Source organism: Parambassis ranga, chromosome 5, assembly GCF_900634625.1.
Source record: "Parambassis ranga chromosome 5, fParRan2.1, whole genome shotgun sequence".
Lineage (NCBI taxonomy): Eukaryota > Metazoa > Chordata > Actinopteri > Ambassidae > Parambassis > Parambassis ranga.
The window spans coordinates 29510874-29571821 of NC_041026.1; the positions used below are offsets into that span (position 1 = coordinate 29510874).

General features: G+C 41.1%; 4 protein-coding genes across 5 annotated transcripts; all 4 read right to left on the reverse strand.

Annotated features, from left to right (window-relative positions):
* Positions 1–985: 985 nt before the first annotated feature.
* On the reverse strand, positions 986–3367 carry LOC114436196 (P2Y purinoceptor 1-like). The gene has a single exon (XM_028406346.1). It carries the CDS (start codon positions 3087–3089, stop codon positions 2058–2060), a length of 1032 nt encoding a protein of 343 aa, XP_028262147.1. The 5' UTR covers positions 3090–3367; the 3' UTR covers positions 986–2057.
* A 1798-nt stretch (positions 3368–5165) lies between these two features.
* LOC114435944 (WNT1-inducible-signaling pathway protein 2-like) lies at positions 5166–14452 on the reverse strand. The gene is made up of 5 exons (XM_028405933.1): positions 14358–14452; positions 12136–12355; positions 7794–8045; positions 7245–7462; positions 5166–5453 (listed from the first exon to the last, which is right to left on the reverse strand). Exons 1-5 carry the CDS (start codon positions 14418–14420, stop codon positions 5166–5168), a joined length of 1041 nt encoding a protein of 346 aa, XP_028261734.1. The 5' UTR covers positions 14421–14452.
* Positions 14453–20350: 5898 nt separating this feature from the next.
* Positions 20351–33365, reverse strand: LOC114435975 (serine/threonine-protein kinase 35-like). The gene is made up of 3 exons (XM_028405978.1): positions 32744–33365; positions 31111–31846; positions 20351–22453 (listed from the first exon to the last, which is right to left on the reverse strand). Exons 1-2 carry the CDS (start codon positions 33294–33296, stop codon positions 31134–31136), a joined length of 1266 nt encoding a protein of 421 aa, XP_028261779.1. The 5' UTR covers positions 33297–33365; the 3' UTR covers positions 20351–22453; positions 31111–31133.
* A 2655-nt stretch (positions 33366–36020) lies between these two features.
* LOC114436791 (helicase with zinc finger domain 2-like) lies at positions 36021–58348 on the reverse strand. 2 transcript variants are annotated; one of them, XM_028407241.1, is made up of 20 exons: positions 58166–58348; positions 55014–56447; positions 52828–53011; positions 52600–52707; positions 51177–51688; positions 50457–51095; positions 48793–49588; positions 48603–48678; positions 44489–47900; positions 44327–44412; positions 44111–44236; positions 43877–44032; positions 43641–43785; positions 43434–43562; positions 42919–43111; positions 41056–41199; positions 40620–40829; positions 40359–40515; positions 39379–39546; positions 36021–37600 (listed from the first exon to the last, which is right to left on the reverse strand). In XM_028407241.1, the coding sequence occupies exons 2-20, from the start codon at positions 56360–56362 to the stop codon at positions 37473–37475; spliced, it is 8718 nt and encodes a 2905-aa protein (XP_028263042.1). In that variant the 5' UTR covers positions 56363–56447; positions 58166–58348; the 3' UTR covers positions 36021–37472. The 2 variants fall into 2 exon arrangements, with proteins under 2 accessions (XP_028263042.1, XP_028263043.1); XM_028407242.1 differs by lacking the exon at positions 55014–56447 and having other exon boundaries at positions 58166–58345.
* Positions 58349–60948: the final 2600 nt, after the last annotated feature.

Here is a 60948-nt window from a genome sequence, read left to right on the forward strand (position 1 = left end):
GGATGACTGAGAATCTTCATCAACATTATAAAGAAATCAGTATTTATACATTGTGAAGTTTTTTCAACAAGCTAATATATAATTACTGAAATTTGTACCCTTTTGCCCTTTTCGGCTGCCCTGAGCACAGAGCTGGACGGTAACTTGGATGTCAATATTTTTTATTGACAAATTGAGAAATGTGGACACTGTAAATTGCAGTGGCATAGGGCTGTGTAAATGCTTTCATTCAGGATGGGGTTATACTCGACTCAGTCACTGCTCTCTTCTAAAAAATAAACTTCAGATGTAAAATGACCACAAAAATGGTGCAATTGGCTGCAAACACAAACCTTCAAAAAAAGAGAGAAAACAAGACTGACAAATGATTACGTTCAAGCTATGCGATACAAATAACTAAACAAACAAAACTAGACACAACCAACAAAAGATTGAAAATGACATGATTACCACAAAGAGAAGAAAAGAGACACAAAATGACTAAAAAATATATAAAGTATAATGTATAGTTTGAAAATCTAAAAACACCAAAAATAAGCAACACTCAAACACCTACGTTTTTGAATGTGTCATGGCTTCAGTGTCAATGATCAGAAGAAGCCACACGGCATATTATCATGCAGAGACTGTGTTACTGTGTTTGCCCTGACAGATCTTATTACAGCCATTAGTGCAGCATGTTATGAGGCTGGCTTATGAGCTGATGTATCAGCCTGCACATCTGCAGGTCTGGTCTGGATGAACAATTTTCTCTGGAAATGTTGCTATGGGATGCCAAGTGGGACGTCAGCTTGTTCTTCAATGAGTCAACTTTCAGGAAAGGTTAGTGACATGGCCTGAGTGAAACATAATGTTCACTGATGATGATACTTTACAACCTCACAGATGTATACATACTATGTGTGTTTTTGACAAAATGATAAGAATCATTATAATGAAAAACGCTGGCACAGGGGTGCAAGGTTAAAGGCCACGGAAAAGACAATAAAATAAGATACAACTTTATTTTGCCAGAGGTTACAGGTTACACATTTAAATATAAGAGTATAAAGATAAAGATACATATAAAACAAAACGAACATAAAATGCCTTTAAAGAGACAAACAAATATGACTTCTCTCTCTCTCTCTCTGTCAGTTGTGGTCAGTTGTTTCTGAAGAATATCTCATCAGGAAGAAGAAACCACTATTAGGCTGAAACAATTACATCAAATCTACAAAAGAAGTCAATTTAGATTGAAATCAACATTTTGTTTAAGTGATTTTTGCTCCTGAACTTCGCTGCACAGTACACATATGCACATATGCAGGGCCGTGAGACTTTTCATGCATGTTAGGAATCTCTTCATTGTAGTTTAACAAACTAGGGGCCCCCATCTTGCACAGGGCCCCCACAAAACTAGAAACGGCCCTGTCCGGTGCTCTGACAAACCCAATCTTATGCTGTTAATCTTTGAAGCACTAGTATAATTAATTTAACAACATATCAGCTGTAGTATAAACACAACACTTAACTGCCATGTGCCTCCTAATGTATGTTTGCTGCATGTTTGTTCCTCTCTCTCTCTCTTTCATCCTCTCTGTCCTGTATACCTCTTCTCCTCCTTTAGATGGCCAGCTGTCAGCAAGAAGGTTCTCCTTATGAGCCGGGTCCTGCTCAAGTTTTTTGAAGCGAATGTAAAAAAAACACTATATAAATAAAACTGAATTGACACATTTTTGTATTTTTGCTCAGTAAAACTTTGAAGCACTTGTACATGTACTAAAAAAGCTTGACTAGTTCATATTAAGCTGTCAGTATACAAAGCTGTGGACCGGCCACTGTGACAGAAAGTACAAACAGTTGCTAAGTGTAGCAAATGCTTCACCTGTAACGGTGCAATATATTATATAGTGCAATATATCATGAATCATAAACAGGTCTGTTGCTCTGCAGGCAATAACGCACAATAAGTACAAAGCAGTACCCGTGGTACAATACTGATAAGCGCCAGAAGGTCCGGCTGTGCAGCCTGTTTAGTCCGTTTACTGCATGTAGTAGTGCATGATGGTGCGCCTTTATTCTCTCATCAGGTCGAAGCTGGTGCAGTTGTCTGCAGGGGAATCTCCCTCCTCCGGTTCCATCGGTTTGCGGTACATAACAGCGCCAGTGAGGATAGTAAAAGTCAGCCGGGTCCTCTTACTAAAGTGCTGAAGCTTTAAGAGGAAATCATCATTTCCAACAATATAAATCAGCGGGTTGATCGCGCTGTTCAGACAAGCCAGGCCCCTGCCCACCTGATGCGCAATGTATATGTCATTGAAGATGTGGTGACAGATGCCATCTCGTTTTAAAATCCGTGTCGCCAGGTTAAGGTTTCTGAACACGTGGTATGGGATGAAACAGATGGAGAAGAGAATCACCAAGATCACCACCAGCCTCAAACAGCGCTGCTTCAGAATGGGGTTGACGTTTGCTTTTCTGGCCAGAACCACCATGACGTGTCCGTAGCAGACCAAAATGATAACCAAAGGCAAAGCAAAGCCAGTGACGGCCCACCCGATGCTGTAAGGCAGGTAATCCGCTGTCAGATTACCTGAGGTGGTGTCAAAGCATGCGTTTCGTAACCTGTCATCATTCTTGTCAAAGAACATATCAGGTATGATCTGAATGATGACCAAAATCCACACCAGTGCGCTTATGGTCAGAGAGTGGCGGCTGGTGATTTTTCCCATCACTTTCATAGGATGCACGATACCCAGGTACCTGTAGATGCTGATGCAGGTGAGGAAGCCGATACTGCCGTACAGATTGAGGTTGAAGCAGAAGCGGGTTACCTTGCAGAAAGGCTGGCCGAACAGCCACTCGCTTTGGCGCGCGTAATAGTAGACGAGGAATGGCAGGGTAAATAGATAAAGGAGGTCAGCCACTCCTAAGTTGAACATAAAAATATTGATGTTTCCTATGTTATTCCAGCTGGTGTACACGCTCCGCAGCCCCCAGATGTTGGATATCGTCCCGACGACAAAGACGGTGACGAACACGGGTGGCAAAAACGCGTGCGTAAAGTTCAGGTCAATGTTCTCACAGGCGCTGCTGTTCTCAGGCATCTCTCTCCGTTTGGCTTCTCGCCGTCATTCAGAACAGAAAGTGTATAGCGACTGAAACAGTAGCCAGTGACGCACACCAAACCTATACTCACACTTAAGTGAGTATGGACGCATAAAAGTGCCCGCCCATTTCCCCAGCCGAGGTTGGTGTTACGTGGAGACGTGCGTGGAAAGAGAAAGCAAAAATACCTGAAAAGGACAGTTGTAAGGAGCAGACCAGAACACTAATTCCTGTAAAGTTACCTCATGACTGTAACTGAAAGCAGAGGATCAGCTGTAACACCTTGACCTCCTTGGTATTTGGCCACACACACACACACACACACACACACACACTCCCTTTGGATAAACACTGATTATGTAATAATGTTTTACAACCAGGCACACTATCACCCAGACACATAAAAACATGAAAGAGTGAAACAAAATGTCAGTGGTTGCAGGTTTTTATATGAAATACATAACTATTGTCTGAAAACGTAATTTTAAAATTCATTCAGTTCCATATTCAGTTTTTTAATATTAATTTTCATTCTTAATTCATTTCCTTAAATAATAAAACATGTTTGCTTTTGCCATAGACAATCATGTTGATTGTTGTCTTATAAAGCATTCTCACTGCTATATTAACTGTGATGGGAGTTAAAGAGGAAGTCAGGTATCAAGAGAGGCTTTTCATTTCCTTTTTCTAACCAACAGTGAGTGTCTTCAACCATAACTGATCTACCCTAACCACATCTTTATTACCATGACACCAAAGGCTTTCTTTCCCCCCAAAGCTCCTATTTAAACCTAAACTATCATCTTTTCCCCAGTTGTATCTAATGGTATTTAGTGATGATAGCTGGGTGGACCCTGCCTGGTGCCCACTGATAGCTGGGATAGGCTCCATCCACCCCTCAACCTCTACATAGGTTGAAGCAAAGTAGAAAATGGATGTTGAAGAAGCTGTTGTTTTGTTAGTACTTTGTGCCAACAGCTGTTTTTGTATGAGTAAAAGATAATCCAGACTGCTACTTGTTAGCTTTTAAAGATCCTCAGCAACATGCTCAGTGATTGGTTTGATTTAATAGAGGATGACTGACAGATTTGTCATCCAATCACATGCCCCATTTTATTCTTTAAAGTGCTGTTACTTAACAAACACTTTCTACATTGACCAGTCTGATGATTTTCGTTTTTTGGCACAAACCATTCACTTGAAGTAGTTAGGTGACCTGGTCTGGTATCCACCATCTTCTGTGAACCCTATTGTTCAAAAAATTACATGACTTTACATGACTGTAAAGCCTGATGTATATTTCTATGTCGAGCCGACCAAGGACCTCCCAAAAATTGTAACTATACGCACTGAGGCAACACAGGCCCGCAAACGCTGTCATTGCTGTAATTGGTAGGCTTGGTAGTGGTATCAATTTATTTGCACTATTTATTTATACCAAGCTTAAACCTCTGGGGCGGAGAAATGAAGCCAACATGGAAGTGTCAAAAACTGCAGTTCCTCATTTGTCCATTTAAAGCTGGCTCCAAAAATGAGTGAATCATGCCGAAGCCTCCCACATGGATTCAAAAACTTGGGTGACACAGACTGTCGATAGCTTAACATATACATATATAGGCAGAAAATATACAAGGTTAGGCTTAGAGAAGATTGAAGCAAGGCGTCTGGACGCCTTGCTTCAATCTTCTCTACGTATGATGACCTGGATGACTGAGAATCTTCATCAACAAGGTTAGGCTTAGGAAAACATCAAAGTTAGCTCTTATTTGCTGTTGCAGTATAACTTATTACCTTCTCTTACATGTGACACAGTCATTCCTGGAGGACATAAAAACAAACCTGTCTTTCTGGACCTGCAGAAGGCTTTGATATGATAAATCATCCAGTACTACTGTACATATTATAATTTTTGAAGTACAGAGTGGAAATCAGGTTTATTTGTTTCCAAATGTGATTATTTCATACCCTTCCATAATCACGTTAAATATTTCACCACAACATTATTACATATATGCACTTTCATGCTCACAGATGGGACCTGCCCATTTCTCCTGTAGCTGGATGCACAGGCACCTTCAGAGCCAGGGTAGGACGCTTCGAGCAGCTGTGCCAGGGGCCAGGTGGCAGATGGAGGCGCTGCAGGAGCAGGACTCAATTATCATTACCGCCTGCTTTGTAAGCCTGCCTTGGGGGCAGCGGAAAAGCATCCACTGCGTCCTGGTGTGGGAGGGGTTGCAGCAGTGTCCTTCCGGGCAGGTGAGAGGGCAGAACCTGGGTCGGAAGGCTCTGGTGCTCCAGCAGCCCTGGTGTTCAAGGTGAACGGGCAGAGGTTGCATGTAGCTGCTCTCACATGCAGCAAACCCCTGAAATACACAAAACGATATGCATGTTAAGTTCTCTTACTGCACATCTAGACCAGTTTAGCTCAGATTGGCCCTTTTCTTTGGTTAAAGAGCACGTTCTTGAGCACACTTGTATTTTATTGATAAGAGCATGATTCATAATGTCATGTGATGACTACCTTTTTTTTAAATCATTAAAGGTCTCACGTGCAATCAATTTGTAGTAAGAAAAAGACAAGGTGCACAACAAGGAATGAATGACAGACAGAGATGTAATTTAGAGTCAAAAATCAAGACTCAAGCAATTTTGAGGAAGACATATCCACTCAGGCACTTTGTAGAGGCCGTAATGACTTTTTGGCAGGTGGAAAACCACAAGCTTGAGGTTTATTGACCCTTTAAAGGGGTCTTCATGGGTGAAAAGGGGTTGGTTGAATTATAATCTGTAACATAACAGACAAAAATGTAATCATGCGCTTTGAGGCAGAAATAACCACTCAGGCACTTTGTAGAGGACTTGCTCAGGTTTTGGCAGGTGGAAAACAACAAGGTTGTGTATTGACCCTTTGAAGGTGTGTTAACAGGTACAAATGGGCTGGTTGGATGACAATATATTAAATATCACAGACATGAATGACTAAGTAATTCTGAGGCAGAAGCAGCCACTTCTAATCACTTTTTGGTAAGTTGAAAACTTTTAAAGGGGTCTTCATGGGTATAAAGGTTTTTATATATATGTGATAACCAAGAAAGAATTCAAGTGATTTGGAGACAGCGCTAACCTCAGGAGCACACTTTATGGGCAGTAATCTTTTTGACTGGATGCCAAATCAACACTTTACAGTGTACTGGAAATTAAAGCATGTATTTAAATTGAAGAAAGTAAGACCAACCACAATACATTTCCTCCCATTTACTCATAACCACATGAGCAACTCATATTTTTAACAACCTCTTTTGCTGCAAAATATAAACAGACACGGCAGCCTCAGAAATCCTACAAACAAAAGCCTACGAGCATGACAAAGCAACCTTTCCTGGACACATGACCATTTCGGTTTCACGAACTTTACTATTTCACAAATTAATTTGTCTGCTATAACCGTAGACATGAAGTTGGTGAAGTATGTATGCACTGCAACAGTATGAATGAGACAAAACAGCTGTAGCTCACGCTACATACACTCTTCGATGCAGCTTTAAGGCTCTGTGCCTGCTCCCGCAACAGAAATCTGTTTTTGGCACACGATCACTTATTGGCACAACACCTGTACACCGGCTTGTTAGCTTCACTTGAGTGAGTGAAGTAGTTAGGTATTAGCTGCTAATGAAATTCCATCTAATAATCAGGCAGATGAACATTAATTTAAAGTACGAACATTTTGCTTGCAGTCAGGTAGTTTTACAGTTAAATACATGGTTAAATAAGGAACCCTGTTTTACATACAACTAACAATATTATAGGTGCTTGATCCATACTGTGAACTAAAAGAGAGCATATTGCATTCTTCTCTCTAAAAGGAGCAGATGTCTTTCATTGTAGGACTATAAACTACTGCTTAAATTTGCTTTCCTCAGTCTTTTATAAGTTTACATTGTTCTGTTTTCTTACAGAATGCACAAAAGTAATTTTTTGATACTTATTTTCTTTTGTCATTAGGACTCAACTCAGGTGTCACATATCACCTCCTTTAGGTTATCCAGGGATGTGCAGCACTACCTGCCTAGAAAAACCTTTACAGTTTCTAGGAACTTTTACAAAAATGTGTTAGAGGGTAACTTGACAGCTGAGTATGCTGATGGAACACTGACCGGCTGCAGCCTTCGGCGCCCCGGCAACAGAGCCTGGCAGGGCCTGATCTGGCACAGCCTGGTCTCGGTCTTCAGGCGACAGGCCCAGTTCCTGTTTGTGGTGCGTGTGGAAACACCTGGGCCACAGCTGTGGGAACAGGGGCTCCAGTCTGAGGTCCACTCAATGCAGTTGGACGTGGAGCCAGACGTGGAGCCGTAGTCCTGGCGACCTGGCTCCGCTGGAAAATAAAAAAAAAAAGCAGAGAAGAGGAAAACATTTGCTGTGTGTGTGTCAGGCTGACAGCTGTTTGAAGTGGACGGCTTTGATGAGGGTCAGCAAATGTAGCACACATACAGTCTAAAATATTGTAAACTGATGCTCAATGTGAGCTAAGAATAGCACGCACAGATGTTTTCATGCAGATGTTTGATCTATTGTATTGAAACATGTTTATTTCATCATAGCAATGTGGTGCGTTCAAGTGTCTGAACTCCTGCTGTGACCTGAATTTAAGGGCAGCACAGGAAATAGCTGAAAGTCATCCAAAAGTCTTTGAGGCCTCTTGTTACCTGCTGATGGATTTGAAGGAATGGTGTTGTCCAGGCCGTCGCAGACCCACTCCTTGCAGCAACGCCCTGGTAGTCGCAACAATTGAGGGTTGGGGCACTGTTTGTCGGTGGGCTTCAGCAGGTCATTGCTACACAGGGGCACGCAGGTCAATCCTCCTCCCAGGCAGCGGCAGAGCTGGGTGCAGGACGGCTGGAACACCTGGCCCTCCTCCAGCCTCCTGCCATTCACCTCGCAGCCCAACTCGTTCTGACCTGAACAGCAAAGAGGGTGTTGATTTAAGAGACACATGTACAGACCTGATATGTTACTGTTAATCCTTTCAATAGTGAGCAGTGGGATGATTACAAATGTGTATATAACAGGATTCCACCAAACTTCATGTTAGGCCTCCCATGTAGCCTAAGTATACAGCTTAGAATCTTACTGTGGGATAAATATGTGACAATCACGGATGCAATGCAAATTTTGACTCATCTACCATTCTTTCTTATCCTGTATGGTTGCAAGCGGTTGGACCCTATCCTATCTGTCACTGGGCCAGAAGCAGAATACACACACACACACACATATATATATATATATATATATATATATATATATATATATATATATATATATATATATATATATATATTAAGCATATTGGACAATTATCTAGGAAGAAGACATGAACGCTCCAATTTACAAATAAAAAGATTGGTGTTTCCTGTTGCCACTAAGAGGTGCTATAACTTTAGCACAATATTGGTACACTGCCTAAAATAAATAAATAAATAAATAATTGGAACACTAAAATAACACCTCCTCCTCAATGAAAGTTCCTCAAGACAAGTTCAAATGAGGCTCAGTAGTGTGTGTGGCCTCCACATGCCTGTATGACCTCCCTACAACGTCTGGGCATGCTCCTGATGAGGCGGCGGATGTTGTCTTGAGGGATCTCCTCCCAGACCTGGATTAAAGCTTCAGTCGACTCCTGGACAGTCTGTGGTGCAACGTGGCCATGGTGGATGGAAGGAGACATGATGTCCCAGATGTGCTCAATTGGATTCAGGTCTGGGGAACAGGCAGGCCAGTCCATAGCATCAATGCCTTCATCATGCAGGAACTGCTGACACACTTCAGCCACATGAGGCCTAGCATTGTCATGCATCAGAAGGAACCCAGGGCCCACTGCACCAACTTATGGTCTCACAATGGGTCTGAGAATCTCATCCTGGTAACTAATGGCAGTCATGCGACCCTCCAAGGAAATGCCTCCCACACCATTACTGACCCACCGCCACACCAGTCATGCTGGAGGATGTTGCAGGCAGCAGAATGTTCTCCATGGCATCTCCAGACTGTCACGTCTGTCACATGTGCTCAGTGTGAACCTGCTCTCATCTGTGAAGAGCAAAGGGCGCCAATGGCGAATCAGCCAATCTTGGTGTTCTCTGACAAACGCCGATCGCCCTGCACAGTGTTGGGTTGTAAGCACAAGCCCCAATTTTGGACGACAGGCCCTCATACCACCCTCATGGAGTTTCTGATAGTTTGAGCAGAAACATGCATATTAGTTTCCTGCTGGAGGTCATTTTGCAGGGCTCTGGCAGTGCTCCTCCTGTTCCTCTGAGCAACTTGTGTGGGTTGTAGACCATGCTACCTCTAGGGGTGAGAGCTCTGACAAAATGCAAAAATAAACAAACATCAGGCAGAAAGGATGAGAACAGAGAAATGGTCTGTGGTCAGTACCTGCAGAACCTCTCCTTTATAGGGGTTGTCTGATAATTGCCTCTCATTTCCACCTGTTGTCTGTTCCATTTGCACAACAGCAGCTGAAACTGATTCACAATCAGTGTTGATCCTAACTGGACAGGCTGATTTCACAGAAGTGTGATTGACTTGGAGTTACATTGTGTTCTTTCAGTGTTCCCTTTAATTTTTTCGAGCAGTGTGTATCAAGCAGTCTGTATATAATCTCATCATTGATAAATTTGGTACAGATCGGACGAAATATGTGGTTTTTGCAGAGCATATAAAACCACATTCGTTAAAGAGATTTAATTAACATTTTTTTAAATCATTAATTTACTAATATAATGGCCAAACATATTAAACAACCACAAAATTGACACACCTTTACCCTCACCATTGTAATAACTTAAATATACAATAAATAAACAATAACAACAGTCCTAGTTTACAAAGACATATTTGGGAATGATCAGATGGACCTTGTTCTCCACCAGACTTTTTCTTGTGGTCCGTAATGTGTTTTTTTGTTTGTTTGTTTGTTTGGTTTTTTGCATCAACTTTTATTTTGAACCAGTTTTTTCACCTGGGCCACAGGGTGCTCCTCCGGGGATACTACGCTAACAGCCTCAATTGTTGCAGTCCATGCATCTTTTTTTCAAACGCTCATATGATTTAAAACGGCCCACGCTTGTCTCCATGTGGACGAGGCCTACTTCTCTCATCGCATAACATCTTCCTTTATTCATGAATCAACTCTAGGCAAGCGGCTTCCTTAAATGGAAAAATGGGGGTGAGGTTATATGCTAATTAAAGATTGCGAGTACGTTCCTGTCAGTGTAGAAAGATTCTGATTCACACACATATGCAAGGTAGTGAGAACAAAATTGGCAGGTGCGCAGGTTTCATGAATCTCATGGTGATTTTGCGTATGCACCTATTTTGTGCGCAAAGTAAGAACATTTCCACGCACATATTATTGAATGAGGCCCAATGGCTTAAACTGCAGGCTGCATTGTGCAGGGGTTAAAATACATGTCTGAAATGTCATTTTTGCTGTTTTCCTGGATACCTCTAAGAGACCTTTTTCCGTCAAGTCTCATTCTAGGTGCTGCTGAGGAATTTCTTTTTGCCCATTCATGAAAACACTGAAAATTTTGATAGAGGCTGAATTCTAAAGAAACATTGTTAAGTTCTTCAATATGGCCAGGCATTCAAATTATTATTTAAAAATAGCAGCAGTAGATAGTTGACAGCAAAACAATGGACTGAAATGGTGGATTATATTGTATTCTCCATAGAAGTGCCAGTCAATTTTCCTTTGTTTTGAACCTATGAATATTTGATCCACCTTTCAACAGGAAAAAACAAAGATGTGAAGACAAACTACAAGTTTTGGCCACTTGTGATCCATATACAGCACTTGCTGCTGTATTTCAGTCTGTAAAAGCAGCCAGGTCCCTATCAGTGCCTAACTTCGCTTTAACTGTAACATGTGATTGAATGGCTCCCACCGTTTCCCCTCACCAGAGAGAGGCATGATTAATGGCACAAATCCACTGTCTCCTCCTCTATGGATTTTCATTTTTCATTTTTAGTGGGATTCTGTTGAAACAGAGTCCAGACTTGTCTCATCATCATCATCAGCGCTTTGTGTATCCTATGGCGCAAGACCTATCTGGCATTTTTGCAAAGCTCAAGTAATCACTCACTTTGGTACTTCTAGTACTCCTGAAAGTCTTACCCACAGTGCTAAATTCCAAAGCTGCACTTCCAACAAACCTACCAATGTGTATATGCTCTGGACACTGTACTGACAGACACAGCAAACCTTCCTTTAGTGGTGAGAGCACTGACAAATTGCAAAAGTAAGCAAAACATCAGGCAGAAAGGATGACAGGAGAACAGAGAAATAGTTTGTGGTCAGCACCTGTAGAACCTCTCCTTTATAGAGGTGGTCTTGATAATTGCCTCTCATTTCCACCTGTTGTCTGTTCCAGTTGTGCTTAGAGGTTCTGAAGGTATTGTGTGAATACTGGCCCACTTTTCCACCAAGAATAATATTCACCAATTCATATTTATCCAATCATAGGCCAACACACTCAACCTCAGCCAAACACTAGGCTTTCTTCAGCCACCTCAGCTCCAGTCCAGCCCTCTGTCATAGTTTCCTCACAAAGATCCTCAATTCCACGCCACCACCAGCACATGCTGGTGTCAAGGTTTCAGAGGGGATTACTCATCATATCTAAACCTTATAATTATAGTTGCTGCTTCCTCTGATGATCTACTTCCTGCCAGGCTCCAAACACCAAACTTTCTTTAGGAAAAATCTCTTTGTTTCTTGTTGTAGTTGTGCTTCACACATTAGTAACATTTTTAAATGAGTGAGCATGGACAGAAGAGCATTCAAAAATTCTCTGAAATATTATTTTTGGTGGTTAAGTTTTATTTTGAAAATCCAGATGTGTCTACATCTGATGACTTCCAAAAGATCAGTTTTAAGATGTTTCAGAACCCTGTCACACAACAGTCAAAATTTACTGTAAATCATTAGCAGTTACATAATCAAAGTACAGGTGTTTGCTTGTGTGTGTGTTCTGCTCCCACCGACACACTGTCCGGGCCCTCCGGGGAAGCTGGCGCTGTAGTCACACTGCAGCCCCCGCTGGGTGTCACAGGGCAGCCGCTCGGTGCAGGCCTCTCCCTCCTGTCTGCTGCACACCTGGCAGCACCCACAGCTGTCCAACATCAGAGGGACGCCTGCGGGGCAGCGAAGCACGGTGGGCGGACACTGACACGGCCCAGTGCACATCAGCTGACACCAGACCTAAAGAGAGAGAGGAAGTGTTCATACTGTTGCTAACTCTCTTGAATGAACTGGATATCTAGTAAATGTTTGGGGCCACAGGCACTGAGGACCAACAAACTGCAATGACAGTAGGAGTCCTCCCTTAAGGGGACCCACCGCACTCTCTCCTACTGTTCCATTTGTCATGAATATTTAATGAAAATTATTTTCTAAAAAAAGCTGCAATTTTTCCTTATAAATAAAACAAGATATAATATTCAAGATATTAATAATTGACTTTCAAAACAGGATACATTTAATTTTAAAAAATCAGATATAATAGAGTCTACATCCACCTTAAAAAAAGGACAGAATACAGTTAATTTCAAAATAAGACATGCAATTACCTTTCAAATTAAGATATGACATACAGTCAACTTTTAAAATAGCATCTACAATATATACAGTATTTAGCTTTAAAAAGTTTGAAAACAAGACGTTTAAACATTAAGTTGTTATGTCTGTTGGACTCATTTTTGGAGCCAGCCCCTAGAGGGCGTAGAGGGAACTGTGGTTCACCTGAGCTATATTTCTTTATGTCTGAGCCCTTAGGGTTGCCACCTGATATCAAGTATCAGGCATCTTGTTATGTAAGATATAATGTATTTTTCCACTCAATCATATATTTATTCAAAAAAAATATAACATCTAGTTCATTCTCATACAAGTGACCAGCCCTGATAATGCCGAGCCTTATTTTAACACTTAAAAGAAGACCTTGTCAAAGGTCAGCCTGAGGCAGTAAGATGTTTTTGTTCCGCTACCTATACAGCATGCTCAACAGCATATTTCACTCAGGAAGAGGCCCCATTTGCACCATCAGGTAAAGCCGTAATGCAGTTACCATACACATCACACATTGCTATCACACCCACAAAGGGAGTATGAGGCATAGACACACCACCACATGTATCTTCTTAACTTAAGTTATTCATCATCCTTTGATCATTTTATTCCGCTAGTTTTTAAACATGTGTAAGAACCTGGTGACAAACAACTTTCAGATGAGAGCATCTGATCTGATATAATCACAATCTTTCAGTTTCTTTTCCATGCAGAGCACAAACCACATTGTGAAACAGTCACAAGCACTTTGAGCTTCTTTTAGTGGGTAGCACAGTAACGCCTTATAATGAGGGTACAATTCATATACTAATGTAGACGTAAGTGTGAAATGATCACATGCAACCATTTTGATTTCATTATTTGTTTGTAGTTATAAACAGGAATTTATGATATATCATTCATTAATTCACACATTGGTTTGGTACATTTGGTGAACATTTAGTTCTTTATTTAGTAACTGCAAATTGAACAAGCATTTTTGTAGGAGATAGGCGAAAAACAAATTCATTTACCAGTAATATATTTAAAGTTCCTCTTATGGGGATGAAAAAAATGTCTACAGTGGGTACAGAAAGTATTCAAACCTCCTTAAATGTATCACTCTTTGTTATATTATTGTATCCATGTGCTGGTATAGTAAAGCTATCAGAGCTTTAGACTTTGAATCTAGATCTAAACTAAATCCAGCAGCTGCCTTAAAAGCCTAAACGCTGAACAAAAATACATGTAAGGATTTAAACTTGCTCATGCACATGTTTTCAATTGTCTGTATCACAATAGTCATACCTGCTATCCCACGTTAGAAACAACCCTTTTGGAATTGCTTCAGCTTAAAAAGAAAAAAAAATTCTAAAAATTCTTACAAAAAATATTTAGATGTGCATCATCATATAGGCCTGGGAATTTACTAATGAATCAACAACGTTGAGAAAATCTGCTGTAGTTCCCCTGATGGTGCTGTGGTTAATAATAGTCCTTTGCCACCCCTTGCGGGCTTTCCAAAACCTCTGTCAGTACAAACAGCAGTCATTTACATACCGGGTACCACAGAAGATTCCTCATGTCAAAAGGGAAAAAATACCAGTGTTGTGGTTTCATTAGGGAGAGATCAGTCAAATGTTGGTCTTAGTCTTACCTGAGTGATGATACACAACAGCAACGTATAGACCAGCAGGGCATCTCTTCTGTCCATTTTCATCACCTCCTGCTGCAGTGCTTCTTCTTCTTCTCCTGCTGTGTAGAAGATGTATTTGTTAAAGCTGCCTGCATCTGTTCATTTATATAGTCGATGTTCTGATGTCACAGGCTGTGGAGTGCAGCGTAAATAGTTACAGGAGAAAACTCCCAGGATTCCACATTCCTGCACTGAGGCTTTTTTTCCACGGCCACCCTCTGTTCTAAATGGTCTTTATAGCATTTTCCTGTAGCCACTAGCTTGTAGCAATACCCTTTTTTCTATCACTTTTACTACTATAGCTATGTGCTAAATCATTCAGTAAATGCGATGTAAAGTCATAAAACAATTTTAAAACTATACTAGTCCACATTTGTGTAACACATCCACTGTTTAGGATCGCGTTTGTGTCCCATAGTGACCTAAGCCTATAGCAGCATAGCTATGATGAATTTTAAGGGTTAGTGATCCCTAGCTACGGTTGTAGCCATCTACAAAATGTCTATAGCTATGGCTATTGGCCCTATCACAATAAGGTTTTAAGTCTAACCTTGAGGTGGTGGCCTCCTGAACCCAAAGTGGAAGCTAGATCCACAGCATAGGTAGAACCTGCTTCCAACTAAAGGCTTATCCTCCCATTCTACTTTTATGAATTCTAGGTACTACAAGTAAACCTGCACCATTAAAATCTAACCTGGATCTATGTGTACTAAAAGCTGTGTTGGCTAACATGTTAACAGGCTAGCAGCATTATTGCATTTAGGTCAGCTCATCCAGGTTAATATTTCCAGGCCATTGAAAAAGTAATGTAGAAGTACTAACCTTGGGTCATACCTTTATAGTTCATGTCAGTGTGTTTATGGAACATTGTTGCAACAGTAGCTGAAACTTTTGCCTCATAAAATCTGTGTAATGTTATAAAATATCTGTTTTATGCCAATCCAAACAGCCTTTATTTTTATCTAAACAAACAGTTTTAATGTCTAAACCTGTCCGAGTACTTTTAATGTTTAAATCTAAACAAGTCTATAACCAAAACCAAACTTAAGCATCCATCCATCCCTCCACCTACCTCTGTGTACTTTTTGCAGCCTTTTACATCAGGCCGATCAAATTACATTGGTGAACATCAGGCAAATGTACGTGTGTGTGAGAGAGGATGTGTTGAATTAGGTGGCTATGTTTAGAATCACTTCCTATTTCCATGATAAAATACATTTTTTTACACCCATGATTAATACAACCCATCTCTGAGTGAAAATAACTGAGGCATGAACACCTCCCACCAGGTTTTGTTTAAGCAACACTAGGTAACATTTGGAGGAATTGCTCGCAGGGTCCTCCTACAGTCTGATAAATGTTATTGTCTGCTACAATGGTCATATTTTTTCTACTTGCACATTTGTTGACTAGCAGCCAAGCCCATCGGTAAACTCTTTCGAAGCTGGAGCTGTGTGCTAAACCATGTCATCAGAACTATCCTTAATGACCTAGCATGTTAGCTTCCAGCTAGCAATCAACTTTACGTACGGCGCCAGGTCACCATCAGTCAGGCATCCCTCCTTGTCTTTCAGCTCTGGCCGGGCCAACATTAATCCATGTTCGAGCTTTTTCTTTACCGCGCTCCCTTTTTCTTTTCTTCGTCTCCTCAGACATCACCTTTACTTTCTCAATTAAATAGATGTTTGTGTTTGCGCTCTGTGTGGACTCAACACCACACCTGTAGGATGTGCGCATGCTCAGTAGTCTGTCGTTGCGTTGTGTCTCCTGCGGTAACATGTTCCTTGCTTTGCTTTCTCTGACTGTGTTTCACTTTGGTTGCCACAAGTGCAAAAAAACATGACCGAGTGGAATTAAAATATGGACTCCTAACTCATGTCAACATTTTCTTCGGGTTATTCGCTGCCGCAGCAGCAATGACTTTGAACTTTGCTACCAACTCTGTTTGCAGATGTGACATATGCCATAAAGCAGGACATTTTTGTAGACTTTTTTAGGTACCCAAACCACAAAGTTTCCTAATGCCGGAGCAGGCGACACAGTACAAGCAAAGACAGAGTTGATGTAAGATGGGCATGATTTGGAATAGTTTATATTTTACCATGGCAAAGAGTTGTACAACCAGAACTACTAAATGTCAAATGTTCTGCTTGTAGCTTGTTTTTGATTGTTGCAATTATGATGCGCTTGCATAAAAGAAGCCAATGTGCAAATTTCTTTCTTAATATAGGCCTACATATTGTATATATATATATATATTATATATAAATATATAATAAATATTGATATAATGTGAAAATAGTAATAAATAGTAATAATAATGAACTGGATTCATTGTTTTATAGCATTATGCTAAACAAGAAATTATATTGTTTGTTGGTGTGTATGAGTCAACATAATGACACAATGGTAATTACTTGTCTCCCCCTAGTGGGTAAATGAAGATTACAGTTGTTTCCACAGATCCTACAGCATCATTTGTATTTTGGCAAAGCAAGAGCCCAAAAGAGGTATATCAGAGGTATATACTTCTCTCCAAGAGAGAAGTATATAACAAGCTCACTCTATAACATGAAAGTCACACATACGGATACCAAGTGAGCGGATGTTAGCTGCCAGAATAATTGAATTTGTGAAGGGACACAGTATATTCTCCTGCATTGTGATTTCTTTGCTCATACATTACTTATATGCTGAGCCTCCAAGTAATAAAACCAAATTAAAGCTGCAAGCAGCATTGCGGGCCCTCGCGCACCTTGCGATCCGCGGGGCTATCGTTGTCTTCTCTCCTATGCTCTCGTCTCCTATACTCTCCTGTCCTATGCTCTCCTCTCCTCTCATTTGCAGAGATGTACAACAAACACATGTTTACAACCAAACGTTCCTGCTACCAGTAGGTGGCGCTATGACCGTATCATCCTATTAGCATATATATCTGTTCAGACTCGGGTCCATAGCAGTACTGTAAGATTTTGTCCACATTGCATAAAGTATATGGGTAGTACTACATAAAATACACTGAGTGCCATTGTAATGGGAATGGTCAACTTTGAGGCCACTCCCCCGCCACACGGTAATGCTTTTAAAGGAGTTTTGGAATGTGTCTATTCCCTATGGTGTCCTGAGTGGACACAGTGAATTTCAGCTTGATTGGATGAAGTATGCAGGGCATGAAAAGTTTTGTAGCAGGGTCACAAATAGGCAAAAAATGGCCACAAAAGTCAAAATGGCGGACTTCCTGTTGGGTTTGGAGGGGGGGTCCAAGAGACTTTTTTGTGCATCTGGAGGTGATACACATGTGTGCTAATTTTCATGATCCTGTGTCAAACTGGCCAGCGGGGCTACGCCTTAGGGCAAAAAATACAGGGAGTTCCTTTCTAATGGCGAATGGTCAACTTTGAGGCCACGCCCCCACCACACCGTCACACTTTTGTAAGAGTTTTGGAATGCGTCCCTATGGTGTCCTGAGTGGACACAGTGAGTTTTAGCTCAATTGGATGAAGTATGCCAGGCGTGAAAAGTTTTGCAGCAGGGGGAGGAGGGGGTCCAAGAGACTTTTTTGTGCGTCTTGAGGTGATACATATGTGTGCCAATTTTCATAATACTGTGTCAAACCGACCAGAGGGGCTACACGTTGGGGGCGCTATAGAGCCATTTTTCTATGTGCGTTTCAAAACTCAGCAAATTTCAAAATTTTTTGGGCGAATGAATTTTTCTACCAAGTTTGGTGAGTTTTTGGGCATGTTAAGGCCTCCAAAAATGCGATCTCAGGGGGAAAAAAAAAATGAAAAAAAAAAAAATAATAATAATCCTAAGGGTTTCAATAGGGCTCTTGCACCATTCGGTGCTCGGGCCCTAAATATCTCATGGACGTGTTCGCAGTTTTATCTGCTTTCTTCTTTAGAATCTGAGTGACCTTGTGATGTAGAGAATTCACCACATGGTGGCAGTGTTGTGATGTTTTTAATATAGTTGACCTCAGTTACCCTCTGCACTGAAACATCCAGGAAGATCAAGGAACAAAGGGGACTAGCTGCTTTGCAGTTTCCTTCAAGGAAATAATTACAATTTTCTCAACTTTCTTCTTCCTGCATAACTGCATTTAGGTGTGTGTGTGTGTGTGTGCGCGTGTGTAAAAATAGTTTCATTTTGTCCTCCAGCAGCTGGTAGGTGAGCTGCAACACTTTCCTGTTACTATAAATACCAACTAGAAAGGAGGTCATTTGTGAAGGAATTGTGTAACACACACTTTCTTTGTGTGAAACCAGTCTGGCAAGTTTTAGTCAAAGCTGCACACATGCCATACCTACATGAACCTTTAAACATCATGTTAAAGAAATGTGTGTGCGTGTAAAAATAGTTTCATTTTGTCCTCCAGCAGCTGGTAGGTGAGCTGCAACACTTTCCTGTTACTATAAATACCAACTAGAGCAGAACATGTGTATTCATCTGCAGATAAAAATAGTCCACAACAAATACATTACTTGCTCAAGTTTGGATGACGCTTGATACAAAACCACACTGACTAGCTGTTTCAGGAAATCACTGAGAGCCACACACACACACATACACACACAAACACATTTATCTGGTGTTAGCATTTTCATTTGAATTATTGTAAAAATATTTCCTGCCTCATCCTGACAAGACAATATCAAAAATTCAATAGGTATTGAGGAATGTAGTCAATACTCAGTGCTCTTACACAACACTTTTTTATCATGAATGCATCATAGACAGAACAGAGTGCCTTTCATCAATGATGAATGAGTGATTGTTACAGGCGGATTTTGGCACTGGGATGAATGTAATCTCATTTTAGTCTGTTGAATACAGATAGGTCAATCAATGCAATCCATGCCTGCTGCTCAGTAACATGCAGATATGTTCAAATGTAAGTACCCCCTCACTTAATGATTAATTAACTTTCTCCTGGCCAACTTTTTCATTACCTTATAATGCATGTGTAACCTTTCAGTGTCAGTCTAACCCCTCTCACGATGGTCTAAACCAAGCTCACATTGTGATTCAGTGGCTACACACCTGATGCTTAGGTTGAGATGTTTACAGCTGTAACATACAGTGATGAATGGTGTGACCACTGGACTATGCACTCACAAACACAGAGATGCTGACGTGCATGACTGTGTGTTTGTGACCCGTCACATTCCAAATGTGCATCCTGTCAGCGCTGGAGAGCACTGATTGAGAATGAGTGCACTGTTGCTGCTGATTAATTATACAGATCGCAGTTGTCAAGTTCAGTTCAGGTCCAAAGCAGAACCTTGTCAGAGCTCAACATTACTATCATGTGCTTAATGTACAAGTGGGTGGACATATAGAATAACTAACTAAATATGTCAGTGACATGCCTTAGACTTAATACAAGTGCATGTTTTTACAGTGCGTGGTGACATAACATTCAGAGGTCATAGGTCATGTGATTTTTTTCACACACATTTCTTTAACATGATGTTTAAAGGTTCGTGTAGGTATGGTATGTGTGCAGCTTTGACTAAAACTTGCCAGACTGGTTTCACACACAGAAAGTGTGTGTGTTACACAATTCCTTCACAAATGACCTCCTTTCTATATTGCACATCATATTTGAGGTCTATCTCTGCTTCCCCTCACACAACAGATACTACTGTATTATACAAATGCAGAAAATAGTCCCCCCAACTGAGACTTTATGTAATTATCAGCAGTGATTTCAGAATAATGGTCCTTAGTGGGAAACCAGGGGATTCAGATGTAATGTCAGCCTCTGAACCCAACAGGAGGGGGCTGACCCACTTGCAATAACACAGTTGAATAAAATGTAGATTTAGACTTTACGTTTCAAAACATTTTCACTCTTATCTTCCAGTGAAAGAAAATATAGTAATTACTTGCTTAAGAATTAAAGACATCCACTCAAGTCCACAGTTGTGACAAGAACTCACACAGATTAGTAGCATTTGCAACTTTTATTGAAACAGAGCTCTAATGTACAAAGTCAGCAATAAAAAAAAACATTGTTTCTATTCAACCACGTGGCTCTAAAAACAATACTGCTGAAACAACGGGTCCACATGAACGTCCTGCACTGTTCCTGTGAGGATGAGAAGCTGAGGGCTGAAACAGAACCAGGCCCAGATTGTTCCATGGGTGTTCGGGGCAAGGTGTTGCATAGAGGAAGAGTGTAAAAACAAGTGTCAGTCCAATATGATAGTTCCTATTATCCCAAAAGCAATGGAAAACATCCACAGGAAGTAGCTTGAAAAGTGTTCCCCTTAAATTCCATGAGCTCACCTCCAGTTTAAGGTCATTGACAAAATATTCATACATTAGTGAAAGGAAGAGAACTGAGGTATGTTATTCAATGTACATCGAATAACTGTGTCGAGCTAAAGTTGTGTAAATGTCTGAATCAATGTAAACCCCCTTTCTTCTTTCCCCAGTACAGCAGGGACAACAAACAGACAAAACCGCAGTAGCTTATTCCAAACATAAACAAATAAACTAAAATTCAACAGGGTGGTTCTGTAGCTGAGGAATGTCTCTTGGGGAAAATGATAGGATGGCTCAGTAAAGAAAAGGTAAAAATGTGCAGAAACACGAGGTAGTACAATTACAAAGGAAACGTCCCTGTTCAGTATGACAAACATTCAGCTGTGGTTCGCTGTACAAATGTTCCACACGTATTTTTCACATTCCACTTTTCACAAGCACAATTTATAACTGTTTAGAAACCTCAATCAACCAGATTGTACCAGATGTGACCCATTTACAAGGCACCATGAATGAAAAATGTAATGCAGAAAATAAAGCTGCGGTGTTCTTGGAGTGGAATTTATTTCAAAGATAGTCCCAAGGCAAGAAGTGGGCTTAAATCATAATGTGCATATGTAAAGCCAAAACCTGATGGACTACCATCTGTCACTGGTGATTTGAAGCCAGTCTGTGCAGCAGCACCTTTAACTTCATAAAGCGCGGTCGCTTCTCATTTTCAAGTTAAAAACAGTAAGTAATTGTATTTGCAAAACATTCTTACACTCATCTCGGAAGCACGGTCGCTGTCACATATGCATCCGATATATGAAGGTCAACATGTAGTGCTTGTTCCTGCCTACGAAAGGCTCACTACAAAGTTGGGTTGGAGGACCAGGGGACCCAGGTTAAATTCCCATTGAGAGCTGTCCCGTTGTTTGACATCTCTTTCTTTCTCTCTTTAGTTTGCTCTTGGTAAAAACCTCATGGCTTGTTACCATGGTAACAACTCTCTTCTACAATATGATGTGCTGTGGAAGATAGCCTCTATTCCTGCCAGTATAGCACATCTATTCAAGCGTATAACACTACCTATCACATCAAAAAGTGAAGCTTAAGTGCAACCTTCTACTTTACGTATCTGACACAGCTGGATTGAGACCACCCTCCTTTCCTTTCCTGTGCCTTCAAGCTGACAGACCGAATGAAACAGGCTTACAACCCATTTGTAAAGACAGCTCTTACTGTGTCCCTTTTTAAAAAAAAATCTGTCATTTATTGTAATATGTAACAAACAGATTTCAAGTATTCAGTAATTGTTTTAGCCAAGAGTCAATTAACTTCCCAGAAAATGTACTACATATGATGATATCACAATATAACATTACACCCACCATGACAGAGTGTTTTATGCAGCCACTCCTATGTAGTGTACCTCACAGTAAACCAACACATCTGGAGAAACCCAACAAAAGTGATTGGTGACCCAACTGATGAATGACACAGATAACACACACTCGAGCATGTGTGCTGTCAAAGCTCTTTCATTAATTGCCATACATGGAGGTGAAGGCAGTGTCACCACCTCATGTCTGCAATGGGAGATCAGAGATCTCACCTCTCTAATGAAACCACGTCATAACATTTGGGGTGAGATAAGGATTCTCCATCAGAACTTGGCAGATGACCCTACCATCAACAGGCTCAAAAATCCCATTTCAGCATCCATATCGCAGCTTTATTTTCTTCAGATTTAACACAAGGAGACTTTCTGTGGTGCAGCAGTTCCAGGTATCAATACATGTCTGCAGAAAAACACAAGAAAAATCAAATTATATTACATATTTACATATAGAAAAAAAGAGTAGAAAAGTTGGGTAAGCATGTGACTGAAGTGCTGAAGGTTAAAGTCAACACAGTAAAATAAACTGCAGTGTTGAGAAGGGGATAATTGTGATATCAGATCTGGTTGCATCTATTAGCAGGTTACCACAGTGTCCCATTTTAATCGAGGAAGCAGTATGTGTTTCCAGATACATCTACCACCCACCAAAGATCCTCAGCAGCTTCTACAGCTGCGTCGTTCAGTCCATCCTGACCAGCTGCATCACCGTGTGCTACGGCAGCTCTACCACCATGGACCGCAAACGCCTGTCGAGAGTGGTGAAGACTGTGTCTAAGATCACCAGGACTCCTCTGCCCTCTCTGCAGAGCATCTACCAGCGCAGAGTCCACAGGAGAGCTGCCTCCATCATCAAGGACCCCACCCACCCCCAGCAAGGTCTGTTCACTCTCCTCCCCTCAGGCCGGCGGCACAGGAGTGTGAAGTGCAGGACCACCAGACTCAGGAACTCTTTCTTCCCCTCCACCATCAGACTCCTCAAAGGCTGACAGGAGTCTGTAAAAATGGACTGTACCCCGCACATACACACTGACTGTTTACATACTGACATGTTTACATGCAGTAACAGTAACTGCAATATTATTTATCTATTTATTTCTCTATGCACCTTAATATCCAATCCAATAACTGCACATGTACCATGCCGTTTACCTCCTTGCTGTATACAATGATTCATTCTCTGTTCAATTTGCACAACAGCTGATGTAGCACACATGCACATTTATATGTATATAGCTCCACTTTATACTTTATATACAGTTTATATTTGTGTACATTTTTTAGCTATTGAAATTGCTCTTTTGTAAATTATTCTATTTTTTTCCTCTTAAACCTTTATGGCATTCAGTTTGAGCAGCAAAGTAAGAATTTCATTGTACAGGCCTGGCATGGCTCTCTTCCTCTCTAACATACACACACAGTGTGTAGACACACAATTATGTGCTAAAATACTCCCTATAACTCCATATACAAGCCAGAAACTACAGTACATGAGCACAGGCCTGCAGGTAAAGGGTTAATATGGTAATTAAGTTGTTAACTGTAAAAATCACAAATTTTACCTCCTACCAACAGGGTAAACCACCAACAATCAAGAATGCATGATTATTTAGTGCCATGGCTGTACAGTCAAAAAAAGTGTGTTTATAATGTAAGTCTATGGGACAAAATGGGAGAAAAAAAGAAAATCCAGTGCTGTGCAAAAACTAATAATGCAATAAAGTCAATTTTTTTACTGATGTTTGACATGACCAAGACTATAATAAAGGTTAAAAAGAATCCAGTCCACATTCACCTTTTCTATTAAAAATGAGCCATATTGTGTGTTTTTTTTTCAATTTTCAGCACCACCCCTTATAAAATTGGTGATTAAAGGGTTAAAATCCTTGGGGAAAATGATTTTTTCACTACTGTTGATTAGAACTGAAGTTAATTAAAAGGTCTATGCAAAAAAATTTCAAAAAAATATTTATCTAATATATTTTTAAAACCGTTAAAGTTAGGGGACGTTTTTGTCCCCGAACAACACATTAGGGAGAAAAAAAGAAAATCCAGTGCTGTGCAAAAACTAATAATGCAATCAAGTCAATGTTTTTACTGATGTTTGACATGACCAAGACTATAATAAAGGTTAAAAAGAATCCAGTCCACATTCACCTTTTCTATTAAAAATGAGCCATATTGTGTGTTTTTTTTTTCAATTTTCAGCACCACCCCTTATAAAATTGGTGATTAAAGGGTTAAAATCCTGGGGGAAAATGATTTTTTCACTACTGTTGATTAGAACTGAAGTTAATTAAAAGGTCTATGCAAAAAAAATTCAAAAAAATATTTATCTAATATATTTTTAAAACCGTTAAAGTTAGGGGACGTTTTTGTCCCCGAACAACACATTAGGGTAGTGTTTGCGAACAATGCATGAGGGTTAATTGATTGAATTCAATAAGTTGTCAATTAATCGCCCCGGCAGTATTTTAGTTTTAGATTTTTTTGAAGACACTACGAGAGACTGCCGTGTGATAATCAGCGTTTCCATTTGCGCTTGTTGTAAATACTCAGGTCACATGAAGTACTTGGAATTTCTTTCTTTTTTCTTTTTTAATCAGGATGCTAGTTGAATAGAACCCGTGTTCCCAGTAGCTGCGCTCACTGTAAACAAGCTGCGCACACGCTTGATTCCTGGACATGCGTCTGTGTATGTATGCTATGAGGAGCGACAACACATTCAGACAGCAATGCTTGTGTTTCTGGACAGCTAACATCTTAATGTGACTGTTTTAAAGGACGCTCTAATGTTTTTACTTGTAAATAGCCCACTAGGTTGATAAAAGATAATATTTTGTTTACCTTTCTATTCAGGATTTATTTTATGATCCTTATGTTTAACATGCAACAGCTGAGCATATTCTATTCAATTGATTTTGTTATACTAGCCTACATAAATGTCATTGTCTGTACTGTATCCCCAATGGTACAATAAATCACTCATTAAGGAATATGACATTAGCTTTTAATCTTAGTGAAACTGAGGGAAAGGCCCAGGAAAATCGCAGCTTATCAATTAATCGTTAATCGATCGATAAGGTCATTCAACTAACGATTAATGCAACTATTTTGGTGACTGATATTAAATACTGTGTATTTGTGACAAATGTGACAAACACTGTGAGATGTAAAAAAAAACATGAAAAAACAACACTCAATCAGGATGGAATTATTAGTTTAAGATGGCAGCTTCACATAGACTAATACATCCTTATTTTTGCACCGTGTGGCTGACTTTTTGAAATACCCTACATATTCATCAATTCTATGATCCATTTAATTTCCTCAATGAGGAACAGCAAGTAAAATTATTGTACAGTGTGGTGTACAGCATAAAAACGTACAATAACAATAATAGTTCCCTGGATCCTAAAAATGTGGTACATACTTGTAAGGAACCACAAGAACTGTTACCAATGGAATGTCTCAGTTTCCACCACAACCAAGTCTCTGTTTAGCATATTAGGTTCCTAAGAGCAGCCACAGAATACAAATTCAACATCAAGATTAACTGACTTCTTCCTGTCTGTCATTAAAATAATGAAGACGAAATAGCTTGGTCATGTGTGAAACATGTACAATGCCAACAAGGTGTCTATACTATTTAGATTTTGGGTCAAATTCTAAACCGTCTCTCCTCACTTTGTAAAGAAACATCTGTCACCAGTTCAGGTTGTTTTCCTTCAGGAGACACTTTCACCTTCCAGTCAGCTGCTGTGTACTACTGTGTGTGGGCACAGAGGATGTGCAATCTACTGCAGCTTATAAACACAGATATGTGCTGAGTCAGTGCAGCAGTGCCACACTGCAGCAGCAAATAGTTTCTGCTTCTAGAACAATGCCCACTGCAGACTGCCCTGCCTGCTGAATATACACAAGCTGAACAGCAATCAGTGCCTTCAGTCACACAAAGTATAAAGTCTGGGTGGCTTGTATTCAGGAAGTTTAAATTGAGGAAGGGCAGGTTTTAACTAGGTCTTCTCTCAATGTACTATGTTTTTCCCCCCAATCAAATCTCTGCAATGAATATTATAGTGCCCTATAGTAGAGCTGGAGCATCTATTAAACCCTGCAGCACAAACAGGCATTTGTTAAACCAGGCCAGCAGCCCAATGTGAAAAGGATTGGTGTGTTTTAGGATGTGCAGTTGCTTGGCCGGCCCGTCACACAGTCTGCTGCCAGCTTTGCTGTCATACATTTCCACACGCACTATGTTACATAACTGACTTAAAGGGGTTCAGGCGGGGATTTAGAGCTGCAACCTGTTGAGACAACATGCGTTACTGCTGACTTGTCACTTTTATTAAGCATGAGAATGTGGCTGACTGATTGGGGTGGATTCACCCTTTGACACAGGAATGTAACAAGACACCCTGTTGCTGGTTAATGGGAGGCCTCACAAATGTCTTAAAAATGATTAAGTGAGGCTTCAACAACCTCAATGACATCTACGGTACTTGTCTTCACCAATAAACTCACTAATATTAGAGAAACAATAAATGAAGATCTCTCCACAGCAGCCAGTATGCTGCCACCTTTAGAAACCTCTTTTAGCACTAATCCACCTCTGGACAGCTTCCTGCCCTTAGATCAGATCAACTTGTCATTAACAACAGCATGTGTACCACAGGCAATGGCTGTTATCAGACCTTATACTTAAAAAAACCTTCACATGAAGGCAGCTTAGCAAACTACAGACCGATCTCTAACCTCACTTTTATTTCTAAGATACTTGAAAGAGTGGTTGTACGTCAGTTAAATAACCACCTGCATAAGAACAGTCTGCTTGATGTTTTCCCAGTCCGAATTCAGAGCCCACCATAGCACAGAAACAGCACTGGTTAAAGTTACTAATGACCTCCTCATGGCTCCAGACTGTGGACTTGTCCTGGTGGATCTCAGTGCTGCCTTTGACACCATAGATGACAGCATTTTACTACACAGATTAGAACATGAGATTAGGATTACAGGGACAGCACTAGGCTGGTTTAAATCATATTTATCCGATGGATTTCACTTCGTTCATGTTAACGAACGTTAATGTTGACGTTTACTCCTCACATACAAGGGTTAATCACGGTGTTCCAGGGTTAGTCAGACTAGAGGCATGTCTAAAGGACATAAAGGACTGGATGACCGCCAATTTTTTACTATTAAACTCAGACAGAACTAAGGTCATTTTTTTGGTCTCAAACATTTTAGGGCAAGATTATCTGTTAATATTCTCTCTCTGGAGGATTGATCAAGACATGTCATTAATCCCTTATATTAAACAGATCTTTAAAACCGCCTTCTTTGACCTCCGTAATATTGCTAAGATCAGGAGCATCCTCCCTCAGAATGATGCTGAAAAGCTTGTTCGTGCTTTTGTTACGTTTAGACTGGACTACTGCAAGTCACTATTATCACAATGTCCACATTACTTCATTAACAGCCTGCTGCTGATCCAGAATGCAGCGGCTAGAGTCCTGACAGGAATCAGCAAAAGAGATCATATCTCTTCTGTTCTAGCGTCTCTTCACTGGCTCCAAGTAAAATTTAGAATAGACTTTAAAATTATCCTACTTAGATATAGGGCTCTACATGGTCACAGAGTGCAGGTTTACTTGTAGCACCTAGAATTCATAAAAGTAGAATGGGAAGACAAGCCTTTAGATATCAGGCATCGCTACTATGGAACTAGTTACCAATCTGGGTCCGAGAGGGAGACACCGCCGTAAGACTTAAAACCTTTCTGTTTACTAAAGCGTATAGTTAGCCTCTACGGCCCACCACCACCTCTATTCCCCCACCTCCTTTCTCCTTCTTCTTCCCTCCTGACCCCTCATCAGGCCGACGTATGATCCATTATTTCATGGTACTAACTGTATGTCCAGTTTTCCTCGTAGTTTTGGGTCTCTTCCTCCCTTTTTCTCTCCCCATCTGTATCCCTCCATTCACATCAACATTCTCGACAGCATTTGGCCTTCTGACAAATCCAGTGTCTACTGTCAACACCTGCCCATGTCATTTTCCATGTAGTACTAGTATAAAGCTGGATCCATACTCCACGAGAACAGAGAACTTGGTCCTCCCTGCCGACGTTACGCCCACAAAATATCATTTTTCTCTCGAAGAGCCTGTTCTGCAGCTCTCTCGGACACATGGCCCGGGCAAAACTTTTTCTCTCAGTGGTGTGAGAGAACAATTCTGTGATTGGTCGGAATTTAGTGGGCGTGATGAATGTGGAGAAGTGCAAGAGCTTCTTCAGGTGCAGAACACAGACAGAAGAAGGAAGTAAAACGACAATGTACAGTTTAGATGAGCAGCTGGCAAACAGCTCCTGGAAGGAGAAAAACGGCGCACAGAGGAGTCTGTCCAAAAGGTGGCAATAAAAATTAATCCCAGTATTGATCACAGCGTTACAGTGGCTGGACGCGGACATTAAACACCGGAAGATGGGATGTATTATTGCAGACAGTCATCCACACATTCACAGAATTAAATTCACACAGACCAGAGGTCTGCTGTACAGTCAGCTACACTAATCTTCTATTTATTGTCATGCTATTCACCCTCTTCCCTGAACATTATCAGCTCGTTAGGCCAGGTAACCACGGCTGTGCGCACAATTTGCAAAAATCCTTTACACTTTGAGCTCTATGTGTTGGACATACAAGGGAGCTGAAAGGGGGATGGTGGAGAGGTGGCGGGGGTTTCAGCAGACTGCTGAACAACAGAGGCAGGCTCAGCGAGCACTTACCCGCACCCTGCTCAAAAGACATGCTTCCCATCCCCCTACCAGAGAAAGGCATGTGATGTAACGGTAAACAAAGGCAAAAGGTGTCATCCAAAGTCCCACAAAAGGCAGCGGAATCTGCCATCTGAGAAACGGGTAGGTAGTGCAACATTATGCATACTGTCCAAATGTACATGTACTGTATACATACATGTTTAGTCACAATTTTACACAAACAGCGGCATCTGTGGCCCTGGGATCAGTGGGTGGCAGGGCTTCAGTTACACAAGCCCAACTCACAAACACAACACAAATGTCAGTAACTGCTGTTATAAAATACATGCTCTAAGCAGGACAGCAACAGCAGGCCCGCCCTCCTTTTCTCTACCATTTGATTGCAGCCATACATAAATTCCATAGCACATGTCCCAACAACTTGCATGCCAAATGCCAATGCTACTTAAAAAACAGGGATTAGGGCACAGGTTTGAACGCACCCAACCATACCAAAATGTGTATATGGAGTGCAAAAATACAACTGGTACTTAAAATAATAATTGTCCAGAGAAATAATATCAGTAGATCATATACGCCCCTAATTCCAAACAAATTGGGACACTGTGTAAGACGTAAATAAAAACAGAATGCATGATTTGCAAATCTCATACTGTATTCCCAATAGAACATAAAGATCATATTAGCTGTTGTAACAGACACATTTTAGTATTTCATGGAAAATATGAGCTAATTTTGAATTTGATGGCAGCAACACATCTTAAAAAAAAGTTGGAACAGGGTGATGTTTATCATCATATCTTTTCTTTTAGCTACTGCCTGTAAAAAGGAGACCAGCAGCTGGAGGTTTAGGAGAGGAATGGTGTCCTGTTCTTGTCCGATGCAGGATTCTAGCTGCTCAATAGTCCTGGGCCTTCATTGCTGGATTTGTCGATTCATGATGCGCCAAATGTTTTTTATTGGTGGAAGGTCTGGACTGCAGGCAGACCAGTTAAGTATCCGGACTCTATCCTGCAAAGCAATGCAGTTGTGGATGCAGTATGTGGTTTAGCATTGTCCTACTGAAACATGTAAAGCCTTCCCTGACAGAGATGTCTGGATGGGAGCATGTGTTGTTCTAAAACCTCGATGTGTCCTCAGCAATTTCCAGCAGAGAATCATGTCTGTTTTTAATGCAGTGCTGCTTGAGGGCCAGTGTTTGACCTTTGACCTTGTCCCTTACAGACACTCCTCCTGATTCTGTGAATCTTTTGATGATATTGTTCTGTAGATGGTGGGATCCTCAAAGTCTTTGCAGTTTTATACTGAGGAAAATTATCTGAAATTGCTCCACAATTATTAGAACCTAATTAGTTGTCCGATGCTCCTTTTTTTGTGCTTCTTACTTTTTCAGCCTTTTTGGTGCCCCCACAACCTTTTTAAGATGTGTTGCTGCCATCAAATTCAAAATGAGCTCATATTTTCAATGAAACAATGTCCCAACAACATCAACATGTTGACATCTGACATGTTCTTTATGTTCTGATAGGAATACAATATGGGTTCATGAGATTTGCAAATCTTTACATTCTGTTTTATTTACATTTTACACAGTGACCCAACCTTTTTGGAATCTGGGTTGTACAGAATGTTGCTACTACTTCTAGATGGCAAGTAGTCACAGTGATTATGGCTGTATCAGCAAAGAGAGCTGGCACATATGTGGAGCTCATATCAACAACAGCAATGGCGGAAGGCAGTGAAACTGAGCAGCTCATTCCTCCCTCCTTTAGTGTACTTCTTCCTTGAGTGTTTTTAAAAAAATGTTGGATCCCCTTTTACATTTCAAACTTGGCTGATTAAACATATTTATTGTTACTGGCTATATGCCAGAAATTAAACGGATAAATATTTTTAGCCATTACCGACCATCCCTAACCAGAAACCATTGCACAACTCTGATTAAAGAGGTGGCATCCTACACTCAGGTATCACTCATCTCATCTATTTGCCATGTTGCCAAGGCACCTATCCAGCTATAGTCTGTCAACAGATAATTTTCTTAACACCAAAACTTGTCACACTGCAACTCTTGAAAAATTTCCAGAGGATCTATATGTGAGAATGAAAATGTCCAATACTCTTGCGTATGCACAAGTACATGATGGGCCATTATGATTGAATCATTAACTACATTACAATTGTGAGGGACAGGGATGCAACCAACTGTACTGTGCATGACCAACAGTCATGTATAGTGACTTAGCAGTTATCGGAAAGAAAAGGAAAGGAAAACGCATTACCTGTTTGACAGTCTGGTTGAGGGTCATGTAGCACATGTAACCTGGTCCATTCTGGCCTGCAGCTGAAAAGCATCGGGTCGGTCCTGAGGGTTGACGGCGAGCATGTCCCGAAGCAGCTTTGTCACCCCGTCCGACATGCACGACCTGCGTTTCTGTGGGATGTCCAGCACCATCTTTGGATTCTCTAGCAGTGCCTCACCCACCGGCACAATGTCAGCTCCCTGTCTCACATACGTTCCTAGTAGCTCCCGCTTAGACTCAGCATCAATGAAAGTGATTCTCTCCAACATGGCCCATATGATGATTCCTAAGGCAAATATGTCAGCCTTGGCTGTGTAGTGGCCCTCCCACACCTCTGGAGCCATGTAGAAGTCTGAGCCGCACGCAGATGACAGCCAAAACTTGTTGATGTTTTTGTTCTTGTCTTCCCCCTCTTTGCTCTCGCTGGTGCTTCCGAAACCAGCGCAGACTTTACTCAAGCCAAAGTCAGCCACTTTCAGAACCGGAGTCCCTGACTTCTCTGAAATAAGGATGTTGTCAGGTTTGAGGTCTCTGTGCACAATGTTGTTCTCATGCAGGAACGCAACGGCGCTTGTCAGCTGGAGCATAAAGCTGCTGTTCGTTTGCGGATTGGGCCGTCGTGACAAGATGAACTGGTTGAGGTCACCCCCTTCACAGAACTCCATGACGAACCACAGGTAACAAGGCGTCTCTGGAGGACTGAGCACCCTCTCTCCTGCAACAGCAGCAGAGCAGCCATTCAGACACTGATGCAATAATACATAACATTCACAAGACACACTGTATTTGTCATTCTCTATAAGGGTGTTTCTTGGAAAAGATGAGTGCTGACAGATCAGAATTTTAGAAGAGAACGATAAAAATACACAGTTGTAATAGAGTTTAGGACATGACCTGGACAGGGGTCACTGTGTAGCAAATGTTTTAAGAGCAGGTAATAAACTGTGACTCCTCTGCCCTGTTAGATCCTGATCTCAAAACAACTAAAAAAATGACATCTGACTGTGGTATAAGTGATTGGATTTCAGTGTGTCTTCCTTGTGTCTTGGGTGTGTACAATAAGTCGAGTTTCATCTAATAATAGACTGCCCCCTTCTGATTCCAGAACCAGTCCACTGATATTTCTGACAAAGGATCAAATTTCAACAGCCACAACTACTAAGGAGGTCCAAAGGGACACACACAGCCAAACTGTTAGCTTAAGTAACAAGATGACAGTAGCATTATGTGTTTACTGCAGATGCATAATGATCCAGCCCAGCACGTAAAGACAGGCTTGACAAGGATCTGGCAAAGTAACTTAATTGTCAATGGAATGTGAAAATTACACAGTCAACACAACAGACACCATTTTAGTGAGTGGAGCTCCTTCACAAAAAAATCCACCCATCCCCCAGTGAGCCTGTGTCATGGCGACAACAACAATTCTCCTTGAAAGGCCTCTAGATAAAACAAAGCTAAACACAAATATAGTGTGACTGTTAAAGACAAACGAAACCGATTGGTTCATTTATGATACGGCGTTAGTTAAAACCAAAAGCAGGTATTCTTTCCCTCTCATTTTAGCTAAAGTGACTGAACTTAAACAGCTAGAGAGCTAAAGTGAGCTCACCTTTGAGTGAAGTCTCCACCAGGCAGAGGTACTGTTTGGAGCGCTTGTTGCCATGACTCATTTTCTGAGCCATACCGTTCCTCTGCAGGACACACTCTTCCAGGTGCACCACATTCTCATGCCGTTTGTCCAGACTTGCCAGCGCCCAAAACTCCTGCAAAGCTAGTTCTACGTTTTCCGGCGCGTCGCATCGCAGTTTCTTCACAGCAACTTTAGCACCAGACCTCCGGGCAACGGCTTCGTACACCACACCGTATGTCCCTCTTCCTACCTCCCGCAGCAGATTGTAGCGGGGCGCCATAACCCTTCGCTCCAGGTCGTCCTGCTTGGAGACACCGGTGTCTTCCTCCATGTCATGGCCCTCTTCCGTGTTTCCCACGCTGAGACACCGCAGCACACTGGTCTCGTCCACTCGCGCTCCAGTGCGTTGTTTGTTGCGGGCTCTAGCGCTCCTTGTGCGTTTCCGCCAGTTGTAACCATCAGCCGTCTCCATTGGTTCTTCGAATCCTTCACCATGAAAACAGAAATGGTTACATTTTGTCAGCAACACCATCCACGCAACCCTTCACTTTTTGACTGAAGGAGAAACCGTAAAGGAAACTTGCTGAGCAATGTTAAAGAATGGGAGGAGTGTAAAGTGTGGGAAAGATGCGGAAAGTAACAGCTTATCCGGTTATTACTTTCAAAACAAAACACCAAACATGTCTTTTGTGAGGATGCTTAAAGTGACACTGTTGTAATTAAATAATCACAAACCATTATTATCTCTTTGTGATAAGTAGTCTCTCATCTCCCTAACAACGGAACATCGGTCAGCCTGTCTGTTTTGATTTTTGCATACTTACCTTGTAACGACTTCCGGCATGTCTCAGTCTCCATGCGGGAACTTGATGTCACTCAATGGTCAGGGTTAGCAGGTTCAGATGTACCATTGTCAAAGAACACGGTGTACCAGAACACATTTGAAAAAAAACATGGCGTATCCTGTGGTTAACGTACCGTATGGAATTATCTACTAGCCAATAGCTAATAAAGTAGCGTTAAAATGATACATTTTGCAGTTTAGAAAAAAATCCTACATAATCTCGGGGTAAATCTCGGTATTGTAGAGGACTCGGTATCAAAGTTCACGTGAAAAAAATCTGTTAGGGTTTGGATATGTAAATAAATAGTGGCTAATTCAGTGACAGGACAAATGTCGGTGAGGTCGCAAAAAAGCGGGGTTTCAGTTCTTTGTTGACATTTTCCTAATTTTCTCCCCCCCGCCATTTCCCTACAGATGGTTTATTCCTTCCTTCTCCCATCCAGCATGGTGTTTCACGTGCGCGACCACGGCGAAGGACACGTGTTGTAGTCCATCGCCGCAGTGGAGGGGGAAACAGATGATATAAAGACACATTAATGGTTACCCAACATTGAAAGAAAAAAAAGCTTTATTTAAAATAACATTTCATTGTTGATTAACAGCATATGTGCATCAATTACATTATAAAACACTATATATTTTGTGTAAAAAAAAAAAAGGCTCAGTAGTGTGTGTGGCCTCCACATGCCTGTATGACCTCCCTACAACACCTGGGCATGTTCCTGATGAGGCGGCAGATGCACCATCAGATCCAGGACACAGTTCATCCGGCTGGGTGGTGTCCTGTCTGATACGGTGATGAGTGGTGTAGGAGCCCCACAGGGCACTGTGCTTTCTCCATTCCTGTTCACCTTATACACCTCAGACTTTCAGTACAACTCAGAGTCATGTTACTTACAGAAGTTTTCTGATGACTGCAGGTGTGGGGTGTATAAGTGGTGGACGGGAGGAGGAGTACAGGGGGCTGGTGGACACATTTGTGGAGTGGGCTGGAGGGAATCGCCTGCTGCTTAATGTAGACAAGACCAGAGAGATGGTGATTGACTCAGGAAGAAGGAAACAACATCGCAGCCCCTTTGCATCCTGGGTAAGGATGTGGAGAGGGTGCAGGAGTATAAGTACCTGGGAGTGACCATCGCAGCCTGAGCTGGAGGACCAACAGCACACAACTGCACATTTTTTGCTTCTGCACCTACGTTTATTTTTTTATATCTTGCTGTAAATAATGTTTATACTGTTTAATTTTGACTGTTAGAGGTATGTTTTTTTATTCTTTGGTATGCTTGAGTGACTGTACTTTTCTGCTGCAACAGTTAAATTTCCCAGCTTCGGATGAATAAAGCATATTCTATTCTATTCTATTCTATTCTATGCTCTCCTGAGGGATCTCCTCCCAGACCTTTATTAAAGCTTCAGTCGACTCTTGGACAGTCTGTGGTACAACTTGGCGTTGGTGGATGGAAGGAGACATGATGTCCCAGATGTGCTCAATTGGATTCAGGTCTGGGGAATGGGCAGGCCAGTCCATAGCATCAATGCTTTCATCATGCAGGAACTGCTGACACACTTCAGCCACATGAGGCCTAGCATTGTCATGCATCAGAAGGAACCCAGGGCCCACTGCACCAACTTATGGTCTCACAATGGATCTGAGGATCTCATCCCGGTACCTAATGGCAGTCAGGGTACCTCTGGCTAGCACATGGAGGGCTGTGTGGCCCTCCAAAGAAATGCCTCCCCACACTATTACTGACCCACCACCAAACCGTTCATGCTGGAGGATGTTACAGGCAGCAGAAGGTTTTCCACGGTGTCTCCAGACTCTGTCACGTCTGTCACATGTGCTCAGTGTGAACCTGCTCTCATCTGTGAAGAGCACAGGGCGCCAATGGCGAATCTGCGAATCTTGGTGTTCTCTGGCAAATGCCAATCACCCTGCACAGTGTTGGGTTGTAAGGACAAGCCCCACTTGTGGACGTCGGGCCCTCATACCACCCTCATGGAGTTTCTGACAGTTTGAGCAGAAACATGCATATAAGTGGCCTGCTGGAGGTCATGTTGCAGGGCTCTGGCAGTGCTCCTCCTGTTCCTCCTTGCACAAAGGAGGAGGTAGCGATCCTGCTGCTGGATTGTTGCCCTCATATGGCCTCCTCCACGTCTCCTGGTGGCCTGTCTCCTGGTATCTCAGCACCTGCAGAGCCTCTCCTTTATAGGGGTTGTCTTGATAATTGCCTCTCATTTCCACCTGTTGTCTGTTTCATTTGCACAGCAGCTGAAACTGATTCACAATCAGTGTTGCGTCCTAACTGGACAGGCTGATTTAACAGAAGTGAGACTGACTTGGAGTTACATTGAGTTCTTTATGTGTTCCCTTTATTTTTTTGAGCAGTGTATATCTAGGATATATGTATATATATGGGAATGAATAGTTTTTAATGTTACAAAACCTTATTCTTAAAATGATCGATCAAAAACAGTAAAACACAAAAAATGGAGACTAATGTGAATGGAAACATAGAAAATAGGCCAGTCGTGTGCTGGTCTATGCCAGCATTATTTGTCATTACATTCACACAGGTGCCCCCTTGTGCTTATTAACAGAACTACAAAACCAAAGAGGAAAAAACAAAATATAAAAACCTTCATTTAAAAGTAGCTGAAACAAATAAAAAACAGCAAGTGTATTTTATGTTTTTATGTAGGCTATTTGTACAAATATTTACTAAAAACGATCATCCAATAACAATGTAGGCTAATACATGATGAAATTGTCACACAGCCAAATCCCTGAAAATACAATATTAAAATTTTAAAAATTACCTAAAATAACTTCATAAGAATTCATTGATAAAAAAAGGTCGGGCTCTCTAAAAGGTAAGGCAGTGTTAAGGCTAGCCTCCCTACATGTCTGCAAAAACATGAGTTATATCACACGTGTCAAACCAAGGCTCGCAGGCCAAATCCGATCCGCTGCAATGTTGTATCCAAGATGTCCAAAATTCAGCCTTAATCTTTTTTTGTAAATGTCAGTAAAAATGATTTATTGTGTGAAGCAACAAATCGGCAAAGATCAAAGGTAGGCGCAATTACTCAGGCCGTTGTTGTACGGCTGTGAACAATAAAGGTGTTTCAAACCGAAAAGGAAAGTGGATGGTGACCACAGTTTCAAAGACGGACACAGCAGTATATTTTGAGGGAGTTTGGTGGAAACAATCCTGCCTGATGTGCAAAGAAACTTTATCGGTATGGAAGTTATTAATTTACGGTATATAATTTGTCTTAGTTCATCTGTGGCACTGACTTTTGTCTCATGTGTGTGTGTCTGATGTTTAATTGATGTTAGATTCAACCTAACAAAGAGAAGTTGGGAGGAAACTATTGTTTACTTTAGGTTACAGCAGACAGTATTATTTGGTCAATCATAAGTTGTTTGCCATATCTGCAATGGACTTAAAGAGAGATTTACAGGCTAAAATCAGATCCCCCCCAATAAAAAAACAAAAAAAAAGTGGTCCCTTCGTAGAAGACAAGGTCCAGAGTGGCCCCCGATCAATTTGAGTTTGACACCCCTGAGTTAAATGATATAAACAATAAGAGCTGCCATCTCACAGATGACATTAGCACTTGTGGCTCTTGTGACTACAATACAAAAAATGGAGTTTCAAACAAAATACAAAAAAACATTTGAATCTTCTGGAAATAAATGATCACATCTAGCTATAAAAACTTCACACCAGTTGTAAGACTTATAAGAGTAAGACTTTCCATTTACAAATTCATTAATGTAAAAAGTATATGTAAATCAGAGCAAAAAAATCCATGTTTTCCCTGAATGTGTGATGACTTTCATAGGCAGATAGACAGTCAGAGTTGGTACAGTGCACTGGCACATTGCACTGATATCTTCTCTGCATCTGCAACTGCGTTGTTACGAGTGTAGTGATTCAGGAGATGGTTCCAAGTTGGACTGCGCCTGAGCAATGCTTGGTTCCCTTTAACAGAGAAGACACACGTTATAAGGCTTTGCTTAAAAGAGTATTCAGATCACTTTATTTTTCGCATGTTTTGTTGTAGATTACATTTTAAACAGATGCAGCTATTTTACATTATGATTAGAAAAAAAACGATGAGAATGATGTGACATGTCAAGTTATAGTGCATGCAAGGCAAGAATTTGAATGTTACATGTTACTAATGTAAAACAGCCTGTGTATCATTGTCAATGGAAATGACTCCAAAGGTATGTGCTCACTGAAAATGTGTGGCTGAATGATGATGGCTTGCTTGCTAATGCAGAGCCAATATAACAGAATGTATCAAATTCATCCAAACTTCCTGGAGCTAAACTGGCCATTAAACCTGTCTGCATAGTAATTGTGACTTACTTACGGCTAGCTGGTTCAGTCTAGCTTACTCGGTCTGCATTATCTTCAGTAAAGCACTAAGCAGATAATGCCAAAGCCACATAATTGCTTGACCTAATGTTTGCAAACACCTATAATGTTCTACACTGTAAATTGTAATTGTAAATTGTTGTGGTGCACCTACATTACAGGTAGCCGGCCCTGTATGGTTGTAGCAAGCTAAATTTGGAGATGACAAACCAGCTAATTTAGTGGCCAAAGGATTACTATTATGCAATCAGAAAGTATCTTGCTAATGGTAAAATTACCTAGTAAATGAGCAATCTTAGCAGGACCAGCTAGCTGTTATATAGCTTCACCACTTTACTGCGTTTAGACTAAATCTGCTTTACTACTAACACTCAGGTGGTAAACATACACAAAAAGTACAGTTTACTTGACAACCTTGGGTGAAAGGTGAAAAAGAAAAGACAAACTTAAACTGTTTAAGCAGAATTCCAAACCCTATGACTAGTAGTCAAAACGACTCCTCATAACCTGCTAAAACCCTCTTTACAGTGAAGCATGGTGGTGGTATCCTGCTATATGCGTAAGAGACAGAAACAGAGAGACTACTCACTCCAGAACAGGGTTGGGCAATTATTTTTTTGCGAGGGTCACATACACATCCATAAGAAAAGCAAAGGGCCGCATTCTTTCATAAATAATCATATAAATTGGAGACCACTGGCACAGTATCTACCTTTATAAATATGCTCCTGTTACATTTTCATCACTGTAAGAATCTTTTGCTGTCATTTATTTACTGGTTACTCCTCTGTCCTCTCTGTGTGTCCATGTCTACTCTTAGTGTGTTCTGGTTGTATGTTGAAACACACACACAGTGCAGAGCAGCACAGATGATGTAAAGATATGTTTACAGAAGAAAACCATTAGAGTTAAAGTAAAAGTTAAAGTAGCAAATCCCAGAGTTGTGCTTTTTAAGAGCAGATGGCAAGGAAATATGTCGGCTGCAGCACCGCGGTAACATCAGAATGTGCCGTAGAGTTTCTGTGTGCTTTACCGTACATTGCAGCATAGTCGCGCAGCATTTTTAAAGTGTACAGAGCACGACCGTGTCTCTCCAGAGAGTAGATGGGATTGCGCAGTACAGCGGCGTGGAAGAGACAAGGAGTGTTGGAAAGATGTTACCGCTAATGCCCTGCTCAACAGCTGACTTTTAATATTGTGCGCGCGGTCCGTGGGCCGCATTAAAGACGCAAGCGGGCCGGGTGTGGCCCGCAGGCCGTACTTTGCGCAGGTCTGCTCCAGAAAGATCATGTCACAGTTTACCCTGACATGATCTTTCTGGAGCAGACCTGCGAGTGTGCAAAAAGTGAAATAAGAGATAGACTCCAGTATCTCACCGATGATGCACAGTCCTTCCTTGGCCCTGGTGATGGCCACATTTGTCTGGTTGGGATCCCCCACAAAGCCCAGATGTTTGGACAGCCATGCTCTGTCTGGTTCACTCTCAATTTCATTATGTGGTAGAGAGCACACTGTAGATATGAGGATGTAGCGCCATTCGCTTCCTGCAAGACAAAACGTGCCACGATTGAGCCATCAAGGTTTTTCTGAGTTTTTGCAGAAATGTGTATGCATCAATAGATATTGATTGCCCTTGTGAGGGTGAATTGTATTAGTAAGCAAAGAATCTGCCCCCTTGGTGTGCAGCTTCCCAGTTGAATTAATGTAGAAGAATCTGCCGTGAGTGGATAACAGAGTAGCTACTACTAAGACTAATCGGGCTAATCCTTAACTGGCTGTTTGCAATACTCAATCCGCAATAATGTTACAATAGGAGACACAGCTAGCTATCTGCAGGTTAAATAGAAAGTGAATGTAAACATATACACATTGGATACAGACATAATACTAAGCCTAACTGTAACTGTGATGTTTTGTTATGGTCATTTTTGTCCACTGTTCCATTTTGGTAATTTATGTTTCAGCAGCCAATCTACTTGCTTTAAAGGAACAACAGTGATACTGCTGCACGTCTTGTCCTCTGCTGTGCAGAATCTGGCTTCAAGATGATGGTTTGTTTCCTCGCTTTTGTGCAAAAGGGCCGACCTAAAATCATCCTTCTGTACATACAATCTATGGTTGTTACAGCAACATAGACTGCATCATATTATGTTGTTTTGTTGTTGACTCTCTCTGCTGACTGACTTCCTGCCAGCTCAATCTTGTGCAATTTGATGCAGCTCAGCCATAACACGTCTCAAACGCACCCGATGGGGCAAGAGGAACAATTTATGCACTTGAACTATGGAAAATGTTTCCACTTTGGTGTGGTGGTCTTAACTGAGTAAAGGATGTGTAACAGAGATATACTCCTTACCTTGACTTTTTGTGATTGTGGTAACTGTAATTTTATTCATCTTCTTCTTTTTCAGCTCAGTCTTGATTTCTGAGACTTGGGCATTATAAGGTGAGAGAATCGCAATGCTCTCCTCTTTAATTTTGCCTATTGTCACTAGCTTTTCAGCAATGGCAATCTGCAAGAGAACCAGAACATGAAACCGTGACACGATTAGTTCAGTAGCACCCTTTAGAAATCTCTACTTTGGAATCACAAAGGAAAGAGTGTTGAATACAGTACCACTGTGTCTCTCTCTTCCTTGTTTGCTTTGGAGTTCTCGTTGCCCTTGGCTGTGCTGACAACCAGGCTGATGGTCTGTCCGATGACATCCCCAAAAACTATTGGCATCACCTTGTCGTCAACTCGCAGGACGCTGTTTGGCCTTTGCACCCCAGTTTGAAGCTGTCCTTCATAGAATTCATTGGATGGGAATTCACATATATCCTTGTGCTGTAACAACAGATAATAATTATTGGCAAAAATTTCAAATCCTAAGCACAGGCATGTGGCAGTATAATATGAGTACAGTAAGTATTGTAGCGCTAGTGTTCAATGTTCTGCTTGAAACTTGAAGAATATGCACCTTTATTATGACATACATTTCATATGACCTAAGGCTTTTGGATTTTACTGCACAAAACACACAACATTTTTATATAACATTAAATGTTCTCACCATTCTGTACTGGATGTTCAGCATGACTGCCCTGTTCTTATGAGGAATATAGCGTTCAAACAAAGACATGGCCATTCCGAGTTTTTTCACTTGCACATTCCTCACAATAGGGCGCAGCTGTTTGTGGTCACCAATCAGAACAATCTGAAAGTCATATTGTAAGATAGTAAGACAATGAACGACACATAATGACAAGTTCAACCATCAAGTGAGCCTTGCTAGTTTGAAAAATATAAAAAATAAATTAATCTATCCCACCAAAGCCTTGTACTTTCTCTGTCTGTGTTCTGCACGTGGAAGTCGCTAGCCATATTTATATTACATATAACTCAAATATCCAATTGTAGAGCCTTGTGCCTCTGACGTAGTACATCAAAGATGTCTCATGAAGACAAGAGAAGTATCTCCCCTGACTAGCTGAGTCGTCGACACATCTGAAAAGCAGCTCTGGATGCAATAATAGACGCGTAGCGGACCGTTATCTCAGCGCGAAAGTGCGTCATTCTGTAAACCCCTGTTATACACTTCTATTTCTTACTGGAAGATGATCTGGGTGAACAGGGGAGATATCGCTCTCAGACGCTCAAAGTAAACAGTGCTCCTTTGATTTAGCACAGCTTCATTATTCAACTCTCTCAGGGAGCTAAGCCCCCAGTATCTGTGAACCCTAGTGACGTCCATGGTTCTGCAACTTTAAAAGTTTGCTGTTCATACATGATCGCTGGATTCACATCTACAGGATTACAGTCATGTTTCAACTTTAGCCCTCCTTTAATTCTATGTCTTTGTGTAAAAACATGTTACAAAATCATCTGATTGATCATCTGTTAGTGTTTGTACTAGCCAAAAACAACCTCAGATGGATAAAAAAAAGTTACTTCACTGTGCCATTATTTATTTATAAAACATTAACCCAAAAAGAAAAAATGTCTTCAATATTGTGTCCTCTCTAACAGCTTCCCCAGGATTTACGTAGGTGAGCTGCAGCAGGTGCTGCTGATCATCAGTCCTTGATGAATTGATCATCAGCTTGTGTACAGACCTCTAAAAAAACAGACGTTTTGACAGTTTGCTGCTCTGGAACATTCAGGTGTGTGTTAACACATTGACAAGAGAGAAAGACATAAACAATGGTGTTAGAGAAGCAACTGTTGCTGCACATCAATCTGGAAAGACTTATAAAACCATTTCAAACTATTTGGAGTTCAATGTTCTACTGTGAGAAAGATTATTCACAAGTGAAAACATTCAACTGCTGTCAATCTTCACAGGAGTGGACAGCCCAGCTAATTCACCACAAGATCAGGGAAATACACAAAAACCCCAAGAGCTACATGTCAGAGCCTACAGACCTTACTGAGCATGCTCAGTGTTAATGTGACAGCACAATTAGAAGAAGACTGGACAAGTACAGTTTGTTTGCTGTGCTGGGACATTAAGAGGACGGGAATGTCCAAAAAATCCAATGAAGCAATGTTGTGAAAAAGAATGGACCTAAATTAATCCACAGCAATGTAACAGATAAAGTCATACACCAATACTTCAAGTTATTGCTGCTAAAAATAGAACTACATACTACTGAATCATGAGGTGTACTTAGTGTTGAAAGTGTTTTTTTTTCTTTTTGGCTTTATTTTTGCTATATAAATAATGGCACAGTGAAAAAAATCAAAGTTATGATATTTGTCTGAGCTTGTATTTGCTTGTATTTGTAACGCACCAAAATCAGATGACTTTTTAAAATCATGTAGACACACACATTACACACATAGCCAGAGATCAGTGAGCTGGTGGCTTTCAGCAGTAAGGGAGGATTGTCTTTGTGTCCAATGTAGAGGTTTTAACAAGATACTCAATAAATACCTTTTCTGGCCTGTTGCAGACCAATGGGATCATGGACTGGGGTTCAGTGGCCATTGCACATTCGTCAATAAGGATCTGACGTGCACTGACAGTCTCAGTAATGCTTGGGCTGGAAGACTGTGCGCATGTGCACAGGATGATATTATGCCGTTGAAGCTCATATTCCCGAGCTTTTTTTAGAAGTTTTTTGTATCTGGGGGAAAAACAGTCAATGCAGGTCAAATATACAGCATTCTTTTACATTTGGAGTACCAGGAGAAAACCCATGCAGGCAAGAGGACACCATGCAAACTCCACACAGAAAGACCTTACCCAGGTTCTCACTATGCCACCCTTGCCAAGAACAAGTTAATCAATTGAAAATGTATTTTACAATGCATTCAAAACCAAAATTACAATACATCATTTTTCTTCTAACATTTCAACCAGCTACATTTTTTACTGCGTTTGTTGTAATCTTTTTGGTCATGATTTATCCTTTTAATGACATTTCACAATAGTGCATCTGAACTTACGTTTTCACCTCCTCAGGAGTCAGCTGTTTGCCTTTGTTGAGAGCAAGTCGAATGCGTTGGTCAAAAGCCTTTATTTCCTCTGAATAAATGTTTTCTTTCTCTCGCATGCGGTGATGTAGAGTGATGCTCCTGAATTCATAAAAAGGTGTTCAGCATTAATTAATATTGATGGAACCCAGTCTCATAAGCTGGTATAATTACAAATACCTGAGCTCTGGTTTGGAACAATCTTGTCGGAGTGTCCTCCGGGAAAACTGAAGGGTGCCATCTGGATAAGGATATTCAAGCATCTCCACTTGTTGGCTGTAGACCCTGAGGGGCCTTAAGCGGTCCTTAAATTTTACCAGGTACTCTGTGTTACAACAGTAAAATACACATCACAACATGGTTTGTACAACAAAAACAAAGGTAGGAAAGATTTCAGCAACTAGTTGATTACTTACCTGCTACTACATCAACAGACTTGTTGGATGGACCGCAGTAGAGAATGACTTCTTTCTTGTTTTTGTCCATTGAGTCAACACATTTCCTTTGGCTCTTATTGTTCTCCTCAAAGTAACGCAACACTATGTACACACCTACCACTGTCTTTCCAGTTCCTATGTAACAAATGATAAAACTAGTTAAAACCTTTACAGCAAATATGAAGTACCATGGTTTGACTATTTTACACTTACCTGGTGGTCCCTGTATAAGGGTGAAGTTGGTATTTAAAGCTTTATCCACGGCATCACGCTGGCTTGGGTTAAGATCTGGAAGTTCATTTGGTATTTGATTCTTTACTGTACACCATTGTGATGTTACTGCAAAGACAGAATGGGCAAGGCTTTAAATTAATTACAATGTATGCATAAGTAGGATCTATGAATGTTTAATATGACTGACAAACATACCCTGTCTTGGAATGTGTTTTCCAAGGGCTATTGCTTGGACAAGTTCACATGCCCGTGGAATGTTGACCACAGCCTGTTCTTTCCGGCTACCAGAACAAATGAATAAATGGATAATAGTGTAAAGAAGCAAGAGATAAAAAGTTAGAAAGCTGTTGAACTTACATGTCAGGCAGAAGCTTTGGGACTATTTCAACTGTGAAACAAGTGTTTTTCTGAAAAACACTTGGGGGAATGTTCTTCATTGGCAAGTGATTGACATAGAACTCCACTTTAGTTCCATTGTTGTCATTTTTTTGTTTTTCTACTGTGCTTGTAACACCATGGGCCACCCAGGTGTACTCGGTTGGGTCAACTACTGCGGAATGTTCCAAGGTCGAAGTCAACTTTAGACCTCTTTTCCGTATGCATAGCAAACACTTTGCAAGGTTGAATTCAATGACCCAGTTCTCGATCCACTCAGCAGGTAAGTAGAAGCTTCCTCTCAGTTCGCCTTCCCGCACTCGATTAAAGTTCACCACCAGGTTCTCGATGATGATGTTCTCACTCTCACTCACAGCAGTGGCAGCAGATTCCATCTCACATATTGGTTTCCAGATCCGTACATACTCATTCGTGTCACTGTAAGAAGTCCTTGATGGATCATCTGCAGCTCTGGAGAAGCACATGATTGGGCTGTGGACATGGTCCACGCAAATCTCAAACTTTGGTTTGATTTGCACCAACTGAACAATGGGCACTTGATAACCTCTTTTCACCTCTGAGGTAATTTGGACCTGAAGGGTGTCACCTGGCTGGAACTGGAGTTGAATGTCAACATAATGGTTACTTTGTTCCTTCAGTACCTCTAGTTCTTCAGAGGTGCATGCATGTGTCAGGGTATGAGGAATCTCAGAAGACTGTTGCCACATCAGTTGTATTGTCTCAGCATGAATTATAAGATCCTTTGCATGATTGAAATCTTCTTCTTCAATGGCCTCAATAATAGCTTTCCATGTTGTCAATGGAAGTTCAATGCAGGGACCACAGTCTGGCATCCTTTTCAGCTCTTGGTGGATTTGTTTTCTCTGAACTGTATCAGTTGCATAGATCCGCTTACTCCATTTAAGGGTGACACTGTGAGTGTTTGTATCGTGCAGAGGTTGGTCTTCTAATTGTAGATCTTTGTACATAATTGGTAAACTCACAGAAAATATGTTCTTGTTAAAAGGAAAAGACACTGCAAAACTTTCTCCGTCAGTATCTGCACAAACAATGAAGCCTAGCTTTGAGGCACTTTGTTTTATTGTGCTAACTGCATAGGCGATCTGCTCAGCCTTTTGTTCATACTCCTTTGATTTCTTGAGCTTTTGATCAAATAGATTACACAAATCTGTGATCTGTGTTCGAGTGTATTGGACATCCCTGTCACATATGAAGGAGTGCATGTGTCTCTGCAAGATGATATCCATATACCGCCGTATCGGTGAAGATGCCTGTGTGTAGGAATCTAAGTTCAAAGAGTAATGTCCAACCCTTGCTTCATCACAGGAGTTTGAGCGGATGATGTAAGATTTGCCAGAGCACTTTCTGAACTGATCAATGACTGGCTGGAGCAGAGGATGGATGTCATCTGCAGCGACTAGGTCCACCATCTTGTCTATGTCATCTGCTCTGGCAGCTGCCTGGATATCTTCCCAAACGTTTGTGAGAATGCTGAAGTTTTTAAAGCTTGGGGATTTTACCTCATGGTCAACTTTGTGCCTCAGATGAAAAGACAATGGTATCAGTTCTTCACATTTCTCTTTGAATTCTTCTAACTTCTCAGGACTTGGTCTTGCCTGACACCTCAAGGGTGTGACAAGTCTGGCTCTGTCAGAACTGATCAAAGTCTCAGCTACACGACTGTTGAATAACACGCTTAGCTCCTCAATCATCAAATGGGCTTTGCGCCTTCCAGGCAGTCTGTCATCATCGGTCTGAGCATAGGCCCATTCCTGTTCCAGTCTGATCCTCCTTTGAACTTGTGCAAAATGATAAGCCACTGTGACACAGTACTCTACTGTGTCAAATCTGGGCTCTGTGTATCGCTCTGTGATGATGTCTTCTGCCTCGTCATATGTTAGCTGCCTGTTAGACTTGATCATAGAAAGCTGAAATGTGGGCTCTCCAATTATTTTGTTTGTTTCCTTTTCTACCATGAACATCAATGAGATCACTCTGCGTTTTTTACCTTCCAAAAGACTGAAGCATCCAGTGCTCAAGTTGGGGGGAAGCATATGGATAGGATGGATGGATTTCTCCTGACTGCAGTAGAATGTAGCACCACATTCTTTTGCATCCATATCCAATTGACTGTCTGGACTCACGAAACTTGCCACATCTGCAATATGGATTCCTAGCTCATATCGGTCTCCGATTTCTCTGACACTGATGGCATCATCCAAATCGTTTGATCCTGGGGGATCCACAGTAAAAGTGATTGAGTCACAGTCTGATATGTCCAGTCTATGCATCCCATCTTCATCTGCCCAGAAATTTGTGTCTGCATGGTATTTATTGTGTGGAACCTTGAATTCTTCACCCAGGATCATCAGTCCACTGGCCAAAGACTGTCCAATTGGGAGAATCTCTGTGACATAACCCAAAGGAAAATGATAGCATTTTTTCCAGCTTATCACTTGCACCATAAACACATTATTCTGTCTCAGGTTTTCATCAAGACGTATTGTTGTTGCAACCATCCACTGTCCAAAACATTTTTCCCATATTGGAAGAAAGTTGCGTCTTTTCTTGTGAATCAGAATACGTATTTTTTGCTCCGTTTTTGTCAGGGGAATCATCAACCTTTTGACAAATTTGCTCTCAGGATTCGGATTTCGTCTGCTGTGATCCTCTTCCTCAAGCAGGCATGGAAGGATGCGGGCTGATTCTGACTCCTTGGTGATATTGATCACTCTTCCTGCTTGTACAACCACTTCATCTCCAGTAAAGGCCTGACCCATGTTTGCCATTCCTGTGATGTAGATAGGCCTGGTGGGGTTAAGAAATGGTATAACATAACCTCTCTTATATGACTCCTTCAACATCTTTCCTTGCCCAAAGGCCTCTGGTTGTTTTTTACACAGCTCCAAAACATTTGTGTCAGCATGAATTGATGCAGATGCTCTTGACTCTTGGTGACTGAAGTCTTCAAATTCCAAAGTGTCTTCAACAGAACTATACTCTTTTGTCAGCTCCTCTTTCAACTCACTAAGAATGGCATCGCTTAAAGCGTCACTCTCATCCTCACGTTCAGACTTCTGAAATCTCACAGTTTCTGTAACATCTTTTTCAAAGAAATCTCTGGTGAAATATTGAGGTACTACATTGTTGTTGCTAATGCAGTGGTTTATGAAACTCTTCCAGATTCCTGAGCACTTCCCATAGCAACAGAGTGCAGCAGCATCTCCGATTACAACCACTTGAGACTGAGCCCTGGTCATGGCAGTGTTTAACACACGGGCATCATTGAACAGCCCCAGGCCAGGTAGATGAGATGTTTCTAGGCTGTCACGTGTTTGCACAGCTGTGATAATGACTGCCCGGAACTGTTTGCCTGTTGACACATGACAAGAGTTTGATTGTGTGAACAATATATAATAAAGGGCAATATTTTTTTTTTACAGTTGAGTTTAGTGCTAGGTTCATACTGGTTGTGGAAATGCAGTGAGTCTCTGCAGTGATTCATGTGTCATATGTGAATCTAACTACAAATTGTACAGTGTCTTGCCCAGGGACACATTAGCCTGCAGCCAGGGCAAACTACTACCTAAACTCTACCTCCTCCATGTTAGTAGATGGAACACTGACCCCCCCCCCCCCAAAAAAAGTATAAACTACAGAATATTTCCCAGAGATGGTTTATGGTTTGTTAGCTAGTATTTAAACTAAACTAAACTTGCTAAAAATAGACGAAATAATGTCATGGTCAGCAGCTAATTTAGCTTAGCTATTCAAAAATTTGGCTCATGACAGAAGGGCAGAACAGTGATGATATGCCCTCATCTATTGACATATACTGCACAGACTATAGTTCCAAGATTGCATGTTATATTTTTTAAAAATGAGTGGAGGTAAAGCAATGTCATCAATCTTTATATACAGTCTAAGCTAAGAAGCAAAAAAACACCAGAGTACTCAATAAAATCAGCACCTGAATGTATGCATTGAGGTGCTTTTTAATACTTTATGGCACTGCATGGCACATCAGATGCAGTGTGAACCAGGTGTAACTATCTGGAGCAATAAAATAAATTACCTTGCACATTTGCCAGAGTCTGAACGCAGACTTCACCAAGGTTCTTTCTTGCAAGCACTGTCCTGATTTTTCGCACCTATAAACCATAAAAAACATTAGAATTATTTAATTGTTACAACTCTGGCCAATGTGTCCTCAACATTGATTAACATTTTTATGACAATTGGATCAAAAAATAAAATGTTTTTACCTGACATTCCTCTGACAGAACACAGATTGATGTTTGGTCCCTAGATCCCCAGTTAGGCGGCCAGTAATCCAGGATGTGTTTCACTGCTTCAACCACTTTGGCAGCCTCTTGAATATTATACCAAGTCATTGATCCAGTTTCCAAGCAGCACTCTCCCCTAACATGGTAAAACTTTAAGGCATGGCCATTTTCAGGACCTGGAATACTTCCTGAAGCTTTGATTACATCATTTTTACCAACATAGAAATGGGTGGACACAAACTCGACAATTTCTTTGGTTGAGCGGTAGTTTTCACTGAAGATGATTCTGCTGTTCTGGGCTGCGTCACAGTTTTGGCCCTGATAGTAGTGGAACAAGCGGGTAAGGAGTGTGTGATTTGAACGATTGTGATCAGCCACTGAGAAAAGCCTGGGTCCCATTTGCATGTGATCTCCAGCTAAAACAACTCTGGTGTTTGGTCCAGCAAGACCAAGGGCCATCAAGGCCTCACACTCTAGCATCTGAGAGGCTTCATCAATCAGAATATGGGTGAAGTATCCCTTTGTGAGTTTTAGGTCTTGAATATACCTCGCCATGGATGTGGTAGTTATCACTATATTGTGGTGCTCAAGAAGGTTTTTGTAGGCAGAAGAAAAACAGTGTCCATCTGAAAAAAAACAGTATTTTAAAGTAATCTTATCTGTAGCAGCCAGTGCTGCCCCTTGCTTGTTCGCTTTGATACGAATTGGCCTCAGTGTATCATCCTTCTTGTTGATGAATGGATGGAGGTGTTCTCTGACATACAGATCTGCAGAACTGAACAAGTACAGTACAGTTAGTTAGTCTTATATGAACACCAATAACAACAACATTGGCTTATCACAGAAATATCAGGTTTATATAAATCAATCATGTTTACTGAATACAATGCAGACAAACTGCATATACTGTAGTGTGTGAATTACCTCAAGTTTCCAAACTATTATTGGTTAGGAGGTGGAACTAAAAAAAGCGAGTGAGAGGTGCAGCAGCAGAGTGTGGGACTGTAACTGTCCGAAATCACCCTGTCATCTAATCTAATGCACAGTGGAAAGTACTGTTTATGTAGTCACGAGTTTGGTTTTATGCTAGTTTCTGTGATGCATTGTGGGATACATTTAGTACACCATACAGTATATATATTCTTAGTAGACATTTGGATAGCAGTACAAAACAATTTATATAGTGAGTGGCGGGTGATTTCGGACCTTGAGCATGCTATTCCCATAACTACTTTAAAGGTGGCAACTTGCTACATGCTAGATAGCCTAACATTAGCTAGTTAGACATTGATTATGCTTTCCAATTCAATTTGAAGAAATGTGTTATATGGTTATTCTACTGTTTCGAGAGCTAATCCACTAAGATACTCTATATGAATGTTTAGCTGTTTATGTTATCGATTTTCTAATGTGACATTAGCACTGCACATATACAGAGTATGAAGAATGTGTTTAGACTTGTCCCTTTCAGCACTCCTGGGAGTCAGCGCCTATGTCATCAGTAGAAGAGACAAGTGAACTTTTCCCCTTTGATGAGTAACCTGTGTCTGCCTCTGAGAAGTAGATATTTATTAATACTAGAATATTATTCCACCTAAGTATTGGTCAGTTACAGATGTGGTGCTTAGTAACAGTGATAGTACCTGTTAGTATAGGTGCAGATTAGCACTTTGTTGTGAGGTTGCTTACAGAGCTCTCTGGCTGCTGTAGCAAGGGTGAATGTTTTCCCAGTTCCAAATGGTCCATAAATGAGGAGCGGTGCCACAGACTTAGTGACGCTGGTATTCCCTGTGATAAAGTTAATTGCCGACTGCTGCTTCGCGTTCAGCTTCTCGTAGGTGGTGTTATTGGCAGGGACCACACAGTTTCTAAGGTCCGGTAGCACTCTGCTCGTATCAGGAAGGACATCCACGGCCTTGTGCATGGTGCAGAAACTGTAGCGGTTCAGCTGAAACTGTAGCTCCATTTCATATGATTCCTTGTTTTTCAGTCCAAGATCAGAGCAGCACTGTTTAGACAGCTGCAAAAACACTTGGTTCTCCTTCAATTTGTGTTGCAGAATGCTGGCTTCATAGACCTTGGAGTTGGGTCCATTTGAATCCACAGGGGCTATCAGGGCACACTGGATGCTCCGTTTTAGTAACCTTCCTTCAAAGCTATCTACTGTAAGGTTACAAGGAATGGAGACGGTACAAAAAAGTTCCCCGCCAGGAGCCACCTCCAAGCCAGAGTATGTGTCGAACAGCGCCTCCATTGCTGTGATCGTTCCGCAAACGTTTAGTCTAAAGCAAATAAGAAAAAAAAATCTGTGATTTCATATCTAGCGCCGAACATGATAAAACAGATAAACATAAGCATCTTACCTTGAAACAACCTGCTCCACTGTAAGCTCTTCATTGTAGAGAAACTGGTGCATCCTTTCTTTGTAGTTCTCTTTGCTCAGAGGTTTTTGGCTGTTGTGTGAAGCCTTATACAGTAAGCTTATCTGCGGAGGCTTGTACTCCTTTAACAGGTCCTCCCTTTCTTCCTTCCTGAATGAACTTGGGATGATCACTCTGTTCCCTCTGTGCCAGCGCTCTGCTGTTTGAAAGGTGGCCCCATGGTTCGCGGTTGGTTCGTCAGTGTGGTCAGGGGGTAGGCCTGCTCTTACTTTGAGTTTCTTCAGAAGCACTGGCCTCATGTTGAAATCTAGCACAAGCCACTGTTCGTACAGGCCCGGGTTGATGGACGTGAAAGACACGGTGATGTCATATGTCATGTCATCGGTGAGGAAGTTTTTTCCAGAAAGGTAAATGCAGGGCTCAGAACTGCTGTCACCAAGGGTGAAGGAAGCACCTGGTTCTTGCTTTAGCAGTGCCACATGCACAAGCTGTCTCTGTATACACACAAAACTGGTAATTAGACAGTAAATATGTAGGATTTAAGGATATAAGGATTTAATAATACCATTTGTTGAAGCACAGGCTAAGAACAATGATTGGCAGCAATCCTTCACTCACATTTATATCAGCCTGGATACAGCCCATTTGAAACACTTTTCCTTAGAGAGAAATCTTGAACATGTGGGTGCCCTTACCAATGAACAGGATTTACTAGATTTCAGGTTGGCAGAATCAAATTTCAGATAGATAGGCCAACAAGTAGTTATGTTTATGTAAATAAAGTTTTTATTATAAACATGATAAAGCAAATCAGCTCAAGCGGTATAGCATATGGAAGTCACAGGAGTAAGGTCGGACAGTAGCATAATGTGTCACAAGCAGTCCTGGTGATATGCATTTAAAACACAGGGCAAGGAAAAAAATCCATCCAGCCTTTGCTCCCAACATGTATCAATGAGCCTGTCACCATTGTTCTTTCCTTGGACTAGTTTGATAGGTACTGACCACTGCAGACCAGGAATGCCCCACAAGAGATGCAGTTTTGGAGATACTCTGACCCAGTTGTCTACTCATGACTATTTGGCTCTTATCAAACTCACCCAAACCCTGTGCTTTCCTATTTTTCTTCCTTTTAACACATCAACTTTGAGGACAAACTGTTCACTTGCTGCCTAATATATTTCACCCACTAACCGATAATCAGTGTTATTCATTTTACCTGTCAGTGGTCATTATGTTGCCTATTCTTGCCTCATTCTTAATTTCATCTATGGTCACACACCTCTGTAAATCCTTCACAGTGATACTTCAAGGGATTGGAAATGTGAAATGTAAGCCCATGTAATACAGCTGTGTCTATATAAAGCTCAACTTCTTCACACTTTTCAATTGTTCAAAATCTTACCTCAGTCTCAACTTCAAAGTTCCACTTCAGTGTCACATTCATCTCTTTACACTCCACAGTTAGATCTTGATCACAAGAGATGCTGACATCGTCCACTTGTTCAGAGATCTGTTCAGTGGGTAAAGGAATTATTATTAAATAATCAAAATATTTATTTGTGTGTATGCGATAACAAACTTCTGCCAAATACGAATGACAATAACACAGAACGTGGAACCTCATACTCACAATGTACACTTCATTGCTGCTGTTTTTGTATTCCTCCAAGAGCCTCATATTGTAGGAAGAAAGGCCCTGGTCCTCCATGTTGTGCCTGATCTCCTGTTCTTCCACTGCACGCATCACCCACTCCTGCAGCTCTGCCTCAGAATGAGCTTTCGGACAGTTGTTACCGTACTCGCATGTTTTTAGTCTATGAAAAAACAAAATGGCAAAATGACAACGCATCAGTCAAAACAACATCCACTGTGGCTCAAGGCAGAAAGTTACTGTGATTTTAGGAAACTTTTTCCCCCCAGAACGTGAACATGAGCAATATCTCAGAAATGCCATGATGCAATTTCTTAGAAATTGCTACAAAAGTGTGAAGGAGCCAAGCTGTAGGAAGGAAGAAAGGGTGATGAGGATGTGTGTGAAAGGTTATCACTCTGTATATCCTGTCCCATTGCATACTTCTCTTTCCTCACATGAGGCAGATGTATAACTGTGCTGCTGAAAGTGTGTGAACAATTTCTGCATAAATATCAACAAAAACATCAGCTTATTGTCACACAAGTCCTGAGAGTGGAAAGAGAGACCTAATCAAACAGATGAAACAGAAATATTTCACTTTGTTATTCAATTTTAAATCCAATATTAAATGAGTGAAAAAAGGATTAGCTGTTTATTTGAAGGCCAAATTAGAATCCATCTGTTCAGATGTCAGCGAGTGCCTTGTTTTACTGAAACAACAGTGATCTATGAAAGTCTGATCTTCACAACATGTGTTTGTGGAAGTGTATAATGACATAATCTAAGGACATTTATACAAACAGTTGTTGCCACTCATCAGACTGGAAAAGATTACAGCACCAGCTCTAAAGAGTTTGAACTCCAGCACGCAGCATTATTAAACTGGTATGAGAACAATCCCGATGCGTTTTTGTTTGTTTTTGCAATTTTATCATGTTAAACACCGGGAGACGGGATGTATTATTGCAGACAGTCATCCACACGTTCACTACTCTGTTCTCTGTTCTCGTGAAGTATGGAACAGCCTTTAGATTTTACTTTTGGGCCACTAATATTAGGGGTTTGAAGTTCTGGCTTCAGTATGAAGTTTTTGACCCTCCCTTGAAGTGGTTGGACATGGAGGCACAGTCTGCCAGACCAGTATCCTTGAAGGCTTTAGCATATTCTCCTATTCAATCTTCCACCTCGCTGTATACCACAAACATTATTGTCAAAACTACACTGCGGATTTGTCTCCAATTTAGACGCTACTTTGGTCTACAATCTTTTCTGCTTACATACCTGTTGCTGCTAATCATTTCTTCTCTCCCTCTTTAGTGGATGGAGCCTTTAAGCGGTGGGCTGATCTCGGCATCACTAGTTTTAAAGATCTATATATTAATGGCACTTTCGCTTCCTTCCAACAGTTCGTTGACCAATTTGCACTCCCTAAGCAGCATTTTTTCAGATTCGTAGTTTTTCCCATAATACATTTTTTACTTTTCCCAACCTGCCCAATGACTCAGACCTGGATGTTTTCTTAACACTTTTTCTCTTTCTTAAAGGCTCAATCTCACTGATCTATAACCAAATTCAGCTTCTACATCCAGATCCTCTTATCTCCATAGGAACCTTATGGGAGGAGGATTTGCAGATGATGATACCTGAGAGGGTCTGGGCAGAGGTCTTGAGACAGGTCCACAAAGCACAGCCTCATTCAATTTAAATTACTACATTCGCATTTATTATACAAAATCTCGATTAGCCAAACTGTTTGAAAATGTATCACCGGCTTGCAATCTCATGCAAACCTTATTCATACTTTTTGGCGTTGTCCTTCTCTAAGCAGTTATTGGTCTGGAGTCTTTCATACATTATCTGAGGTAATCGGAAAAAAGCTGGAACCAAATCTGGTGTTTTTTTTGTTTTGTTTTTATTTAAATTCCATATAGTGTAGGTAAATTTGTGGCTGGCCACCACTCTCCGTCTGCTTGTTTGTCCACTGTTCCAAATACTGAATAAAAAGGCTTCAAGGCTGCCCTCTGATCTTTTTAAGGATGCCATTTTTACTGTTGTTGAATGTGAGTAATTGTTCTAACACTTAGTTCTGTTAGCCTGCTCCTAAAATGTATTATAAAATGTCACTTGTCCAGCCTGAATCTACAGTGGTTGTAAAAGATTTATAAGGGAGTGGTGCTGTTTACCTCTCACACAGTGTAAAATCTGCCCGGCGGTTATGTGGGGGCTGTCGTCCCGTCCATGTAGTGGTGGTATCTTGGGAGAGCAACTGGGCATGCTCCAAAGAAGAGCAGTGCTTATAGAACCTCTCTGGGGAAGAGAAGCCCAGGAGGCACACTTTGCAGTACATGCTGACCTGTCCGGCCTCCTTCTGCTCTCTTGAGCTCATCTGAAGGAGGTGAGCGCGAACAGGGAGCCCGCTGTGCTCCGCCTTCCAAACTGCCATCTCCACCTCACTCTGGGCTGACTGACAGTGGCCAGACTGGTGCCAGCAGGGCTTGCCTTGCTTGACGTGACTGCAGTACTTGAACTGACCGCTTTGGGGAGGAGGGCGAACCTGGCTGTAAATCTGCTTTCTGCTGCTCTCTGACAGGTAATGAACTAAGACTGGGTCCCAGCGATGTGCTGCAGCACAAGTACCACTCCACCTCTTGGTGCTAAGTTTCTGTGGACTTCCCAGAAAGCATTGCTTGCACAGCTCCATAAATTCACCAGAAAACTGTTGGAGTATGGTCTTAGCTGCACGTTCCGATGTTATTGGAACAGACTCCAGCTCAGTCACAAGCAGGCTAATTAACTCGGCTTTGTTTACTTTTTTCTCTCGAGCAAAGTTCCATACAGTGGCCTCTTCAAAGCTCTTGGCATACGTGCATACTGGTGTATGTTGTGGGCATCCAGAGCCCTCCACATAGTGATCGCACACTTTGTACAGGACATTTCGGCCTATGTTTCCACCTATAGGTCGCTCAGATATTACCATCCACCGGTCAGATGCTAAGCCTTTGGCTAAAAGCAGATTCCTGCCACACTTGTGTGCAACTGACTGAACTGTGTATGTTAAATCAGTCTCCTTGACAGAGCACAGGTTGCACACGGCCTTCAAATCCAGGGTTGACAAGAGGTCACCCAGTTGCCCAGCATTTTTTTGCCAATCAAGTCCCCGTTCAGACTGAGCTATCAGGTTACGGAGAGATGCCTGGTCCAATCCCTGATGCTTTTCAAACGTCCACACTACAGCTTCTTCATCACTTCTGGCAAATGTGCACCGGTTCCTGTGTGTTATGCAGCCAGAGCCTTCCTTAAAGTACCAACAAGCCATGTACTTCTGTGGGTTTGGAAATGTAGGCCTTCTACCAATGGGCCTCCATTTGGTGCCACCTTTGGTCCTGCATAGCAGGACATTGTGCGCACACTGGTGGGAGACTGATTTCAGTTTATACGTAATTTCGTTCTCCTTAATGCTGCATTTTTCACAGGTAAGTTTGAGGTCATGTGTAGATAAAAGAAGAGACAGTTTGGAGCCTCTTGCTGCCATGGTGATACTTTCATAATGCTGATTCAGCAACTGGATGCAAAAATGGAACGTTGTCTGTGGAATGTCCACCTGAGCTTCAGTGTATCTGGAAACAAACACAGAGGACATGCGGTTTCAAATGTGTTCAGTATATTCACTTTGGAAAGTGAGCTGCTCATTGTAGGGTCAGGGTCGATCCGATCCACTATCGGTATCAAGTACAGATACCAACATAATTCACAGATCAGAAATTTCTAATACAACCTGCGGAGATCTCCGATCCATGAGCCTTGTCTGTGCTTTAATCTTGTCTGCTTTTTTGAGCCCGTTCTCACCAAGATAATGGCAACAGCAGATCAGAACGCTTTTCCTTATGAGTTTGTTTTTTGTTATGAATTTGTGTGTTTTAAGACAAACCATAACTTTACCTAAACCCTTACCATGTTTTTTAATGCCTAATCTGAACTGCAAGTGAAAACAAAACAGCTACCCTAAACTCTTGAGTGCAGGTTCACTGTGCAACCTTTACCCTCCTCCACCCCCAACCTACCTCCCAGCACGGACTTTTGTGGCTGTATATGTCTCAAGATTGAAGGTTTTGATTGATGATTAGCATAAACATTATCATTTGTCATACTGGGGCAGTACACCCATGTGTTCCGTAATGTAAATGTTAGTACGTGTTGTATCTGGGGGATGTTTTGTTGGACACATTTGGCATTTTTATTGTTTATTTAAAACTGCAGCAAACATCAAGACATTCTTGTAGTAAATTCACTTATTCAATTAGGTAATAAACTTATTGAGTTGAAAGAATGTCAATGCAGAGCTAGCTTTACAAGCAGACAGTGACTATGCTAGCAGTTTCTTATGTTTTACTTTTTACACACTAACTGACAAAATGACTATTTTTGCTGTCCAATGGTGAAACAGTAGGCAGTAATCTGTCTTGGTTCCATATTATTGTCTAATTGATGACAGTTTCTTAACTCTCAGTGTTTGTGCAGGACAGGTGCCACATAAGGTTTTAAGCTCACACAGCAAACTAGTTGTGACACAATTTCAGCAGAAGGTTATGAAACACAAACATCCAAGAGAAGCACATGACAGACAGACAGATTTCCAGGTATCCCAAGAGGGGTCAAATGAGGTCATGCCCTACAAACTGAACGTTGATCTTTTGATTGGGAGACAGGACGCTCTGTGTTTCATTACATGTGAAGTAAAACCTGAACATTTTCAGAATTTCACACATTTGACATCTGCAAAATATGTAATTATGAAAATATATTTTAAAATCTAAGATTTTATAGACTGAGTGTATGAGGGCTGGTGCAAAAAAGTTCAATATATAAGGGCAGTAAAAAATGTTATTGTTTTCAATATAATAATTTAAATTGAATAAATGTATATATAGATACATTAATTAGAAAATCTATCACAAAAAACTGTTCAATTCACAGAAGAGCTACAAAAACTAACGGTCTGTTTTTATGAACGAAGCATGTCCACAGGATGGCGCAGGTGCACATTTTAGAACAGGAAAAACAATGGGCAGACCCACAGTATGAAGCCGTATCGGCTCAGTTAAATAAAACGACATTAAAACTATGTTTGATACAATAAAGACATAAATACATATATACAATAATACTAAAAATAATGAAAAATTAATTTATAAATTAATTAATGAGTAAGTAAATAAGGCTTATATTTTGCATATAGTAAGTATTAGTTGCAACAGCAAAATAAATTATACATGTCATATCGTAGCAGTAGCCGCAGGTTTAGCAGTAGTAGAAGAAGAAGAATTAGCGTAAATACCGTCAGGTGGGCTCCTCCTTGTAATCGCTGACTAACCGACGTCCTCCGTGGTGGTCCTGACGCGCAGCATGGTGCCGCGGGGCGCACGGAGGTGTCAGGTGAAGGTACGTCGATGCTCTCCTCTGACTTGGAAGCTCTCAGCAGCTCTCTCTGAGTTTTTAAATGACGCCTGCGCTCTTTCACAACTACCGGGCACAGCCTGCCTCGCTTAAGTTTCGTTTCCCACATTATACGTCAGCATCAGGTGGGATAATATCCAGCCTCTCAGACGCATGCGTACTCTGCCCGGCTCTTGTTCTCTTCCTCGCTTGTTGACAAAACGCTTGTTGACAAAGTGGCGGCTCCATTCACATTTACGCGCAGTTTAATAGAAAAACAAGTCATGGGCACGTCTCCCTGAGTTTATCCTGTAAGGCGGCGCTTCTCCACAGCAGGCAGGCTTTTTGCCTGTGCTGTAAACGCTGACTCACCACTGATGTCTGGCCAAAGAAGACTGATGTTCAAAATCAGAATAAGATTAGAATTAAGAAAACCTTTATTGTCTCACAATGGGGAAATTGGGTATACTGACTTTGTTCTCTTAGATTGAAGTCAGACTTCTGTCTTGCTCAGAAATCTGAGATTATAGGGATTGCTGATTGCAGGTGGAGTGTGATATCGCTGCGCCCATGTAGCAGTGCTTTGTCAGAATATAATCCCAGGATATATCAGCAAAGGAAATTGACTCGTCGTAATCTGCACTGCAATTTGTACCTATTGCTGCAGCTGAAGCATTGCTTTGAATGCTGATGTGAAGGATTGTATGTTGTTTGTATGGCTCTGTATATGCCTCTGTTTGTCAGCCTGTCACCATGGTAACAGCAGAGGAGACCTCAAAAACCACTCCAACTTTGAATCAAAAACTTGAATTGACCCGGAATGTCCTCTGTGAGATAAATATTTTGATAGTTGAATGGCTGAAATCAGCCAACTTGCCTGGCATGTGGAAACGATCCAGAATTAGAAAATTCTGAATACAAGTTTGATAGAGCAGCATCTAATGAGCGTTTTAAGACTAAGCTGGAGTCTGTAGCTTGAAATTTGTAGGAGATACATTTGGCAGATGACATTAAAATTGCTTAATATTTGAAAAACTATAATCTTTTGAAAAAAACTTGAAGTTGACCCTGGATTGTCCTCTGTGAGATGAACATTTTGATAGTTGAATAGCTGAAATCGGTCAATGTATGCTGAAGATACGCTGCGCCAAAAAACTTACAGAAGAATAAAAAAGAAGAAGAAGAAGAAAGAGGGTGAATAACTAGACTTTGATTGCCTGGCAAGGGCAATTAAACTAATAATTAATAACGTGAAAACAACAACAACAAAAAACACATTACAAAAGCACATAAACACCCACATAAACAAAGCACGCTGGTCTGATCTGGTCCTGAACGATGATGATCAAAACTCTTGTTTCTTATTTTACTTGGTTGTGAAATCAACACATTACTTTAGTTAATATTACTTGGGCTCATCATATCAACCTTTTGAACTTTATTAGTGCAGGTGTGAAATAAATAACAGTGTCACATTGCATGTCACCCATGTGTCTTTCATTTTTATCCATTCATTCATTTTTAACCGCTTATCCGGGGCTGGGTTGCAGGGGCAGCAGTCTAAGCAGGGACACCCAGACTTCCCTCTCACTTGACAGGTTCTCTTGTGTGCATTTACAGCTGGGATTACTGCTCATCTATAGTGAGAATGATATACTAAATATCATTCAGCCAAAAAAACTGGGAGAAAAAAACTTATAGCAAACATGACAATTAAGTAAAAAGAGTGTGTTTTCTATATTCCTCTCCTCTTCAAGTCATCCTGCCTCCCCCTTAAAGGAGGACAGCATCTGTAGATAGGGAGTGTGCAGGTGGTGTTTACATTCCTGCCTCATGGACACATCCCTGTAGCTTTGTTTCTCAAAAGCCTCAAAAGCTCCTGTTGTGTTTTCTTTTCTGAGGAGGTGCTTTTATTCTTATCTGGGGGACAGGGAAGTATTGTGGAGTGTGCTTTGGTGTGGTAAAACTAAGCCAAGGTAGCAGCCAAATAACAGCAATTTAATGTGTAACAAACACATTAGCAAATCCACATATACACACAACTATAACAACTAATAAAAAAATGTTAGCGCTGGTATACCCAAGCAAACAGCAACACACATGTTGAGATATTAGCATACTAAGTACTAAGTCAGCGATGTTAGCAAATTATCATTAGCATGTTGCTAACGCAGGCTGAAGGATCAGGATCCCTCTGTGATGTCATCCCCAGGTTTCCTAAAAAGCAGTGTGGAGGATGATCCTAGAAGTCCACCTGACTCCCAGATAATCCAAATACAGACATGCCAACCTATATACATTTTGCATGTAGCAGGTATCAAAGTATCCTGGTGCAATTGTCACTCTAAATGAATGGTGGTGCCTGCAAGTTTATTGTTGCATATGCAGTGCTCAGGTGTAAGTGGCAAAAGCATGTAGTAGTATGTTAAAAAAAGCAGAAGAATAGTGGAAGTAGGGCACTAGGACAAAATGGTGCTATACATGTTGGGAAAACTTTACTCAGTGTTACGCCTGTTGATAATCCATCATTTAAATTTAGCTAACAACACTCAGTGTTTCAATTTACAGTTTCAGATCCAACCTCAAACTGCAGTTTTTGGCCTTTACCCTGTGTTGTTAGATGGCCAGTAATTCAAAGGCGTTAATACTATATGCTTTATTTGGAATGCTGAAGGGGCTGTTCAA

What these genes read in the sequence shown, in the direction of transcription:
- LOC114436196 (XM_028406346.1), bottom strand. Translation starts at nt 3,089, where the DNA reads ATGCCTGAGAACAGCAGCGCCTGTGAGAACATTGACCTGAACTTTACG.
- LOC114435944 (XM_028405933.1), bottom strand. Translation starts at nt 14,420, where the DNA reads ATGAAAATGGACAGAAGAGATGCCCTGCTGGTCTATACGTTGCTGTTG. An exon ending in TGTTGTGTATCATCACTCAG is followed by an intron (nt 12,356 to 14,357) that starts GTAAGACTAAGA and finishes CTCTCTCTTTAG; the next exon opens with GTCTGGTGTCAGCTGATGTG. An exon ending in TCCTTCAAATCCATCAGCAG is followed by an intron (nt 7,463 to 7,793) that starts GTAACAAGAGGC and finishes TTTATTTTCCAG; the next exon opens with CGGAGCCAGGTCGCCAGGAC.
- LOC114436791 (XM_028407241.1), bottom strand. Translation starts at nt 56,362, where the DNA reads ATGGCAGCAAGAGGCTCCAAACTGTCTCTTCTTTTATCTACACATGAC. An exon ending in CCAAAGCTTCTGCCTGACAT is followed by an intron (nt 44,413 to 44,488) that starts GTAAGTTCAACA and finishes TTGTTCTGGTAG; the next exon opens with CCGGAAAGAACAGGCTGTGG. An exon ending in TGAACATCCAGTACAGAATG is followed by an intron (nt 40,830 to 41,055) that starts GTGAGAACATTT and finishes CTGTTGTTACAG; the next exon opens with CACAAGGATATATGTGAATT.
- LOC114435975 (XM_028405978.1), bottom strand. Translation starts at nt 33,296, where the DNA reads ATGGTGTTGCTGACAAAATGTAACCATTTCTGTTTTCATGGTGAAGGA. An exon ending in GGTGGAGACTTCACTCAAAG is followed by an intron (nt 31,847 to 32,743) that starts GTGAGCTCACTT and finishes CTGCTGTTGCAG; the next exon opens with GAGAGAGGGTGCTCAGTCCT.